The 72,089-nt window shown below is 41.8% G+C and overlaps 3 protein-coding genes across 3 annotated transcripts; 1 reads left to right on the top strand and 2 right to left on the bottom strand.

Moving 5' to 3' along the window:
- Positions 1-13,374: 13,374 nt before the first annotated feature.
- Positions 13,375-14,568, bottom strand: LOC147988813 (uncharacterized). Its single transcript, XM_087547515.1, has 2 exons — positions 13,795-14,568; positions 13,375-13,684 (listed from the first exon to the last, which is right to left on the bottom strand). The coding sequence occupies exons 1-2, from the start codon at positions 14,386-14,388 to the stop codon at positions 13,616-13,618; spliced, it is 663 nt and encodes a 220-aa protein (XP_087403641.1). The 5' UTR covers positions 14,389-14,568; the 3' UTR covers positions 13,375-13,615.
- A 9,715-nt stretch (positions 14,569-24,283) lies between these two features.
- LOC125544474 (protein transport protein SEC13 homolog A) lies at positions 24,284-27,678 on the top strand. Its single transcript, XM_048708186.2, has 2 exons — positions 24,284-24,588; positions 26,515-27,678. Exon 2 carries the CDS (start codon positions 26,583-26,585, stop codon positions 27,498-27,500), a length of 918 nt encoding a protein of 305 aa, XP_048564143.2. The 5' UTR covers positions 24,284-24,588; positions 26,515-26,582; the 3' UTR covers positions 27,501-27,678.
- Positions 27,679-30,410: 2,732 nt separating this feature from the next.
- LOC147988812 (meiotic drive suppressor JIEYAO-like) lies at positions 30,411-34,352 on the bottom strand. Its single transcript, XM_087535942.1, has 8 exons — positions 34,272-34,352; positions 34,000-34,074; positions 33,294-33,809; positions 32,644-33,009; positions 31,945-32,054; positions 31,782-31,831; positions 31,618-31,679; positions 30,411-31,249 (listed from the first exon to the last, which is right to left on the bottom strand). Exons 1-8 carry the CDS (start codon positions 34,350-34,352, stop codon positions 30,764-30,766), a joined length of 1,746 nt encoding a protein of 581 aa, XP_087392068.1. The 3' UTR covers positions 30,411-30,763.
- Positions 34,353-72,089: the final 37,737 nt, after the last annotated feature.

Raw genomic sequence — 72,089 nt, 5'->3', positions numbered from 1 at the left:
CTTCGCTTTCACCGGATCTACCTTCTCCTCTGGAGGTGGATGTCTCTTTGCTTTCAACCATTGAAACCTGTCATCCACTTCGGTTCGCGCGATCTTCGTGTTCTCCTCCGGGGTCCTCTCGTATGGTAACTTCTCTAGAGTCTTCAGAGAAGGACCGAATCTGTATGTCCTCCCGCCTCTGGCTGTACTGCTAGACGCCGGCCGAGCAGACGGAGCGGTTGTCTTCTTTACTTGCTTACGAGGCGGAGGAGAAGGACTATGACGCGCCGGAGTAGCCGGAGCGGCGGCAGGTCTCTTCCGCCCTTGCTGACGAGGCGGAGAAGGAGGAGGCTGGCTGCTCGGGCGCGTCGGCGCAGGCGGAGAAGGAGGCAGAGTGCCGCCACGCGCCGGAGAAGGAGCCGGTCGAGTGCCCTGATCGTCACTCGCCGGAGGAGGAGGCGGTGGAGGAGGCGGAGTGCCCTGACTCGCCGAAGGAGGAGGCGGTGGAGGAGGCGGAGTGCCCTAACTTGCCGGAGGAGGAGGAGGAGGCGGAGGCATCCAGTTCGGAAGGTTGATGAGCTCCTTCCGCCATAGGCATGGAGTCTTCAGAGCAGACCCTAGCCTAGTCTCCCCTTCACCGGTAGGGTGGTCAAGCTGGAGGTCCTCAAATCCCTCCGTTATTTCATCCACCATCACCCTAGCATATCCTTCTGGAATCGGCCGGCAGTGAAAAGTTGCGCCGGGTTCAGTAGGATAAACAGAGCCAACAGCCGCCTTGACCTTCAAATTCATCCATTGCGTCATAAGGTGGCAATTTTGAGACTCCGTGATAGCATCCACGGGATAGCTGGCAGGAGCCGTCAAGGCATGCTCCGGCTGAAGCAGCTCGATGGAAGCCACGCTGCTTCTCCGCTGAGATGGCGGGGTAGCTTCGGGGGAAGCTTTGGCAGTACGTTTGCTGCGATTTGCTTCTCGTTCCTCTATCGCTTGTACCCTTGCTTGCAGCGCCTGCATTTGGGTCTGCTGCCATTTTTTCCTCCTCTCCTGGGATTTGTAACCGCCTGCGTCCGGAAACCCAACCTTCCACGGAATGGAGCCTGGCGTGCCTCGTGTCCGTCCAGGGTGCTCAGGATTCCCGAGGGCCATTGTGAGCTCGTCGTTCTCTCTATCTGGAAAGAACGTCACTTGCTGCGGTGCTTCGATATACTGCTGAAGCTTCCTGACTGGTATGTCCATTTGATCGTTCGTCCAAATGCACTTCCCTGTTACAGGGTCCAAGGTTCCACCAGCCCCGAAGAACCAAGTCCGGCAACGGTCTGGCCAGTTAATTGTCTCTGGTTCGATCCCTTTATCAACCAGATCATTCTCAGTCTTGGCCCACTTAGGCCGGGCTACGAGGTAGCCACCTGACCCCGTGCGATGGTGATGCTTCTTCTTCGTAGCATTTTGCTTGTTTGTCGCCAACATCTTCTTACTCTTTTCCGATGTATTGTGGGCCACAAATGCGGGCCAGTGATCTCTGATCTTCTCATATCTGCCCTTGAATTCTGGTGTCTCTTTATTTTCGACAAACTTATTCAGCTCTTTCTTCCACCTCCTGAATAGTTCTGCCATCCTCTTAAGAGCAAAAGACTTGATTAATTGCTCTTTAACTGGCTTCTTTGGATCATCCTCTGGCGGTAGGGTGAAATTTGACTTCAGCTCAGTCCAAAGATCATTTTTCTGCATATCATTGACATAAGACACCTCAGGGTCTTCTGTAGCCGGCTTTAACCATTGCTGGATGCTGATCGGGATCTTGTCCCTAACCAAAACCCCGCACTGAGCAACAAATGCGCTCTTTGTCCGGAGGGGTTCAATCAGTTGGCCGTCGGGCGCGATTGCTATGATCTCAAACTTTTCATCCGAGCTCAACTTTTTCTTCGGGCCTCGTCTCTTTACCGAAGTTGTGCTCGATCCGGAGGGCTAGATAAAAGAACAAAGACTTAATTAATATGTGTACATACCAAAACAATGAATGCATCAATTAGCTAGTCAATAGAAGCTTAACTAATATATATACCTGGTCGGACTCGGTTCAGTCACCGGAGACGTCATCATGGTCTCCTTCTTGCACCGGCATTGGGTCACCGGAGCCGTCCTCAAGGTCTCCTTCTTGCACCGGCATTAGGTCACCGGAGCCATCATAATCATAGCCAGCTGCTTCCAGACCATCGGTGTCGTTGAGAAACAACGAGCAGACGGCATCACTTCCTCGTGTGATTATGTCCCCCAACAACTCTTCTTGTACTTCGTCTCGGGCGGTGTCCATAGTTTCTACAAATATTTACAATATGGCAATTATTATTCAAACATGACAGATGGATATATTAGTGGCAAACATAGAACTAATATTAATTAGTGGCCTCGATGCTGCTTCTCTAGGGTTTGGGGTGGCCTCGACAACGCTTCAAGGATAAAAAAAGAGGAAGAAGAAAAAAAGAGGAGAAGAAAGAATAGAGGAGTATTTATCGGGAACGAGGGTCGTCGAGGGTCACCGAGCGGTAGAGGAAACCCTAAATAGCAAGTATCGTGGGTGTGAGATACATGTGGTCGTCGGTGTCGGACACTACATCCACGTCCCACAAGTGACGTGGGCGTCGAAGCCCGCGCCACTTGTGGGACGTGGATGTAGTGTCCGACACCGACAGCCACATGTATCTCACACCGATGATACTTTCTATTTAGGGTTTTATCTACCGCTCGGCGACCCTGACCCTCGACGACCCTCGTTTTCTTCTCCTCTTTTTTTTCTTCTTCTTCTCTTCTTCTCTTTTTTTTCTTCTTCTTCCTCTTTATTTTTCTTCTCCTCTTTTTTTCTTCTTCTTCTCTTCTTCTCTTTTTTTTTCTTCTTCTTCCTCTTTATTTTATCGGAAATGAGGGTCGTCGAGGGTCAGGGTCGCCGAACGGTAGAGGAAACCCTAAATAGCAAGTATCGTGGGTGTGAGATACATGTGGCCGTCGGTGTCGGACACTACATCCACGTCCCACAAGTGACGTGGGCGTCGAAGCCCGCGCCACTTGTGGGACGTGGATGTAGTGTCCGACACCGACGGTACATGTATCTCACACCGACGATACTTTCTATTTAGGGTTTCTCCTCTACGGCTCGGCGACCCTCGACGACCCTCGTTTCTCTTTCTTCTCCTATTTTTTTCTTCTTCTTCTCTTTTTTTTCTTCTTCTTCCTCTTTATTTTATCGGAAACGAGGGTCGTCGAGGGTCAGGGTCGCCGAACGGTAGAGGAAACCCTAAATAGCAAGTATCGTGGGTGTGAGATACATGTGGCCGTCGGTGTCGGACACTACATCCACGTCCCACAAGTGACGTGGGCGTCGAAGCCCGTGCCACTTTGTGGGACGTGGATGTAGTGTCCGACACCGACGGTACATGTATCTCACACCGACGATACTTTCTATTTAGGGTTTCTCCTCTACCGCTCGGCGACCCTCGACGACCCTTGTTCCTGATAAAATAAAGAGGAAGAAGAAGAAAAAAAAAAGAGGAGAAGAAAGAATAGAGGAGAAGACTCCTCTATTCTTTCTTCTCCTCTTTTTTTTTCTTCTTCCTCTTCTTTTTTTATCCTCTTCTTCCTCTCATGTTCGACGACCCTCGACCCCTCGGCGACCCTAGACCCCCTCTCAACCCCCTCATGTCGAAGTTATCGGGTAGGGGGTATATCGACAACGACATACCCGATACATACATACATACATACATACATATCAATTGCATCCATACATATATGAACAAAATTAATATCTACTAATTAACAACCTAAATAAAAAAAACTAATACATATAGGAAGAAGAAGAAAAAAGAAGAGAAGAAAGAATAGAGGAGAAGATCTCCTCTATTCTTTCTTCTCCTCTCTTTTTTTCTTCTTCCTCTTCTTTTTTTATCCTTTTCTTCCTCTCATGTTCGATGACCCCCTCTCGACCGTCGAACCCCTCTCGACCCTCATATATAAAACATTTTCTTCCTTCTATTCCTTCTTCCTAAATATATAAAAAAAATTAAAATGAAACTAACCTAAAATGTACTAAATCAGAGAACATATATAGATAAAAAAATTCTAATTAAAAATCTAACTTTTGCATATATGTATTTTTAAAACATCATTACAATTGAAAAAATACATACATACATACAAAAAACATGTAAAAAATACAAACATACATATATGAACATACATCAAAAATTACGTATATCTAAAAAATACATACATGCACATATATATGAAAAATCTAAAAACATGTAAAAAATAGCATGTATAATAAAAAATGCACGGCGGCGGCGGGGGCGGCAGACGTGCGGTGCTCACAGAGGCGGCGACGTTCGGGGCAGGGGACGGCGGCACGGCGACGGCGACGGGGCAGGGGCGGCGCGTGTCGGGGCAGGGGACGGCGGCGCGCGGCGACGGTGTCGGCCGAGGGCGCAGGCGACGGCGTCGGGCGAGGGCACGGGCGACGGCGACTCGGGGCGCGGGCGACGGCGACGGCTGGGGCGGCGGGCGGCGTTGGGGCAGCCTGGCAGCGTCGATGTGCTCAGCGTCATCGGGGGGCAACTGCGAGGGAAATGTGAAATTTTCCTAAGTGCTGGCTTATATAGCAAAGGCATTGGTCACGGTTCGTGGCACAAACCGTGACCAATGCCCCCCTTTAGTCCCGGTTGGTGCCACCAACCGAGACCAAAGGCCTCTTTTCAGCAGCCCAAAGGGCGGGAAGCGGCGGCCTTTGGTCTCGGTTGGTGGCACCAACCGGGACTAAAGGGGGGCATTGGTCACGGTTTGTGCCACGAACCGTGACCAATGGCCCCCTTTAGTCCCGGTTGGTGCCACCAACCGGGACCAAAGGCCTTGTGCGGCTGCTGCGTCGAAAGTTTAGTCCCACCTCGCTAGTTGAGAGGGGTGCGCAGTGGTTTATAAGCCCCACTGTCGCACCCCTGTCGAGCTTCTCTCCATTGCAGGCTTACGGGCCTAATTGTCACTGCTATGCCTGTGGGCCTACTAGACCTCCTGCGGGCCTGAATCCTGGCCCTTTGATGGGTTTCTAGTCGTATTCAGGCCGTGGGGGCCCAGTAGGTGGCATTTTTTTTGTTTTTTTGTTGCTTTATTTATTTTATTTTCTTTTGTTTTTTGCTTTATTTTTTAATTCTTTATGCTTTTTGTTTTATAAAAATTATAAACTTTTTGTTAATGCCATTAGTTTTCAAATTTGAAAACACTTTTTTTTGTTTTTTTGTTTTCTTTGTTGCTTTATTTATTTTATTTTGTTTCTACTTACAACAAAATAGTTCTTGTTGCTATTTTTCCAGTTTTTTTGTTTTGTTTTCTGCATTATTTATTTTCTTTTGTTTTTTGCTTTATTTTTTTATTCTTTTTGCTTTTAGTCTTAGAAAAATTATAAACTTTCTGTTAGTGCCATTTTATTTTGTGATTAACTTTACTATAAAAATAGTTTTTCCTGTTTTTTGATTTGTTTTTTGCATTATTTATTTTCTTTTGTTTTTTGCTTTAATTTTTAATTCTGTTTGCTTTTAGGTTAGCAAAATTATAAACTTTCTGTTAGTGTCATTAGTTTTAGAAAAATTATAAACTTTCTGTTAGTGCCATTAGTTTTCAAATTTGAATAGTTAAAATTTGAATTCTTTAAAAATTGTTTGAATCACAAGTTTGTGATTAACTTACTAAAAAATGAGAATGGATGCGCTTATAGAGAAAATTCAACCTAAATTCCTAGTAAATTTCTATGAATTTCAGAGAAATTCACTATGAATTTAGGTTAAACTTTTCTCTATTAGGGCATCTATTTTCACTTTGAGAGGAGCTCAACAAGGCAGAGAGGGAAGGGCTTATAAACCGGTGTGAGCCCCCTTCGGTTGGCGAGGTGGGACTAAACTCTGCCCGCAACGAGGACCAACCCTTTAGTCTCGGTTTGTGGCACAAACCGGGACTAATGGTCATGGGCCAGGGGCGAGGAGAAAAATTATAAACTTTCTGTTAGTGCCATTAGTTTTAGAAAGTTGAAAGTTGAAAGTTGGCATGGGCCAGGGACTAATGGTCATGGTATTATGAGGGCCGAACCATAAGACATGAAAGCATTTCAAATGAACTCTGAAAAAGTTGAAAGTTGGCATGGTATCATAATTTCACCCACATAGCATGTGCATGTACAAAATGGACAATGGTAGCATGTTCGTGTGTTACAAAGTTGGCATGGTATCATCATAACAGTTGCGGGAGAAAGTCTTCACTTTTTCTTCACTTGTGTCATTTGCTTATTGCGCCGTAACCATGGATAATCTTCATTGTTTATCAGGATGCTTGGGTCAGCCTTGACATTGAAGGGAGGAATTTCATGAAACTTTTCATAATCTTCAGACATGTCTGTCTTGCCATCCACTCCCAGGATGTCCCTTTTTCCTGAAAGAACTATGTGGCGCTTTGGCTCATCGTATGATGTATTCGCTTCCTTATCTTTTCTTTTTCTCAGTTTGGTAGACATGTCCTTCACATAGATAACCTGTGCCACATCATTGGCTAGGACGAACAGTTCGTCAGTGTACCCAAGATTTTTCAGATCCACTGTTGTCATTCCGTACTGTGGGTCTACCTGTACCCCGCCGCCTGACAGATTGACCCATTTGCACTTAAACAAAGGGACCTTAAAATCAGGTCCGTAGTCAAGTTCCCATATGTCCACTATGTAACCATAATATGTGTCCTTTCCGCTCTCGGTTGCTGCATCAAAGCGGACACCGCTGTTTTGGTTGGTGCTCTTTTAATCTTGGGCGATCGTGTAAAATGTATTCCCATTTATCTCGTATCCTTTGTAAGTCAATACAGTCAAAGATGGTCCCCTGGACAACAAGTACAACTCATCACAAACAGTGTTGTCACCTCTGAGATGTGTTTCCAACCAACTGCTGAAAGTCCTGATGTGTTCACATGTAATCCAGTTGTCGCACTGCTCCGGGTGTTTGGAGCGCAGACTGTTCTTGTGTTCATCGACATACGGGGTCACCAAGGTAGAGTTCTGTAGGACTGTGTAGTATGCTTGAGACCAAGAATATCCGTCCCTGCATATTATTGAGTCTCTTCCAAGAGTGCCTTTTCCAGTCAGTCTCCCCTCATACCGCGATTTAGGGAGACCTATCTTCTTAAGGCCAGGAATGAAGTCAACACAAAACCCGATAACATCCTCTGTTTGATGGCCCATGGAGATGCTTCCTTCTGGCCTAGTGCGGTTACGGACATATTTCTTTAGGACTCCCATGAACCTCTCAAAGGGGAACATATTGTGTAGAAATACGGGCCCCAGGATGACAATCTCGTCGACTAGATGAACTAGGACGTGCGTCATGATATTGAAGAAGGATGGTGGGAACACCAGCTCGAAACTGACAAGACATTGCGCCACATCACTCCTTAGCCTTGGTACGATTTCTGGATCGATCACCTTCTGAGAGATTGCATTGAGGAATGCACATAGCTTCACAATGGCTAATCGAACGTTTTCCGGTAGAAGCCCCCTCAATGCAACCGGAAGCAGTTGCGTCATAATCATGTGGCAGTCATGAGACTTTAGGTTCTGAAACTTTTTCTCTGGCATATTTATTATTCCCTTTATATTCGACGAGAAGCCAGTCGTGACCTTCATACTTAGCAGGCATTCAAAGAAGATTTCTTTCTCTTCTTTCGTAAGAGCGTAGTTGGCAGGACCTTTATACTGCTTCGGAGGCATGCCGTCTTTTTTGTGCAAATGTTGTAGGTCCTCCCGTGCCTCAGGTGTATCTTTTGTCTTCCCATACACGCCCAAGAAGCCTAGCAGGTTCACGCAAAGGTTCTTCGTCACGTGCATCACGTCGATTGAAGAGCGGACCTCTAGGTCTTTCCAGTAGGGTAGGTCCCAAAATATAGATTTCTTCTTCCACATGGGTGTGTGTCCCTCAACGTCATTCGGAACAGCTAGTCCACCGGGACCCTTTCCAAAGATTACGTAGTGTAAATCATTGACCATAGCAAGTACGTGATCACCGGTACGCATGGCGGGCTTCTTCCGGTGATCTGCCTCGCCTTTGAAATGCTTGCCTTTCTTTCGACATTGATGGTTGGTCGGAAGAAATCGACGATGGCCCAGGTACACATTCTTCCTGCATTTGTCCAGGTATATACTTTCAGTGTCATCTAAACAGTGCGTGCATGCGTGGTATCCTTTGTTTGTCTGTCCTGAAAGGTTACTGAGAGCGGGCCAATCGTTGATGGTCACGAACAGCAATGCCTTAAGGTTAAATTCCTCCTGTTTGTGCTCATCCCACGTACGTACACTGTTTCCATTCCACAGCTTTAAAAGTTCTTCAACTAATGGCCTTAGGTACACATCAATTTCGTTGCCGGGTTTCTTAGGGCCTTGGATGAGAACTGATATCATAATGAACTTCCGCTTCATGCACATCCAAGGAGGAAGGTTATACATACATAGAGTCACGGGCCAGGTGCTGTGATTGCTGCTCTACTCCCCGAAAGGATTAATGCCATCCACGCTTAAAGCAAACCATACATTCCTTGGGTCCTTTGCAAACTCATCCTAGTACTTTCTCTCGATTTTTCTCCACTGCGACCCGTCAGCGGGTGCTCTCAACTTCCCATCTTTCTTTCGGTTCTCATTGTGCCATCGCATCAACTTGGCATGCTCTTCGTTTCTGAACAGACGTTTCAACCGTGGTATTATAGGAGCATACCACATCACCTTCGCGGGAACCCTCTTCCTGGGGAGCTCGCCGTCAACATCACCAGGGTCATCTCGTCTGATCTTATACCGCAATGCACCGCATACCGGGCATGCGTTCAGACCTTGTATGCACCGCGGTAGAGGATGCAGTCATTAGGGCATGCATGTATCTTCTCCACCTCCAATCCTAGAGGGCATACGACCTTCTTTGCTGCATATGTACTGTCGGACAATTCGTTATCCTTTGGAAGCTTCTTCTTCAATATTTTCAGTAGCTTCTCAAATCCTTTGTCAGCCACAGCATTCTCTGCCTTCCACTGCAGCAATTCCAGTACGGTACCGAGCTTTGTGTTGCCATCTTCGCAATTGGGGTATAACCCTTTTTTGTGATCCTCTAACATGCGATCGAACTTCAGCTTCTCCTTTTGACTTTCGCATTGCGTCCTTGCATCGACAATGACCCAGCGGAGATCATCATCATCGGGCACATCGTCTGGTTCCTCTTGATCTTCAGCAGCTTCACCCGTTGCAGCATCATTGGGCACATCGTCTGGTTCCTCTTGATCTTCACCAGCTCCCCCCGTTGCAGCATCACCGTATTCAGGGGGCACATAGTTGTCATCGTACTCTTCTTCGTCGTCGTCTTCCATCATAACCCCTATTTCTCCGTGCCTCGTCCAAACATTATAGTGTGGCATGAAACCCTTGTAAAGCAGATGGGAGTGAAGGATTTTCCGGTTAGAGTAAGACCTTGTATTCCCACATTCAGTGCATGGACAACACATAAAACCATTCTGCTTGTTTGCCTCAGCCGCATTGAGAAACTCATGCACGCCCTTAATGTACTCGCAGGTGTGTCTGTCACCGTACATCCATTGCCGGTTCATCTGCGTGCATTATATATAATTAAGTGTCCAAATTAATAGAAGTTCATCATCACATTAAAACCAAAGTTCATACATAGTTCTCATCTAACAACATATAGCTCTCCGGAGCATCTAATTAATTAAACCATACATTGAAACTATGTAAAACATTTCAATGCGAAAACAAATGCGATCATAATCACAACCAAGGTAACAATTGATCCAACGGCATAATGATACCAAGCCTCGGTATGAATGGCATATTTTCTAATCTTTCTAATCTTCAAGCGCATTGCATCCATCTTGATCTTGTGATCATCGACGACATCCGCAACATGCAACTCCAATATCATCTTCTCCTCCTCAATTTTTTTTATTTTTTCCTTCAACAAATTGTTTTCTTATTCAACTAAATTTAACCTCTCGACAATAGGGTCAGTTGACATTTCCGATTCACATACATCCTACAAAAATAAAATCTATGTCACGTTGGTCGGCATAATTTTCATAAACAATAAATGAACCAAATAGTTATAAAGATAATATATATACCACATCCGAATCATAGACAGGACGAGGGCCGACGGGGGCGGATACCAAAACCATCGCACTATATAAGATGCAATAATAAAAGTAAGAAAATAATACAAGTATCTATGTAAACATACAAGTAAGAATATTTTTCCTTTCAGAAAGAAGATAAGAACAAGAGGCTCACCACGGTGGTGCCGGCGATGAGCTTGGCGCGGGTGATCGATGGCGGCGAAGACGGGGACGGGGCGTGATGGACCGCTAAACCTAGACAAATATTATGGAAAATGGAGCTTGGGGGTCGAGCTTGGAGAGGAGAAAGCTTAAGTAGTGTGGCTCGGGCATTCCATCAAACACCTTGTGTGCATAGGAGGTGAGCTAGAGCACCACCAAGCCCTCTCCCCCTCGGCCAGAGAAAAACAAAGCACTGGGGTGCTCTGCTCGCGAGCGAGGGGTATATATAGGCACATCATTGGTCCCGGTTGGTGACATGAGCCGGGACTAAAGGGGAGCCTTTGGTCCCGGTTCAAGCCACCAACCGGGACCAATGGTGGTGGGCCAGGAGCGAGGCCCATTGGTCCCGGTTCATCCCACCAAACGGGACCGAAAGGTCCAGATGAACCGGGACCAATGGCCCACGTGGCCCGGCCGGCCCCCTGGGCTCACGAACCGGGACCAATGTGGGCATTGGTCCCGGTTCTGGACTGAACTGGGACTAATGGGCTGACCCGGCCTGGACCAAAGCCCTGTTTTCTACTAGTGATTGGCTCCCACATATTCTACGAAGATCTTTATCAGTCAAACCGCATAACAACATACGTTGTTCCCTTTGTCATCGGTATGTTACTTGCCCGAGATTCGATGGTCATTATCATCATCCCTAGTTCAATCTTGTTACCGGCAAGTCTCTTTACTCATTCTGTAATGCATCATCCCATGACTAAATCATTAGTCACATTGCTTGCAAGGCTCATAGTGATGTGCATTACCGAGAGGGCCCAGAGATACCTCTCCGATACTCAGAGTGACAAATCATAATCTCGATATATGCCAACTCAACAAACACCATTGGAGACACCTGTAGAGCATCTTTATAATCACCCAGTTACGTTGTGATGTTTGATAGCACACAAGGTGTTCCTCCGGTATTCCGGAGTTGCATAATCTCATAGTCAGAGGAACATGTATAAGTCATGAAGAAAGCAATAGCAATAAAACTAAACAATCATTATGCTAAGCTAACGGATGAGTCTTGTCCAGCACATCATTCTCTAATGATGTGATCTCGTTCATCAAATGACAACACATGTCTATGGTTAGGAAACTTAACCATCTTTGATTAGCGAGCTAGTCAAGTAGAGGCATACTAGCTAGGGACACTCTGTTTGTCTATGTATTCACACATGTACTAAGTTTCCGGTTAATACAATTCTAGCATGAATAATAAACATTTATCATGATATAAGGAGATATAAATAACAACTTTATTATTGCCTCTAGGGCATATTTCCTTCACTATGAATCTTTTGGGTCAAGTTTCATAGAAATTTCTTTTGAAATACATCATCTCAAATGGATAATAAATGACTTGAGATTAATCATATCTATAAGGAATACGAATAACAATTAAATCTGACAAGTTTGGGGTGCAAAATATACTATTGCCACAAAAGACGTGAAAACTATAGGAACAGTCGCTCGGATAGAACAAAGAATGACCGTCTCGATCCCACGCGGATGATTGTTAAAAGGAGGTTGGAGCCAATATTCAAATTCACATGGAATTGAGATATAGGGGACTAATCCAAATGAACTTTGCTAGTACCATTCCTTTGATCCAAATGGCGTTCATAGGAATGGAAACCATAAGGATTAGAATCATAGAAAGAACCTCCAAACGATATAAAGAGTAGTTTAAGCTTATTTCAGCTTCACATGCATGCATGTCAATGTTGCGTCCCACAACTAAGGTAGATGCACTATTAGGGTTATCGGTACGATCTGCCGATCTCAATGATCCGTTGCAAAACTAGGCGGCTTGGAGAGCAGAGGATGGGAATCGTTAATGGACTAAAAAATCAATCAAACCATCTATTTTCAAGTAGTATGGTATATTTTCTTACGGTTGATATGAACCAAATTCGTTTAACATATGTTGGGCAACCTTACGCGTCCGCCGACGGATAATCTAAAAAGATCCGCCCCCTCAGTAGCCGTTAGATCTAGTCACACCAACGATCTAGCCCCGTCCTTATTATTGCAACAGAGTTCATGTTGTAGAACCATCTTTGCAACAGAGTTCATGTTGCAGAAACATTCAGGGGTTGTAATTTTTTTCGTCTTCACTTATTTCGCAACATAGATGATGTTCCGGAAGGAGTTTCGTAACATAAATGATGTTGAACAAATTAGAGGAAGAACAGGAGTTTGGGAGAAACACGGGAGGCACTGCGCCTGAGGGATCCATGTTCAGATCCTGTAACATACGAGTTGTTGCGGTGTCAAAACTGCAACAAAGACTCAGTTGCCAAACCGTAAAAGATAATGCGGGTGAGCCCCATAGGACACGCGTCACACGAACAAGGGGGTGGACGCCAGCGTGCGATCCACCAGCTAAAGCCAAGCTTTTCCCAATAAATAAGCAGCTCAAGGGTAACCTTTTCGGGAATACTGCTAGCAAGAAACCAAATATGTGCATGGGTGGAGTCCATCCATAAGCCACACACCCAGAAAGCGTATGAACCGTGTTGCATCACCAAAACATGGGACGCTCCACGAGGACGACGATAGGGACCACCCAGGGTTCAGATACGTGTCTGTCATTCAACTACCTTATTTGGACCTTCTTGACACACCAACCTCACAAGGAATTAGGAAACAGACAACATACTATGCAGCGCCCACTGCCAAAGCCACGCGGTGCCAGGGTTTTCGAAACCATTTGGTCCCCGTGCCCATGTGTCGGCTAGCTAGAACGAAACCCAGTAGTACTGTCACTCGCGACGACAGTTAGCTACCAAAAACATCTTCCAAAGAAAGAAGAGCGAGAAACTATATGCAGTACTAGCAATAAGATTGCAATAGGGTGTGGACGTTAGCGAACATACTAACTCGACCAACGATGGCAATGCAATTACTAGTACACCACATTGCGTTCTTCCAATCGTTGATGATACCAAAGTTACGAACCACTACTGGTGCTACTACAGAATACGGTATCACTTACCATTACTACGGAACAGAATATCACTTACTACAACTCGAAATAAAAACACTGACAAGTCACCACTCGTTGCTTACAACCAGTCTGCTGATGGGATTCATACATACCAACTCTTACTCTATGTGATCAATTAATCGATGGATTATGTAACTCACAATGGCAGCAACTAACTGAACATGAATTGTAATCGCTGAATTCACTTTGCTTGCTTACTGTTGGGCGACGACGCTTGTTGAGTTGAGAGGGTCAGCGATCGTCTGGCACCCGGTAGGACTCCGCGTTGATCTCCGATAAGCGTGAGCCAGGAAGTAGCAGCTGGGGACGAGAACATTTACAGAATTACAAATGGTTTCCTAGCAAGGAGCGACAGGAGCTCAACTTATAAGGGGAGTGAGGGAGGGAGCAGAGGAAGAACGGGATCTCACATTGATCTGATTCTGCACCGTGGGTGGGCGGTGGCGAGGGCGGCTGCGTGGCAGCGCGCCGGTGAGGGCGTAGATGTCTTCCTCAATCTCTTCTGTGGAGAGCGTCGCGGAGAACCGTGGCCTGTCGAGCGCATCGGCGCGGACCAACCGTCGCTTGCGCTCGGACGCCTGCGGTGGCACACTCACGGCTGCCTCATCTGTGTGGGATGACATAGCAGGGCGGCGGCGGCGGGGGTGTGCCTTCAATGCCTGCGGAGAAACCGCCTCAGTGACCACAGGGGACTCGTTGTCCCTGGGGTTGCCGACACCCGATGCCACGGCCACTTCATCGAGGCCGAGTTGTAGCCTCTGGCTGACCTTGTTGAGATGTTGCGAGGAGGAACCCATGGCCGGGGCAATGGCCTCGCCAGCGCGGTTGACGGGAGCGTCTCGCGGCATCTTGAGCGTCGACCGGTGCGAAGAAAGCATCTCGCGGTGGGCACTCAGTGACGTTGTCACAGCCTCCGCGGCAGTGCCCCACACCTCCCCAACGCTGCTTTCTATCCCTCGATCTGACGAGGGAGGCTCGGTCGGTGGCTCCGTCGAATTCACCATGGTCGCGGGCGAAATCTTGCCCTTAAATGGTGCTTCTGCGGCCGCTCTAGATCTGAAAGCGGCGTCGGCAGAAAGGGAATGGCGTGGATGTGGTGAGGAGGAGTGAAGAGTGAGATACGATAGGGAGGAGTGGGTTTGTCTGCAGCGATGGGAGTACGGGCGAAAGGGGAAATAGGTAGATGCATCGCTAGTGAATAAGTAACGGGGCCGCATGAGCATGCGTGAATTCTTCACGGGGGGGGGGGGGGGGGTACAATGGGGTTTTCACTTCTGCTTTACGTCATTTTTGGAGTTTTTTCTATGGGACAGTGTTTGGACTGTTGTCTCCGCACACTCCATTTCTCCATGAATTTCTCCTTTCATTCCATTGAATGGATCACCAGTTTTAAAAAGTAATATTTAGATGTTAGTCTACCTAGGGGAAAAGTGCATATAATGCAATGCTCATCTACACATTTACTTTCATGTTGAATGGTCCCGTAAAAACCCACAAAAATATTTAAAAGCTTCCTTTGACAATTAACCTAAGGATATATTTTTAGTGATGTATAACATGAGTTTTGAGTCGAATTGACGATCTAAAAACCATGCGTGTCATACAAACCTGGAGAGAGATATTATCCAAGTTCATAGGCACTGAAATTTGTGTCGATTTGGCTAATGAAAGATTTTAGATAATTCATATCCTAAGGTAAATAGTTATAAATGTTTCATGCAAATGAGTTTTTCATATACATTTTTGTGTTTCTTTACTAACTTTTTGGAACTTACTTTTACAAACATATTATTTCCTTCTTTTATCCGTTAGAGGGTGACTAAAAATCACTAGTTTCCAATAAAAATGTGCATGGTTAACTATCATTAACCGACAATCAAAGTTTTTTAGGAATGCATTACTACTACCGCTGATTAGACCATCTACATCTACGCAGGGCCATTGAGGGTCCTGTGTGTGCCGAGGGACCCCAAAATGCAGGGGGGGCCAGTTTGGGCCGAATTTCTTTAGTGGCCCGATGTGAATAGCAGTGTGGACTGTATAGCATAGTAATTGGGTACTGAGGGATTTGCAACGACCAAGCTCCATAGAGCTCGTTTTGAAAGAAAAAAACATATTTAGAAGTTTTTTTAAAATGTCATTTTTTTTCACAGATACATATGTATATTCTTCAAGTTTGTATAAATTTCATCAACTAATTTGATTATTTGCATGCTACACAAAAAAGACAAATATCTGACCCAAATACAACAAAGAAAAAACCTATTTTAATCTATGTATTGGTCTTTTTGTGTAGATCACATATGAATATGTGTGTTCATGAAATTTTATACATGTATACTACAACTATATGTCTACATGTATACTTTTTTCAGAAAAAAATAGGTATAGAAAAGTATTTTCTCTGCAAAAAATATAAAGGACTCTATGGAGCTCGGCCTTTGCTTGCACTTTTCGAGTAATTGGGGCCTTATTTCCCTCACGTTCCTCAAAAAAAAGTAATTGGGGCCTTATTGGTAGCCTGGTCGTTGGGGCTGGTCATCTGGTCACTGCTAAGCGCGACGACTATTTGTCCCTTTAAGCGAGGCGAGATGGGAACTCTCGCTGAAGTTGTTCCTCCACATGACTGTATTGGGCCGGCCCACTGGCGCGTGCTCGATCCCTAGTGTCCAGGCTGCGATCCCGCGCTGCTGGCCACTCGGACTAGGATTCCTCTTGTGTTTAGTTGTAGGGCGCGTCCTACTTGATGCTATTTCATCCGTTTTTTTCTTTCTGTTTTCTTTTGTTTCTTTTATTTATTTTTCTCCATTTTTCATTCTTTCTTGCATTTTGTTTCTTAGTTTTTCTTGTATTTTGTTTCTTCTTCATTTTTTGTTTGGATTTATTTTTTCTCTGTTTTTTGTTTTATTTTTGTTTTTTCTTATGTTTGTTTCCGTTTCCACTCTACATTTTTGTATGTATCAAAAACATTTTTTTAATAAGTGATCAACAGTTTTTGTATAAACGTTAAACATTGTTCGAATGGTTATTCAACATTTTTTAAATACTTTTTCAACTTTTGTTAAATACTCATTTAACATTTTTTTAATACGTATTCAACAATTTTTTCAAGTAGTTTTCCAACAATTTTAATACTTACTCAAAATTCTCAAATACTTGATAAACATTTTTCAAATATTTTTTATATTTTAAATACTTTTTCAACATTTTTCAAATTGTTTTTCAACATTTTTAAAATACTTGTTCAACATTTTTTAAATGCTTGATTAACTTTTTTATATACATGATCAAGAAATTTCATCATTTTTTTAATACATGGACAATATTTTTTGTACATTCAACATTTTTCAAAGTGTGATAAAAATTTTCCTTACACTATTATGCGAAGTAAGTAATATATATGTTTTGAATATTTAAAAGTGTAAAGTAAAACTATAAAACGAAATCAAGAAACAGAAAAGAAAAGGAGGCAGTGTGCCTACCACGAACTGGGCCGGTCCATATCGTCGGTGCCCTTCAGCGAGTCAGATGACTCGGCTCGCTTAATGCGAGGTATAGGGGCGGCCGCTGCTAAGCTCCCTGAACGTTTCGTTTGTGTTTCTGTGATTGCAGATTCGTTTTCTGTTTCTTGTTTCTTAATCGCCGGGCCTAGGTAAGCAGGTTGTATGGCAGCAGCGGCACTGCAGCAGGATGCAGCACGGCCTCAGCGATTACACGGCGTAGCATCGGCCAACACCGAGGAGAAGCACCAAGTACTCGGCAGCCTCTTTTTATATAAACTACAGTCTATTTAATTTACTACTCAATAGTATTGTTTTTATTGAATAATATGTTAGTCTGTTACCGACTTAGCGTGTGTAAACAGTATTGAATAATTATATTAGTTTTTTTAATTTTCATACTTTGTGTAGATGTAAATCAGTTTATTGATCATTATTTTCATATTTTCTCTGCACACAAAATGTTTGGGAGGCTAGTTTGTCTAGTCACTTAATTTGTCACGCGCCCAAAATTTCAAAGAGCTTGTTTGAAATTACAGTTTGGCCTTTTTTACTTATTTTGATAACCTATATATAATTCACGGAGTTCGAATGCATTTTGTATTACTTTTATTTGTGGTTCATAAAACATAAATAATCATCTATGAAATTATACATGTTTGGAGTTATATAATGAAGTGGGGGTATGGTTCCGTTTTGTTATAAGCAAATGTTCAAATTTTAGGGGCCCCATTGTGCATTTCGCACCGGGCCCCGAATTCATGGAGACGGTCCTGCATCTACGGAACCCTCACCATCCGCATGTTATCTTCTCTCTGAGCAATGCTGTGTCTCAGCATCGCTTCTATTTGCACAACCATTTTGAGTTCCAGGTTTAGAGTTTGAGGGGTACAATGGAAAGTTGGAAATTGGATCTGAGGCATGCACCGCATCATATAAGATATACTAATTTATAGTTCATGCCATGTATATGGGACGGTACCATTTAATAAATGTGCTTAGTTACTTCTCATTAACTCGCTACCGGATTTTGACCACATTTAGCAATATGGTTTTTCAGAACCATGGGGGAGAGTAGGGATTGGAGGAGATTTGGCGTCCCCTTCCTCCATCCAATTCCCTCAATTGTACAAACATCCCTAAACCCATCACACTCCAAATCCCCTTTCTACGAAAAAATGGTTTGGTAGACAGGGTTTGTTGCAAGGTAAAACTCATATTCATCTATAACCGGATAATAATAAAAAATCCTTTTTTGCACGAAGATTGTGCAAATAACAGCGCTAGACTTCAAAATCCATTTTTTTACATCAAACATGTTGCAAATATCAAGTCAATAATTGTTGCAGTGTAATTGGTTGCAATAAAAGTACAACAACATAGTACGGAATAAAATATAAAAAAATCACATCATATAGTTAGCTACAAGTATCATGGTTCGGAAAATGAAGAAAATTATCTATATCTATATCTATGTCTATACCAATTAATAAAGCAAGGTGCATTTCGCCAATTTTTTCATCCGTTCACCGCCGAATGTTTTTATTTTTTTTATCCGAAGTGGTACTAAATTCTTATGTGTTTATCTGCTAGAAAAAGAAATTTTGTATGTGGGCCGCGCGCTGTGGCCCAGCAAATCTAGCCCACTAATTTTTCTGCCCACGCAACTGGGAAAATTCTGTTTTCCGCACCGGGCTACAAATAGTCGGAGATTCGCACATGACAACCAATAATGGGCTGGCCCATTTTTCTTGTTTTCTTTGTTTTACTTCTATTTTTATTATCCTTTCTTTATCTCTTTTTTCCCATCCAACTTTATTTTTCATTTAGAATTTTTTTCTTAAATTAAAAATTCTAAAAAAACTTTCATAATTAAAAAAACAAATTGTGAAAAAATTTCAGAATTCCAAAATTTAGTTGCTATTTTAAAAAATATTCGTAACTTGCAAAAAGTTTCCCAATTTTTCAAAAAAGTTATTCAGAATTAAAAAATAAATTTTGGAAAATGATTAGAATTTCAAAATGTTGTTGCTATTTTTAAAAATATTCGGAATTTGCAAAAATATTCCCATTTTTTCGAAAAAAATGTTTTGTTTTTCAAAATTGTTCGAGATTTATAAAAAGAAAATGGATTTTCAAAAAATGCTCCAAATTTGAAAAATATTCTCATTTTAGTGAAATTTTCATAATTAAATATAATGTTCATGTGTAAAGGATATAGATGTTAAAAAAATATTATGAATTTTCAACACACGTTCCTGTTTTAAAAAAATTGCACAAAATTCAATAATGTTCATATTTTTATAAAAAAAAGTTGGTGCTTTCTGAAAATGTTTGTGAATTTTAAAAGATGTTCCCTTTCATATTTTGGTCGCGTTTTTTCCAAAGGTGTACATAATTTTCAAAAAACTGTTTAAGATTTAAAAAATTATTCATGTTTCCTAGAATATTCAGAAATTTCATACCTTAAAATTCCCCCAATAGAAAGGATTGAAACGAAGAGTAGATTTAATAACTCATGGGCCTTCTCTGGTGTACGATAATGTAATAAAACTCTTAAATGCCCTTAATCAATGAATGGAAAAATAGCAGATTGATTCTTTCACATGTGGCGAAACCGGCAAGCTAAATGTTCTTTTTTCATGTGCACATATAATTCTCACTGAATTTAAATGCATACTATTTTTTCTCCCGTTGCAACGCACGAGAATATGTGCTAGTTATTGTATAAACACGGTCCCATGCCATAGTCTAGATGAAACTCCAGTTTGTCGATTAGCAAATGGATTGTGGTTCATCACAAAGAAATATTACAACAGGCTAAGGAAGGGTGTTGTTTTCCCGTCATACTCCCATGAGCCGAGAGCGAGCACGTAGACAACGTAGATGATGTCTGAGATGTAGCGGGGGGTGGTGAGAAGCAGGGAAATACAATATTCACCACTACAGCATAAAGATAAATTGACTGGTCAAAACTCACGTCAGTGGTCCGTTAGTGATGACCTCATCATCATAGATGGGCCAATTGACTTGTCTGTGATGAGATTTATCACTGAAGAGCCCGCCGGTCAGTGCTAAGCAGAGTCTTATCACTGACCGGCCCTATAGAAGTGGTGGGCCTGTGATGTCAAATTCCGGCTGCTAGTTTTGGGCTTCACATCAGTACAAATCACAACATCAGATTGATATACTTCCAATATTCCATTTCATATGCACATATACAAAATATTTTTATGCTGCATTTCATGGCATACACATACATAGTATTGAGTAGCCTCATATACACACAACTGCATATCATGATCATAAAAAGTTATTGTTGGACAATTGATAGAAAAGCAGCATTATTAACTATGCTCATTCATGGCATAATCTTGTATAGACATTATGTCTGTGATAGGTAGGCCATTATACAATTGTTTCTATTACTATTGCTCCACCCCGAAACCGCTATCCGGCATGCATCTCAAAGAATTAAGTTTATAAAAACAATGCAACACAATAAGCAAGATAATATAATATAGACAGCAAGAAATATAGCAATAAGATTAAACCCCATCGTTTTATCCTTAGTAGCAACAATAAAAATATGTGTATTGTCCCCATTCTGTCACTGGGATAGAGAACACCGTAAGATTGAATCTACTACTATGCCCCACTCTCTCTAAAAAATTACCCATCTATCTTGGCCAGAGAAGACAAATAACACAAAAAGCATACATAGTTACTCAATTGCACAACAAAGAAACATCAAAAAATTCAACAATATCCAATGAACAATATGATTATAAATCCACAAATTCATCGAATCCCAAAAAACACGCCATAAGAATTACATCTGATTGATCTCGGAGGAGAACATGGTATTGAAGATCCAAGACAAACAGAGAGAGAGAGAGACCATCTAGCTACTACTATGGACCCGTATGTCCTAATGGAATTACTCACACATCATCATGGAGGCAACAAGTTTGATGAAGAGGCCTCCTCCAATGGCTTCCCCCTCCAGCAGGACTTTGGAACAGAGGGTTGCAGCGGTGACGATAACTTCTTTGTAAGAACGACAGATGGTTTCGATATTTAACTATTTACAGAGATTTATGACGGTGGAATTAGGTCAAAACTCTACACGTGGGCCCCACAAGCCCAGGTGGCGCGACCACCAGGAGGTGGTCCTCGTGGTCGCGCCACTTGCCCTTGTGGCTGGCTGGTGGGTCCTTTTGACTCTTCCCGAAGCTTCCAATGTTCCTTCTAATCCATAAAAAATGGTCAAAATTGGCATCGTGTTTGGACCTTCCTAGGTATTGATTTTCTTTGAAACCAAAAATAAACAAAAAATAGGAACGACCACTAGGCACTGAACTAATGGGTTAGTCCAGAAAAATAATATAAAATAGTATAAAATGATAATAAAAGCATATATAAATGATAATATAGCAGCATGGAACAATACAAAAATTATAGATATGTTTGAGATGTATGACCTGCCTAGTGAGTGGTGTCGAGGCGCTCTGGAAAGACTTATGCTCATTTCTAGGAACAAGAAAAACCCTTTAGTTAAGTGCTTCATTTAGCTTTGCTTTTGTCCCCTATTTGCCTGAGTGAGCTTCTGGTATATAGTTGGTATTGGGGGGGGGGGGTAGGTGTTGGTGTGTGTTTGTATGGTTTTTATGTACTGGTTGTTGCTTTATTCATATAAAGCAGAGCAAAAACCTTCGGCGAGTATGCTTCAAGCTCCGCGCAAGGCGTGTGCGTGGTGGACTGCAGTCGCTGCCATCAATGGGGTGATGAGCATGGGGAAGCCGTGGTACAATCATGATGAAGGAAATATGCCTTAGAGGCAATAATAAAGTTGTTATTTATATTTCCTTATATCATGATAAATGTTTATTATTCATGCTAGAATTATATTAACCGGAAACTTAGTACATGTGTGAATACATAGACAAACAGAGTGTCACTAGTATGCCTCTACCTGACTAGCTCGTTGACCAAAGATGGTTAAGTTTCCTAGCCATGGACAAAGAGTTGTCATTTGATAAACGGGATCACATCATTAAAGAATGATGTGATTGACTTGACCCATCCGTTAGCTCAGTATTTTGATCGTTTAGTTTACTGCTATTAGTTTCTCCATAACTTATACATGTTCCTATGACTATGAGATTATGCAACCCCCGAATACCGGAGGAACACTTAGTGTGCTATCAAACGTCACAACGTAATTGGGTGACTATAAAGATGCTCTACAAGTGTCTCCGATGGTGTTTGTTGAGTTGGCATAGATCGAGATTAGGATTTGTCACTCTGTGTATCGGAGAGGTATCTCTGGGCCCTCTCGGTAATGCACATCACTATAAGCTTTGCAAGCAATATGACTAATGAGTTAGTTACGGATGTTGCATTATAGAACGAGTAAAGAGACTTGCCGGTAACGAGATTGAACTAGGTATTGAGATACCGATAATCGAATCTCGGGCAAGTAACATACCGATGACAAAGGAAACAACGTATGTTGTTATGCGGTTTGACCGATGAAGATCTTCGTAGAATATGTAGGAACCAATATGAGCATCCAGGTTCCGCTATTGGTTATTGGCCGAAGATGAGTCTCGGTCATGTCTACATAGTTCTCGAACCCGTAGGGTCCGCACGCTTAACGTTCGGTGACGATCGGTATTATGAGTTTATGTGTTTTGATGTACCGAAAGTAGTTCGGAGTCCCGGATATGATCACGGACATGACGAGGAGTCTCGGATCGAGACATAAAGATCGATATATTGGAAGCCTATGTTTGGATATCGGAATGGTTCCGGATGAGTTCGGGCATTTACCGGAGTACCGGGGGTTACCAGAACTCCCCGGGGAGTATATGGGCCTTATTGGTCCTTATTGGAATAGAGGAAAGGAAGGCCAAGGAGGAGCCCCCCCCCCCTAGCCCAATCCAAATTGGGTGGGGGCCGGCCCCCCTTCCTTTCTTCTCTCTTCCCCTTCCTTCTCTCCTACTCCTACTAGGGGAAGAGGGGGAATCCTACTCCCGGTGGGAGTATGACTCCCCCTAGGGCGCGCTATAGAGAGGGCCGGCCCTCCCCTCCTCCACTCCTTTATATACGGGGAGGGGGGCACCCCATAGATACACAAGTTGATCATTGATCTCTTAGCCGTGTGCAGTGCCCCCCTCCATCATAATCCACCTCGGTCATATCGTAGCGGTGCTTAGGCGAAGCCCTATTCCGGTAGCATCATCATCACCGTCATCACGCCGTTGTGCTGACGAAGCTCTCCCTCGACACTCTGCTGGATCGTGAGTTCGTGGGACGTCACCGAGTCGAACGTGTGCAGATCGCGGAGGTGTCGTACTTTCGGTATTAGGATCGGTCGATCGTGAAGACGTACGACTATATCAACCGTGTTGTCATAACGCTTCCGCTTACGGACTACAAGGGTACATGGACAACACTCTCCCCTCTCATTGCTATGCATCACCATGATCTTACGTGTGCGTAGAATTTTTTTAAAATTACTGAGTTCCCCAACACATGATACCTTGATTACCATGTGTGACACAGGATTATGTGTTGATGACGTGATTCTTTCGCCACGTGGAGGATGATTCCCTGCCAGTTTTGTGTAGTGAATTTTTTGAAATCTAATGACTGGTGCGGTTACCAGGCCAAGCGGTTCTCTTCCGCTTGCCTATTTAAAGGCACATTGTGTAAGTGCCATAGTGTATCTCGCTTGCATTGCTTCTTTTTTTTCCAAAAGAATATCTGGTACTCCCATTTTTAGGAGTGCTCTTGGTGCTCCAAACTCAGTAGCACATTTTTAAATGTTCAAAAAATTTTGAAAAAAATCCTAGCACATTTACAGAACATCAATATATGTTGTCAAAAAAATTTAAATCAAAATTCAAAACATTGCTCGAGATACAAAAATGACAAAACCGACATCAATGTGATAATGGGCCAAATCTAGAGCCCAACTTATGTTGTGTACTATTTACTGTCGAATTTGTCATTTATATTTCTTAAGCTATGTTTTGAACTTTGATTTCGAATTTTGTGACAAGATGCATTTGTGTTGTGTCTATGTGCTAGATTTTTTTTTTTCAAAATTTTTCAAACATTTTAAAAGGTGCTATCGAGTTTGGAGCACCGGGAGATATTCTTCCGATAGATGCTCATACATATGCATATATACTTAATTCGTATGAACACACGCACACCCGCTTTGAGAGACTTGAGTCAACACATCTCTTAAGATTGACAAAATCACTAAAACGTTTTCCTAATCGACGAAAACGTCTTCTTCCACTAAAAAGAACATCGGCAGACACCTGAAATAAATCCAGAAAAAAACTACCAGAAGCTAGGACTTGACAGGCAATATCATTAGTCTCTCGGAGCACGTGTTGTTTCGGAACCCCTTTATTCATCTGTTCTTGAGAGAAAACCTAAACCAGATCCAGATGCGGGTCTGACTCCGGCCCCCCTCCCCCATCGAGCACGCGCCACCCCCTGCCGTCGATCTCTTTGGCCGCCGAGCAAGCCCCTCCTCGCCGTCGGCCTCCCAGCTCGCGCCTCCCGCTCCTGCCCCGTTTGCGCCTCCCCGACCCCTGCCGCCGACCTCCGCCGGCTGCGGCTGACGCCGTCGACAACTCCTCCCCAACTCTGCAGCCTTCAGCCTGCCGCAAGAAGATCGAGGTAACTGCATGATCTTTTTTCCGAGAGATGTTTGTGAGGCCTTTTGTTTGAATTGTCACCGGGGGTAGAGATTCCCCACCTGAATTTTCATCATATTAAAAAGCCCAAAACGGCAGAGTTACAACAGACAGAGGGGTGGGGGTCCAAGCCAGCAGTAACAATGGCCGAACTAGTCGGCGAGACGAATGAGCAAGGCAGTGGGGTGATCCTGAAGATCTTGTGAGGCCTTTTTCGCTTGATGGTCGATGCAATTAACAAATCGGTTGAGTCCCCCAGGAGAAATTAAAAGTTCATACTAGCAACTCCACGGTACTAGTTATCTGTTCTTGCTCCGACTAAAGTTATAGGGAAGGAATGAACTACTACTCTGTTCCCAAATGTAAGACGTTTTGGCAGTTTGATCCTAGAGAATGCATTTGGAGCTTTAATCCAAATGTGTAGCTTAGAAGCTGCTTGCCTGATCCATGTAGACACTAACCTGTGATTGAGGACCTCTGAGGGTGTAGTAATTTGCAGGTTAGTGAGAGGTGTTACACCAGAGCTTCTCAATTGCCACTTTGTTTCAGCCTTCAGGTGTGGAGATGCATCAGTTTGTTACAGCTCAATCTTGCAATTTTCTGCACCAAAAGGCCACTGTTAATTCTGAGAGTATTATGGATCATGAATACGTTGATTTAACAGTAATAGGAGAGGGTTCTGTGCCTGTGATAAGAAACATTTCAGAATGTACTTTAGACTTTAACAGGTCCTTTCTTCTATTTCGTGAATCGGCTTAGTCATGCTTCAATTATTATATGTGTTTTAGACTTTTAGTTCATGTATGGACAATAGCTCATGTGTATGCTGGTTCTTCATGTCCTTGATGCTTGTTTTATTTAATGTTCTTTTGGAATTATATTATGTATGAACTGTCTAATCTGTGCTAGCTGTTACGGCCTTGTTGAATGATTCACATATGCTTGCTGTCCACCAATGTCTGTTTGTTTGGTTCAACTGATTATGCTTATTTGAACTTTCAACTCAAGCCGTCTTATTTTTCGTGTGTTTACTGGAGCATTATCTATTTTAGCCTATTGTGGTATCTTTAAATTTCATTTTACTAAACATCGGTTGTTTGATTGTTGCAAATATTATATTTCTACTTTATGCACCATCTTATTGCATCTCCAAATAGTGCATGATACTTTCTAAGAAGTTTCGATGTTGATGGTAGTATGGTACTGTCTTCTGAATTCTTAATTACTGTGAAGTGTTGATTTCTGTGAAGTAAAATAGCTTGTAGTTCTCGTGCCACGGGCTTATTGCTGTCTTGTCCTTTGTTATAAGATGTTCAAAGTGAACAATATTTAGTTCTATTATTGTCAACTAGCTGGACACTGTTTTGTTGCGAATCACAATTTCCATGACCATGTGATTAAATAATACCATCTCATGCCATGCCATGCATGTACACTATGGGAGAAGAGAAATAAGTTAAACACTTGGAAGATAGTTCTATCTTCTGGGGATGTCTAAATCTCTTCCTTGAATTTCCCAGTAGTATCTTGGTATATTGTTGCCTAGAACTCCTTGTTTATTAGGCTATTTTGGTTCACAGGATATCTAAGTATTAGTCAGACAGGTTTATACTTGTGATCACCATGATTATAATAAGCAGTCAGATATCATTTTGTTATTTTTAGGGAAAAATTGTATTGGCATGCTGGTAGCAAGGTAGTTTATGTATCTTGTGTACCAAAATTCTTATGACTTATAATTGTAATATCATAATTTTTATAACTTCTGACTGTAACATGAAACACACTCAGCTCCTTATGTTGTGAAATGCAACTATGCTACTTGTATCAGTGAACTGTATACTGCATAATTTTTTTCTTTATTCTTTAACTCGATGTCCTCTAAACATTAGTTTTATATTACTGGCAGATAGGAGCCTGAAGTGGTCAGGACAGAACAGTTGGTTACTACTTTAAAGCTGACGCATACTTGGAACAATGCCGCCTCATAAGATAGAGACTGGCCACCAAGATGTGGTGCATGACATCGCAATGGATTACTACGGGAAGCGTATTGCCACTGCCTCCTCTGATAACACAATCAAGATCATTGGCGTAAGTGGCACCTCGCACCAGCAACTTGCTACTTTGAGCGGACACGAGGGCCCAGTCTGGCAAATCGCATGGGCTCATCCCAAGTATGGTTCAATGCTTGCATCCTGCAGCTATGATGGTCGGGTCATCATATGGAAAGAAGGGAGTAAGCCCGATGAGTGGGCACAGGCACACACTTTCAATGAGCACAAGTCTTCTGTCAATTCCATTGCTTGGGCGCCTCACGAGCTCGGCCTATGCTTGGCTTGCGGTTCATCTGATGGGAACATTTCTGTCTTCATGGCTCGTTCTGATGGAGGGTGGGAGACGACGCGCATCGACCAGGCACATCCAGTGGGCGTCACCTCTGTTTCCTGGGCCCCATCAATGGCGCCGGGTGCTCTAATCAGTCCAGGGCCTTCTGGGCAGTTCGAGTATGTTCAAAAACTTGCTTCTGGTGGCTGCGACAACACGGTGAAGGTGTGGAAGCTCACCAACGGGAGTTGGAGGATGGACTGCTTCCCCGCCCTACAGATGCACAGGGACTGGGTGAGAGACGTCGCGTGGGCACCGAACCTAGGCCTCCCAAAGTCCACAATCGCCAGCGCTTCTCAGGATGGAACCGTCATCATCTGGACCGCACCGAAGGAAGGTGAGCAGTGGGAAGGCAGGGTCCTCAATGATTTCAGAACCCCTGTTTGGCGGCTGTCGTGGTCGCTGACGGGCAACATCCTGGCGGTCTCCGATGGCAACAACAATGTGACCCTCTGGAAAGAAGCCGTTGACGGTGAATGGCAGCAAGTGACTACCGTCGAGCCATAGATGTCCCGCGTTCTGCCTCTAGCTGCATTAGTAATTATATCATCAGACCAATGTAGTTTCACCATCGAGTGGATTTGATTATCATACAACGTGTACGGTGCTGCAACTTATGTGATGGAATTGTGTTTGTCACCCCCCTTGTTGAAGCGGGCGATATTTCTGTTACCGTAAGCGCACACATCTTTGGGTGTTTTGTGGTCTATAATCCATCGAGAGATCACAGAAGTTTCTTTGTTGCCTTGTTCTTTTTCTGTTCTTTTGCTTTCTTCCTGGGAGGTCATGCTGCTGTTGGATGTTCGTTTGAAAATAAACAAAAACAAATCCAATTTCCTGTGGATAAGCATATATTCATGAGCAATTGCTGAACATCGGCGGGAATTGGCGTCAGATGTTTATCGGCATCAGGTGGAGGGAGGCAAGCAGCACAACACACGTGAGATGGCATTCAAGGTGTCCATGGCGTGCAGCTGAGCCAGCAAAAACTGAACCCAATTGACTCTGAACTTCTGTCAGAGTATTGTCTGCGCCCAATCAACCCACGCAACAAAGCTTAGGGCATCTCCAGCCGCGCCCCCAACAGGCCCCCCAGGCCACTTTTTCGGCGCCAGCGCTGAAAAAACGGCCCAGTCGCGCCCCTAGGACGCCGAAAATCGCCGGTTCGGATCTTTTTTCCGCCCGGCGGTCACAGGCCGAACCCGGCGCGCTGGGGAGCAGTTGGAGGCTCCGGCGCTAGGGAAAAGCACGCCTGGCCCACACCGAGAGGGAAAATTCAAGGTTTTCTTCCCCCGACTCGCCTCGCACCCCCGCGCCCTCGGCCACCACTAACTATATCCTGGCGACGGCCGCCGCCCTATTCCGCTAGATAGCCATTCCCCGCCGGAAAATAGCAGCGCTTCGCCGCGGCAGCCCCTCCCACAGCAGCTGGGCGTCTCCGGCCGCCGTTTCCGGCCGCGGAGGCGCGGTTTAGCGGCGGGTACACGCCCCCCGAGCGCAAGGTGTTCGGCGTTTTGCCTGACTCGGCGATGGACTCGGATGACGAGGAAGAGCTCGCCGCGCTGCTGGAGGAGGAAGCCGCGGCCGACGTCCAGGAAGAAGAGCATCTCATGGTGCTCGCCGCCCTCGCCCAGCTGCTGGCGAGCAATGAAAAGCCGCGGCGAGGTGGCTCGGCGCCGGGGCGGGTGAAAGCAAAGAACCGGCATCGTCTCGAAGGCTACTGCATGCTCTACTCCGACTACTTCGCCGATGCTCCACTTCATGGCGAGAAAACATTTCGGCGCCGTTATCGGATGAGCCGAAAACTCTTCCTCAGGATTGTGAATTCCATCCGGAAGTTTGACAACTACTTCAAGTGCAAGATGGATTGCACTGGCGCTCTTGGATTCACCTCCATCCAGAAGTGCACGACAGCGATGAGGATGCTTGCATATGGAGCTCCCAGTGATTCACTCGACGACTATGGGCGCATGGCCGAGTCCACCAGCATAGAGTGTTTCTACAAGTTCTGTCGGGCAGTGGTGGCAGTGTTTGGGCCACAATACTTGAGAACACCCAATGCGGAAGACACTGCTCGGATCCTAGCCCAGAATGCAGCAAGAGGATTTCCTGGGATGCTTGGAAGCATCGACTGCATGCATTGGAAATGGAAGAATTGCCCATTTGGTTGGCAGAGGATGTACAAAGGCGCCAAAGGCGGTTGCAGTGTGGTGCTTGAGGCGGTAGCCACACAGGACCTCTGGATTTGACACTCCTTCTTTGGTATGCCAGGAACTCACAATGACATCAACGTGCTGCAGTGCTCTCCTATTTTTGCCAAGCTTGTTGAGGGCCATTCTCCTTCGGTGAACTTCGAGATCAATGGGCACCAATACAACAAGGGGTACTACCTAGCAGATGGCATCTATCCGAGATGGTCGACATTTGTGAAGACGATCTCAAACCCTGCGGCAGGAGGCAAGAACGCCTGGTTTGCGAAAGTTCAGGAGGCTTGCAGGAAGGATGTCGAGCAGGCATTTGGTGTGCTCCAATCTCGATTCGCTGTTGTTGGTACCCCGCTCAGACCTGATCCAAAGATCAAATGTGGGAGATTATGACTTGCTGTGTCATCTTGCACAACATGATCATCGAGAGCGAGCAAGAAGACCCAATGTTTGACACTGAACCATACTACAGGCAGGGGCCTCTAGTCGAAGTTGATCACAATCTACCGGCAACTTGGACTGCCTATCTCAGTATGCGTCAGGAGATCCGAGACCCATTGGTGCATCATCAACTGCAGAAAGATCTGATTGAGCACCTATGGAGGCTCAAGGGGGACGCCGTGTGATGAAATACGAGTTTTTATTTGTTGAACTATATAATTTGTATTGAACTATTTGTTGTTGTACTATTTTGTTGAAGTATTTGATTTTTCTGTGATGAAATATGTGATAAGAAATAATTATGTTGATAATTGAACGCCGAGACACGGCGAAACCACGCCGAATATGGGCCTATTCTCGCCCACATGGGTCCTTTATTCGCCAAAATTGGGCTGCAAAGTAGACCAATTTCGACGCCTGAGGGCGAGCTGGGGGCGACGACTAGGCGCAAAACCGCCCCAGCGCCGATTGTATCGCCGGCTCGCCCCCAGGGAGCGATTTTTATGCGTCCTGAGGGGCCAACGGCTGGAGATGCCCTTACCGCCCCGAACAGACGACAAGCACACACGAGACCATCGGCTCAACACCGTCTGAACTATACTCTTGAATTGAAACAACTATACTCTTGAATTGAAACAACCGGAGGAAGTTATTCTAGGGGAGTATACAGTTAAGGTTCTCATTGTTATGGTATGGGCGCTAACAAGAATTCACGATTGCCAACCGGGATTAAGAGAACAATGCTCGAGAAAAGAATTAGCGAATACGACAAGCACACGAGACCATCGGCTCAACACCGTCTGAACTATACTCTTGAATTGAAACAACTATACTCTTGAATTGAAACAACTGGAGAAAGTTATTCTATGGGAGCATACAGTTAAGGTTCTCATTGTTACGGTATGGGCGCTAACAGGAATTCACGATTGACAACCGGGATTAAGAGAACAATGCTCGAGAAAAGAATTAGCGAATACAGGATATACTCCACAGAGGCATTACATACAGCATACGCATATAAGTATGTCTGTTATTTAGGAGGGTGCCTTGCATAACACGAGCATGCTCAGAAACTTGAAAGAGAAGACCAGCATGCAAGGTGGCCTTGCCTTTCTATACTACTCCTCATGCCCTCTTCAGCACTTTGAGCAGCATCGATGCCGCTGTACCAAACAGCCGTCTGGGCTGAGAATTAACCGCTGCACCAATCACCATCCTGGGCTGATAAGTAACCGCTGTACTAAACAGCCTTCTGGATTGCCTTCTGTGTCGCCTCATGTATTTGGGTATATCATCGAGCGGTATTACAGTAAACAACTCACCGGGCTTGCTACTATATACTACCATGGGAACTCGACCCATCGAGCCGGGAGCTGCAGCAGCAGAACCATCCTGGGCGGTTGCCTTCTTCGAAGCTGTCTCGCCATCCAGGCGTTCAACGGGTTTATTCCAAGCCATCTTGAGATCCAAGCATTCAGAAGGACATGCCCATTTGTGGGGGATGATCTTGACTTTAGACCGGCCAGATAACACCGATCTCCACCATGGGAAGAAGCTTCTCCTGGCGAGTTTGTGCTCCCATCGTCTCGGTTTTCTCTTCCTCCTTGCAGCCTGGCTCTTGAACGTCAATAAAGATCTAAATGTTAGAAACCTCAAAACATAACATGTTTCAGTGAAGCCTACCGGCAAGCGGCAACACTGCCTTGAGATATTAGATGATATTTTTTTTCGAAGGGCATTGAGATATTAAATTGGCTGCTTTGTTTCACAAATCCAATTGTATTTTAGCATTAAGTAAATTTCCTGGGTTACCACAAATATGATGAACTATACAGAATTTGATCACGGCTTGGATATCTATTGAGCGTCAGATCAATTCAGCTTGAATAATGCGTACAAATTTACAAGTTTTATATATAGAGGTCTGGTCATCAAAATCAAACAATAAATCTTTGGCCATGATATTTTGATATCTTTACCTTGTTCACTACTGTGCGTAGATAATCCATTTCTAGAGCTTCCCTGTCTGCGACACTTTCCCCTGATTTCCATCATAAAATAATTAGGGGTTTTCCAACTAATTTTGAGATAAATAATTCAAATCAATACACACCACGAAAAAACAAACAAGACAGACACGTACCAGGTTTTCTAGGTATTTCCTCACTTGACAACACATCATGATAGGGGCAGCTTCAAGAACAAGTAGGAGAACACAGATCACACAAATTATGCATATGTATGTAAATTTTGGAATTGCAAAACCATAATCGTTGAAGAATGGAATTGACGCGTAAAAAGCATACAGGTTTCTAATGTCTACACATTCTGGAGCAGGAGAAAAACCGTGATCCTTGAGAATCGATGAAACACGTTCAAGGACGTCCAAACAGGGCACCTGCATGAAATGGGGTGCCTGCATTACAATTTTGACTTGTGAGAGATGAGCTATGCCATAAGCACCATCACATAATCAAAGATGACTCAGGGATGACAGAGAGAATTATTTACATTGGAAACACGAAAGTAAGACATCACAAATTGGAAAGGCAAAATGAATAGTTTCAATGGTAAATAACATTGTAATATGAATGTATTTGATTACAAAAATACATGTTCAGAAGCACAAATTCTGCCTTAACTATATTTGTTTTAGTTTTCTGAATTTGCCTCGATTGTTTAGTTTAGATTTCCCAAAGGTGAAATGTAGTTTTCATGTTATCTAACTGAACACAAAAACCTCGACAGGTTCCAAATGGTGAGTGTCATTGCTTATCCAAAATTTGTGTAAACTGAACTAAACTTCAGAAACATCAAGTTCCAGAAACTTAAATGTTCTAGATAAAGTACAAATTTTGCTATTTATCTCAATAATTGACAGTATTTTTAGCATTTCCTATTCTATATATATCAGGATAATGCAGGAATTACCAAGAAGCTATGCAAATTTTAGTAAAGCGAAGAAAATAGAGGCATTGTAACTGCAACCACCAACACTGTGATACCTCTAGATGGTTTCGAATGTATGATTCAAGACCTTCACCAGCTTTGGAAATTACATGAACAAGCATCATTGCTGTATGATGAAGCTTTATTTTTGTCTCCAATTCCTCCTTTTCCATTAGGTTTTGGCCCTTTTCAGACTGTAATTTGATACTGTTGTCCATAATACATTCGTAGATAACCTGAAACCCATCTGCCTTACTATTTCCAATTTTCTTACAGGAAGTTCCCACACGGATCTGCTCTTGGGCTGCCAGTAGCAAAACGGCTGTCTCGGCAAGCTTTCCATCTTTTATGTAATTCCAAAGCTCATCAAGTAGATTATCTGTGTGTTTTGCGATCAGCCTAGTGGAATCCAAAAAGATTTTCTGCAAAAACCACCAGCATAGACAAAAACTGAGCTTTTAGAATTTATAGGCAATGTGCCAGTTCTGATTAACTTAAAATTGTGTTCTCACTTCCAACCAAAAGAGAAACACATTTTCAAATTTGTTTGCAGCCACTTGAAATTCTTTTCTAGCTGGGAACAATTCTGACTTTGACAATGGACATAAAGAAAGTACGGTCCTCAAGTTCGAGGTATATGCCAACTTCTTTTAACCATGTTGCAGAACTGGAGAATTAGTAATTTGATTTATGGGTGGATACAAACCATTTCAGGTAGGCACAAAAGATGGATGAGCTTGAAGATAAAGTGGGCATCTGCCTCACTGTAATCCCGATGCTCATGGTTAGGAAATAGACTGTCTTCTAGATACTTGTGCATGCACGTGTTCTCGACTGCAACATGGAGTGGGAGAAGGCCCTCGATGACCTCAGCACCGGATGTGCGTAGATTGGCGGATGCGCCGTGGCGGATGAGCAACTGAATCATGTCGACCGAAAAAAATTCAGCAGCTCGGTGGAGGGGATAGTATCCATACTGGTTCATGCAGTTGGGACCGGCCCTGCACCCATCAAGCTCAGGTGCCTGACCCTCCAAGGCAGCTTTGACACATTTTACCGCATTTTGTGCAATCATATGGTTCAAAGCCTCTGGGGTGATGATCGAACCCCATTGCATGCCGGCCCCATTTCCCCAGATAAAGCGGAGAAAGCGCCGGACGCTATCCTTATCCAGGATGGGTGCCAAATGGTGCACTCTATCATGGAAGACATGATTCACCTCCTAAATTGATCCATTCAGAATCAAAAGAGGTGAAAGGAAATCAGTAATTCGATTAGCAAAGAAAAAAGAAATAAGCAATGCACTATAGGACAATAAAACAAAAATGTTGCATAAGTAGCACACACACAAAATACTGCAGGAAAAATGTAAAATATAAATAACCAAATGATTTTTTTCAAATGCAGAGAACCTTAGGGATGCGGTCTGGGAAGATTATACTGGATGCTCTGATGGCACCAATTGCAGCTTCTTTCTCACGTGACCACTGCAAAGGGAGGGAGGGGAGCGTCAAGAGCTATACTAGGGAAAGCAAACATGATAAGATAGAAATGCCATAAAGTTCAAAAAAGAATGTTGGTTAGTTAATTACTGCACCTTAGCTACTAAACGGATAGAGTCACTTAAGCTAAGTCCAACAGCAGGAGGGCATGGAGGATACGGAGGATTCGATGGATCGTATACATCCGTCCTTGATCCATCAGTACTGGTAGTATCTTCATGATAGGTGGTTTTGATTGCCTCCTCCTTGTGCATTTTATCCATTGCTGCCGAACTGGCCTGGAATTCCAGTCCCACTGTTTGTTTGACTCAAACAAGTTTAACCTGGAATTGCATCCCAAATCAGTTTCACACCTTGTTTGATTCAACGTTTTTTAAGAGATGGTGGAGCAATACGAAGTTGGGAAGCTGGAATTTTCAAAGAAACCTCCAAACTTCAAGTAAATGTCAAATGTGGCAATCTCACCAGTTAGGTTAAAAAAAAACATATTTCATGAAAACGACTTACAAGTATTACAATATGAAAGTGCTGTATTATTTATATTGTGCACAATTTTACAGCAAGGCCATTGCAAACTTCATTCATAACTGCTTCGACTCTGCAATGGCTTTGTTCCTACAAACTAGTGCCACTGCCAGTTGATTCAACTGATGAGAAATGTCCAGAAGTTTGACATTATAAGCATCGTTCAAGCACTGATGTTGAAGACAATGATGACAAACCGCAGCGTCATATTTCTAATCAAAATCAACACATGTCCTGCAAATTAAATAAGAAGCTCCTTCCCTCCATATATAACATGAAGATACCACATAAGTCAGGCACATGCCAACAACAACAACAACAACAACAAAGCCTTTAGTCCCAAACAAGTTGGGGTAGGCTAAAGGTGAAACTCATAAGATCTCACAAGTCAGGCACATGCCAAGTAAACTAAATGTAAGCAGTTCGTAGCAATAGTTCTGATATATAAATTGATTAAAGCTTACATGCTTAGCAGCCGTGCAAGTTGAATAATCAATATTCAGGCCTCATATTTGCACAGGAAGAAGTGTGAAGCTTAAATAAAGCTACTATTATTTCTAATGGACACGAATTCTTGGTAATATCAGTTAGGAACTACTCGCTTCGTCCCATAATGTAAGACGTTTTTTAGTGTCAAAAAACGTCTTACATTATGGGACGGAGGGAGTAGTACTGTATGTATTTCCATTCAAGCACCATCAAAGAAAACGAGCTTATGAGAAAACCCTCAAGGTTCCAGCAGCAATAATCCCCAAAAAAACACCAACAGATGAAATTCGGAATAGCAATGTACTACGTAACTGTCATATAAAAGTGCATACTAAAGTGCGCTTGGCAAGAGAAGAAACCCTTATTAAGGATTTGCCTTTTCAACGATGAATGATAAGACGACAATTCTCCAATTTGAGGAAGCGAAGAAGATATTACGAGGCATGAGGTCCAACCGTGGTTCACAAAAGCCGAAGATCGATGTGACCACCACCGTGGGCTGCAGGTCAGATCTGTACGCGGAGACTCAGGAGCTGCGGCAAAAGATACATACAGATTGCAGAAATTCTGAAGGTCAATGGCCAAAACTTGAGGGCGGGGTGGAGGCCGCGGCAGGGACGCGACGAGGAAGAACCGGCGATGGCGGCGACACGAGCGACAACAGGGCCATCGACGGGGCACAAACACTGGGCCTAATTCTCAGGGTATATTGTTATCTGGGTTTTATGGGCCTACTTCTCAGGATATGACGCTCGCTGCGTCCCCCAACGGGCACCCCTATTTCTCGCAAATCCTATTTGGCGCCTTATGCGCCCGATACAGTACAACTCGCAATCGGGAGCATACCCCCACCTCTCTGCTGGGCTGGCCCATCTAGCTTTTTTCCTCTGTTTTTCAAAACTCGAAATAAATTATGCCCGTGCTTTGATTCGAACCCAGGACCCCGTGCTCAAAGGTAAGCTTAAGCTGTGGTTTTCTAAATTTGTAATAAAATGGTGTCGGTGTAGTGCTAACTCCGCGGCTCATGAGCTAGCAAGCCTTGGTCATATGTACCCTGCAAACTCGGCTGTCGAGTGGGTGTCCGATGTACCAGCCCAAGTGGCTGTTTGTGTTGCGGGTGATTTACCCGTACACCGTTAAGTTATAAAGCTTTGCTTTAACTTCAGAAAAAAAAGGTAAGCTGCATAACCAACCGGCCACCCCAAAATCAATGTGCTACTTTCATCTTTCTACGCCTTTTACATCGTTTTTTTCTTCTGTTTTTTTATTTTTTTATTTTTCTGTTTTCCTTTTTTGTTTTTTCTTTTTCTTTTTTGCTTTTCTTCTTCCTGGGTTTGATGAACTTTTTTAAATTTTTTTGAAATTTTTCTTAACATCAATGAACTTATCAAATGCGTTGAACTTTTTTCAGATTTGATGAACCTTTTTCAAATTCGATGAACTATTTTTCAAATTCGATTAACTTTTTTCAAATTCAATAAACTTTTTTCGAGATTGGTAAACTTTTTATCCAAATCGATGAACTTTTTCCAAAATTTGATGAACTTCTTTCAAATTTGGCAAAAAAAATCAACTTCGATGAACATTTTTCGAATCCGATGAACTTTTTTTCAAATTTGTGAACTGTTTTTGAATGTTGATGAATTTTTTCCAGAAGCGATGAACTTTTTTCAAAGTAGATGAACTTTTTCTAAACTCATCAACCTTTTTCCAATATCTATGAACTTTTTTTAAAATTCTTGACTTTTTAAAGAAAATTGATGGGTCAATATCATGTCATGGTCAAACTAGCGACTAGGAAATCTCACAAAAAAAACTAGCGACTAGGGAGGGAGCGACCTGAACGAAACCAGCCAGTTTTTTTTTCTTTTGAGGGAACAAACCAGGGGAGCTCCTAACCGGCGCCGCCGGTTAGGAGAATGAGCGCTCACGTACCTCCAGTCATGGGCCTGCCCAAGATAAAGAGTGCGAGCACTGGTTCGTTCCCTTGTGATCGCTCGTTCAAAAAACAAAAGGTGTTGCTTCGCTTCGTTTTTTTCTGGTTCGATCGTTTTACTCAGTTTCGAATTAACCGGTCGTTGTTGACCGCTGATAAGTTCAACATTGACCGTTGACTTTTCAGAAAAGGTTCACAAAAAACGTGAATTTTTTAAAAAATCACGAACTAAAAAAAAGGGTCTTGGAATCCGACAAAAAGGTCAAATATTTTTGCAAAAAAAATCGCAAATTTTTAAAAGTTCATGAATTTTAAAAAAAGTTCATCTAAATTAAAAGAGTTCACCAATTTTTAATAAAACAATTCATCTAATTTGGACAAAAAGTTCACCGACTTTCAAAACAAGTCCATTGGTTTTGAAAAAGGTTCACAAATCTGAGAAAAAGTTTATCGAACTTGAAAAAAAGTTCATTGAATTTGGAAAAAGTTCATCGACTTCAAAAAAGAGTTCACCCAAATTTGAAAAAAAGTTCATCGAATTTGAAAATAGTTCACCGGTTTTGATAAAATGTCATCGAATTAGAAAAAAGTTCATTGAATTTGAGAAAAAGTTCACCAATTTTGAAAACAAAGTTCATCAAATTTGAAAAAATGTTCATAAATCCGGTGAACTTTTTATATCGAATTAGAAAAAGAAAAGGAAGAAAGAAGACTAAAAAAGAAAAAGAATGAATATAAAGAAAAAAGGAAGAAATGAAAAGAAAAACGAAAAAACAAAAAAGGAAAAGAAAGAAAGATAGAAAGAATAAAAGAGGGAAGAAGCTCAAATTAATCACACAACTCAACTAGCGCGGGTGGCTAGCGAGTCGTGCGCTGTAACCCCGCGTTGCAGGATCGAATCCTTCTCAGGACGTTGTTTTTTGCATAATTTTACAAAAGAAAAAAAATGAAACATGGGCTGGCCCATCGCGGAGGAGGGGTGTGCCACGAACCAGCTGGAGATCGAGCGAAAGAATCGCACCGGCCTACTAGCAGGCGAGCGAATTATGGGCTATGGCCCGTTGGCTCCAACGTGGGTGCCAGTTGGCATTTTGGGCGCATAAAGCGCTGAAGGAGCACTCCCTATTTCTTGCTTTAAGCGAGCAGCAGCCCCGCGTCGGGAGGAGCCCAGATGGGACCGGCCTGCACGCGAGCGAGGCTACATCCTGTTTTTCTTTACGTTTACTGATTTCGTTTTTTGTTTTATTTTGTAGTTTTGTTTATACTTTAAATATTTAAAATATATATGAACAAAAACAACTTCGTTCAATGACCGATAGCGTATCCGTGGACATCCATATCGGTCCCTATGATTATACGAATGATATTCGAGTGAACCTTTGGTTATCATGTGATGTTCCTTATACTTCACAATATTTTACAAAATCAGGTGTGCATCGGTATCCTCCTGAGTCATCACCATGCTCATTATACCGTTGCTCCCATTACCGATTTTGTTCGTCTTTCTCGGCATCCTCATGACGTAGTCACCTGTGTCTGGCCAGACGATGATGGATGTTGTCACACCAAGAGGGCCCTGACATAAGAATATCTCTCCATCGTCGAAGGAGCAAATCCCACTCTCGAGTTATCCGGTCAAACTTTCTAGTGAACCTGAAAGTTGTTGTTATGATCACCTTGTTACAGATGATGTTTGAGCAACCCCAAAGCCCACTGTCTGGTAGGAAGCGACAGAGACACTCTCATGGTCCGAGGAACTAAAACACATGCTAAGACTCTGTGTTATAACAGATGATTTTAGATGATATAATCACAAAGTATAACAGATAAGTTTTGGGTCAATTCAATATGATCGTTCTTCTAGTGTTAGTAACCTTAATGTTGTTTTAGGACTATCGTTACACTTAACGATATCCTAAAATCCAGAAAACGTGATCACCAACAACACTTGAGCTAGTCTTAGAGGCGAGACTAGGAACCTTTTATTTACTGTTTATCATTCCACACGTGCATATGAGTTTTCCACTGTATCACATATTCCAGGATCATAGCAATTATAAAATAAAATATAAACTCTTAACTATGAATATGGAAATATAATAATACAAATATTATTGCCTCTAAGGCATATTTCCAACATAGTTTCCATTAGGACCCTGCTGCCATGAGAGGGTAGGACAAAAGATATCATGCAAGTTCTTACAACAAGCATGTATAACTATATACGGAATACATGCCTACATATGACTGATGAATTAGAGCTATTGTGTATCGCTCTGGATTGTGTCTGTTATCACTAGTAGAAAACAACCCATTTGTCCCGGTTCCAGAGGCCCATTAGCCCCGATTCTGGAACCGGGACTAAAGCCCAAAACCTTTAGTCTCGTTCACTTACAAACTGGGACAGAAGGGGCTCCACGTGGCCGCTGCGGGGCGCCCAGGCAAGAGGACCTTTAGTCCCGGTTGGTAACACCAACCGGCACCAAAAGGCATCCACACGTCAGCAGCTGGCAGGAGCAGGGGTTTTTGTTTTTTAAGGGGGGTAGTGGGTTTTGGAGGGTTAATTTAGGGGTTTCATATATTGTGTTAGCTAGCTAATAGAGAGAAGTGACCTCTCTTATCTCCGTTCTTGGTCGACGCTAGCTACTATACGTATAGAGAGAACTCGACATGCTAGCTAGTAAGCAAATGAAGGAACCATTAATTACACAAGATCATCATAAACATATACAAAGAGGAGTGCACCTCTCTTTCTTCGAGAGATTTGCCGAACAACAAGTTTTCGTATATCTATCCGACGCTACTAGCTACATATATACAATATAAGATCTCTTACAATCCCTAACATCTAATGTCAAATTCCACATGGTATTCTCTGGCTTTGTTGATGACGTGGTCAAGAAAGAATTCCACATGGTATTCTCCTCTTGAATTGCTCGTATGCGATCTTGTGGTAGGAGTTCATCCCGCATCTGCCAGGCCTAATTTGAAGAAGAGGGTTGCTACCTCTTGAGCATGTGTTGGTTTTCCCTTGAAGAGAAAAGGGTGATGCAGCAAAGTAGTGTAAGTATTTCCCTCAGTTTTTGAGAACCAATGTATCAATCCAGTAGGAGACTACACACAAGTCCCTCGTGTTTGTCGAGATCCGATGAATTGTGTGGGTTTATGATCAAGATTATCTATGAACAATATTTGAATCTCCTCTGAATTCTTTTATGTATGATTTGTTATCTTTGCAAGTCTCTTCGAATTATCAATTTGGTTTGGCCTACTAGATTGATCTTTCTTGCAATGGGAGCACTAGTAGAAAACAGAGCTATGGTCACGGGGCAATATTCACATTAGTCCCGGTTCAGTCACGAACCGGGACTAATGTGAGCATTGGTCCCGGTTCATGCGGCTAAGGCATTAGTCCCGGTTCACTCGGGCCCTTTAGTCCCGGTTTAAGACATGAACCGGGACTAAAGGGTGCGATGACCATTAGTCCCGGTTCGTGCCTCAAACCGGGACTAAAGATTACACCTTTAGTCCCGGTTTGACGCACGAACCGGGACTAATGGGGTTGAGACCTTTAGTCCCGGTTCGTGCCACGAACCGGTACTAAAGGTCCCATTTTCAAACTCTACCCCCCCCCCCCCCCCCCCCCGTGGATCACCTTTTCAGTTTTAAAAAAATAAAAGAAAATGATGGAAATGTCAAAAAAATAAAAGATAATAAGTTTCCCATGTGATATGTGGTCTAGTTGTTGGGAAAATTCGCAAATGTGAATTTTGACTTTATTGGCAAAATCTCTCTGAAATTTGTAAAAATGGGCATAACTTTTGCATACTAACTCGGATGAAAAAGTTTTTTATATAAAAAATCATCTACTCGAAAAGTAAATGTCAAATGTGGCAATATCACCAGTTAGGTTAAAAAAACATATTTCATGAAAACGACTTACAAGTATTACAATATGAAAGTGCTGTATTATTTATATTGTGCACAATTTTACAGCAAGGCCATTGCAAACTTCATTCATAACTGCTTCGACTCTGCAATGGCTTTGTTCCTACAAACTAGTGCCACTTCCAGTTGATTCAACTGATGAGAAATTTCCAGAAGTTTGACATTATAAGCATCGTTCAAGCACTGATGTTGAAGACAATGATGACAAACCGCAGCGTCATATTTCTAATCAAAATCAACACATGTCCTGCAAATTAAATAAGAAGCTCCTTCCCTCCATATATAACATGAAGATACCACATAAGTCAGGCACATGCCAACAACAACAACAACAAAGCCTTTAGTCCCAAACAAGTTGGGGTAGGCTAAAGGTGAAACTCATAAGATCTCACAAGTCAGGCACATGCCAAGTAAACTAAATGTAAGCAGTTCGTAGCAATAGTTCTGATACATAAATTGATTAAAGCTTACATGCTTAGCAGCCGTGCAAGTTGAATAATCAATATTCAGGCCTCATATTTGCACGGAAGAAGTGTGAAGCTTAAATAAAGCTACTATTATTTTCAATGGACACGAATTCTTGGTAATATCAGTTAGGAACTACTCGCTTCGTCCCATAATGTAAGACGTTTTTTAGTGTCAAAAACGTCTTACATTATGGGACGGAGGGAATAGTACTGTATGTATCTCCATTCAAGCACCATCAAAGAAAACGAGCTTGTGAGAAAACCCTCAAGGGTTCCAACAGCAATAATCCCAAAAAAAACACCAACAGATGAAATTCGGAATAGCAATGTACTACGTAACTGTCATATAAAAGTGCATACTAAAGTGCGCTTGGCAAGAGAAGAAACCCTTATTAAGGATTTGCCTTTTCAACGATGAATGATCAGACGGCAATTCTCCAATTTGAGGAAGCGAAGAAGATTTTACGAGGCATGAGGTCCAACCGTGGTTCACAAAAGCCGAAGATCAATGTGACCACCACCGTGGGCTGCAGGTCAGATCTGTACGCGAAGACTCAGGAGCTGCGGCAAAAGGTACGTACAGATCGTAGAAATTCTGAAGGTCAATGGCCAAAGCTTGAGGGCGGGGTGGAGGCCGCGGCAGGGACGCAACGAGGAAGAACCGGCGATGGCGGCGACACGAGCGACAATAGGGCCATCGACGGGGCACAAACACTGGGCCTAATTCTCAGGGTATATTGTTATGTGGGTTCTATGGGCCTATTTCTCAGGATATGACGCTCGCTCGTCCCCCAACGGGCACCCCTATTTCTCGCAAATCCTATTTGGCGCCTTATGCGCCTGATACAGTACAACTCGCAATCGGGAGCATACCCCCACCTCTCTGCTGGGCTGGCCCATCTAGCTTTTTCCTCTGTTTTTCAAAACTCGAAATAAATTATGCACGTGCTTTGATTCGAACCCAGGACCCCGTGCTCAAAGGTAAGCTTAAGCTGTGGTTTTCTAAATTTGTAATAAAATGGTGTCGGCGTAGTGCTAACTCCGCGGCTCATGAGCTAGCAAGCCTTGGTCATATGTACCCTGCAAACTCGGCTGTCGAGTGGGTGTCCGATGTACCAGCCCAAGTGGCTGTTTGTGTTGCGGGTGATTTACCCGTACATCGTTAAGTTATAAAGCTTTGCTTTAACTTCAAAATAAAGGTAGGCTGCATAACCAACCGGCCACCCCAAAATCAATGTGCTACTTTCATCTTTCTACGCCTTTTACTTCGTTTTTTTCTTCTGTTTTTTTTTTTTTTGTTTTCCTTTTTTGTTTTTTGTTTTTCTTTTTTGCTTTTCTTCTTCCTGGGTTTGATGAACTTTTTTAAATTTTTTTTGAAATTTTTCTTAACATCAATGAACTTATCAAATGCGTTGAACTTTTTTCAAATTTGATGAACCTTTTTCAAATTCGATGAACTATTTTTCAAATTCGATTAACTTTTTTCAAATTTAATAAACTATTTTCGAGATTGGTAAACTTTTTATTCAAATCGATGAACTTTTTCCAACATTTGATGAAATTTTTTCAAATTTGGCAAAAAAATTCAACTTGGATAAACTTTTTTTGAATCCGATGAACTTTTTTTCAAATTTGTGAACTGTTTTTGAATGTTGATGAAATTTTTCCAGAAGCGATGAACTTTTTTCAAAGTAGATGAACTTTTTCTAAACTCATCAACCTTTTTCCAATATCTATGAACTTTTTTTAAAATTCTTGACTTCTTTAAGAAAATTGATGGGTCAATATCATGTCATGGTCAAACTAGGGACTAGGAAATCTCACAAAAAAAAACTAGCGACTAGGGAGGGAGCGACCTGAACGAAACCAGCCAGTTTTTTTTAAGGGAACAAACCAGGGGAGCTCCTAACCGGCGCCTTCTTCTGCGCCGGTTAGGAGAATGAGCGCTCACGTACCTCCAGTCATGGGCGTGCCCAAGATAAAGAGTGCGAGCACTGGTTCATTCCCTTGTGATCGCTCGTTCAAAAAACAAAAGGTGTTGCTTCGCTTCGTTTTTTTCTGGTTCGATCGTTTTACTCAGTTTCGAATTAACCGGTCGTTGTTGACTGCTGATAAGTTCAACATTGACCGTTGACTTTTCAGAAAAGGTTCACAAAAAACGTGAATTTTTTAAAAAATCACGAACTAAAAAAAGGTTCTTGGATTCTGACAAAAAGGTCAAATATTTTTGCAAAAAAAATCGCAAATTTTTAAAGGTTCATGAATTTAAAAAAAAGTTCATCTAAATTAAAAGAGTTCACCAATGTTTAATAAAACAATTCATCTAATTTGGACAAAAAGTTCACCGACTTTCAAAACAAGTTCATTGGTTTTGAAAAAGGTTCACAAATCTGAGAAAAAGTTTATCGAACTTGAAAAAAAGTTCATTGAATTTGGAAAAAGTTCATCGACTTCAAAAAAGAGTTCACCCAAATTTGAAAAAAAGTTCATCGAATTTGAAAATAGTTCACCGGTTTTGATAAAATGTCATCGAATTAGAAAAAAGTTCATTGAATTTGAGAAAAAGTTCACCAATTTTGAAAAAAAAGTTCATCAAATTTGAAAAAATGTTCATAAATCCGGTGAACTTTTATATCGAATTAGAAAAAGAAAAGGAAGAAAGAAGACTAAAAAAGAAAAAGAATGAATAAAAAGAAAAAAGGAAGAAATGAAAAGAAAAACGAAAAAACAAAAAAGGAAAAGAAAGAAAGATAGAAAGAATAAAAGAGGGAAGAAGCTCAAATTAATCACATAACTCAACTAGCGCGGGTGGCTAGCGAGTCGTGCGCTGTAACCCCGCGTCGCAGGATCGAATCCTTCTCAGGACGTTGTTTTTTGCATAATTTTACAAAAGAAAAAAAATGAAACATGGGCTGGCCCATCGCGGAGGAGGGGTGTGCCACGAACCAGCTGGAGATCGAGCGAAAGAATCGCACCGACCTACTAGCAGGCGAGCAAATTATGGGCCATGGCCCGTTGGCTCCAGCGTGGGCGCCAGTTGGCATTTTGGGCGCATAAAGCGCTGAAGGAGCACTCCCTATTTCTTACTAGCAGGCGAGCGAATTATGGGCCATGGCCCGTTGGCTCCAGCGTGGGCGCCAGTTGGCATTTTGGGCGCATAAAGCGCTGAAGGAGCACTCCCTATTTCTTGCTTTAAGCAAGCAGCAGCCCCGCGTCGGGAGGAGCCCAGATGGGACCGGCCTGCACGCGAGCGAGGCTACATCCTATTTTCCTTTACGTTTACTGGTTTCGTTTTTTGTTTTATCTTGTAGTTTTGTTTATACTTTAAATATTTAAAATATATATGAACAAAAACAACTTCGTTCAATGACCGATAGCGTATCCGTGGACATCCATATCGGTCCCTATGATTACACGAATGATATTCGAGTGAACCTTTGGTTATCATGTGATGTTCCTTATACTTCACAATATTTTACAAAATCAGGTGTGCATCGGTATCCTCCTGAGTCATCACCATGCTCATTATACCGTTGCTCCCATTACCGATTTTGTTCGTCTTTCTCGGCATCCTCATGACGTAGTCACTTGTGTCTGGCCAGACGATGATGGATGTTGTCACACCAAGAGGGCCCTGACATAAGAATATCTCTCCATCGTCGAAGGAGCAAATCCCACTCTCGAGTTATCCGGTCAAACTTTCTAGTGAACCTGAAAGTTGTTGTTATGATCACCTTGTTACAGATGATGTTTGAGCAACCCCAAAACCCACTGTCTGGTAGGAAGCGACAGAGACACTCTCATGGTCTGAGGAACTAAAACACATGCTAAGACTCTGTGTTATAACCGATGATTTCAGATGATATAATCACAAAGTATAACAGATAAGTTTTGGGTCAATTCAATATGATCGTTCTTCTAACGTCAGTAACCTCAATGTTGTTTTAGGACTATCGTTACACTTAACGATATCCTAAAATCCAGAAAACGTGATCACCAACAACACTTGAGCTAGTCTTAGAGGCGAGACTAGGAACCTTTTATTTACTGTTTATCATTCCACACGTGCATATGAGTTTTCCACTGTATCACATATTCCAGGATCATAGCAATTATAACATAAAATATAAACTCTTAACTATGAATATGGAAATATAATAATACAAATATTATTGCCTCTAAGGCATATTTCAAACATAGTTTCCATTAGGACCCTGCTGCCATGAGAGGGTAGGGCAAAAGATATCATGCAAGTTCTTACAGCAAGCATGTATAACTATAAACGGAATACATGCCTACATATGATTGATAATTAGAGCTATTGTGTATCGCTCTGGATTGTGTCTGTTATCACTAGTAGAAAACGACCCATTTGTCCCGGTTCCAGAGGCCCATTAGCCCCGATTCTGGAACCGGGACTAAAGCCCAAAACCTTTAGTCTCGGTTCACTTACAAACTGGGACAGAAGGGGCTCCACGTGGCCGCTGCGAGGCGCCCAGGCAAGAGGACCTTTAGTCCCGGTTGGTAACACTAACCGGCACCAAAAGGCATCCACACGTCAGCAGCTGGCAGGAGCAGGGGTTTTTGTTTTTTAAGGGGGGGGGTAGGGGTTTTTGGAGGGTTAATTTAGGGGTTTCATATATTGTGTTAGCTAGCTAATAGAGAGAAGTGACCTCTCTTATCTCCGTGCTTGGTCGACGCTAGCTACTATACGTATAGAGAGAACTCGACATGCTAGCTAGTAAGCAAATGAAGGAACCATTAATTACACAAGATCATCATAAACATATACAAAGAGGAGTGCACCTCTCTTTCTTCGAGATATTTGTCGAACAACAAGTTTTCGTATATCTATCCGACGCTACTAGCTACATATATACAATATAAGATCTCTTACAATCCCTAACATCTAATGTCAAATTCCACATGGTATTCTCCGGCTTTGTTGATGACGTGGTCAAGAAAGAATCCCGCCAATTCCTCTTGAATTGCTCGTATGCGATCTTGTGGTAGCAGTTCATCCCGCATCTGCCAGACCTAATTTGAAGAAGAGGGTTGCTACCTCTTGAGCATGCGTTGGTTTTCCCTTGAAGAGAAAAGGGTGATGCAGCAAAGTAGCGTAAGTATTTCCCTCATTTTTTGAGAACCAATGTATCAATCCAGTAGGAGACTACACACAAGTCCCTCGTGTTTGTCGAGATCCGATGAATTGTGTGGGTTTATGATCAAGATTATCTATGAACAATATTTGAATCTCCTCTGAATTCTTTTATGTATGATTTGTTATCTTTGCAAGTCTCTTCGAATTATCAATTTGGTTTGGCCTACTAGATTGATCTTTCTTGCAATGGGAGCACTAGTAGAAAACAAGGCTATGGTCACGGGGCAATATTCACATTAGTCCCGGTTCAGTCACGAACCGGGACTAATGTGAGCATTGGTTCCGGTTCATGCGGCTAAGGCATTAGTCCCGGTTCACTCGGGCTCTTTATTCCCGGTTTAAGACATGAACCGGGACTAAAGGGTGCGATGACCATTAGTCCCGGTTCGTGCCTCAAACCGGGACTAAAGATTACACCTTTAGTCCCGGTTTGACGCACGAACCAGGACTAATGGGGTTGAGACCTTTAGTCCCGGTTCGTGCCATGAACCGGTACTAAAGGTCCCATTTTCAAACTCTACCCCCCCTGTGGATCGCCTTTTCAGGTTTTAAAAAAAGAAAAGAAAATGATGGAAATATCAAAAAAAATAAAAGAAAATAAGTTTCCCATGTGATATGTGGTCTAGTTGTTGGGAAAATTTGCAAATGTGAATTTTGACTTTATTTGCAAAATCTCTCTGAAATTTGTAAAAATGGGCATAACTTTTGCATACTAACTCGGATGAAAAAGTTTTTTTATATGAAAAATCATCTACTCGAAAAGTAAATGTCAAATGTGGCAATGTCACCAGTTAGGTTTAAAAAACATATTTCATGAAAACGACTTACAAGTATTACAATATGAAAGTGCTGTATTATTTATATTGTGCACAATTTTACAGCAAGGCCATTGCAAACTTCATTCATAACTGCTTCGACTCTGCAATGGCTTTGTTCCTACAAACTAGTGCCACTGCTAGTTGATTCAACTGATGAGAAATTTCCAGAAGTTTGACATTATAAGCATCGTTCAAGCACTGATGTTGAAGACAATGATGACAAACCGCAGCGTCATATTTCTAATCAAAATCAACACATGTACTGCAAATTAAATAACAAGCTCCTTCCCTCCATATATAACATGAAGATACCACATAAGTCAGGCACATGCCAACAACAACAACAACAACAACAACAACAAAGCCTTTAGTCCCAAACAAGTTGGGGTAGGCTAAAGGTGAAACTCATAAGATCTCACAAGTCAGGCACATGCCAAGTAAACTAAATGTAAGCAGTTCGTAGCAATAGTTCTGATACATAAATTGATTAAAGCTTACATGCTTAGCAGCCGTGCAAGTTGAATAATCAATATTCAGGCCTCATATTTGCACAGGAAGAAGTGTGAAGCTTAAATAAAGCTACTATTATTTCCGATGGATACGAATTCTTGGTAATATCAGTTAGGAACTACTCGCTTCGTCCCATAATGTAAGACGTTTTTTAGTGTCATAAACGTCTTACATTATGGGACGGAGGGAGTAGTACTGTATGTATCTCCATTCAAGCACCATCAAAGAAAACGAGCTTGTGAGAAAACCCTCAAGGGTTCCAGCAGCAATAATCCCCAAAAAAACACCAACAGATGAAATTCGGAATGGCAATGTACTACGTAACTGTCATATAAAAGTGCATACTAAAGTGCGCTTGGCAAGAGAAGAAACCCTTATTAAGGATTTGCCTTTTCAACGATGAATGATCAGACGGCAATTCTCCAATTTGAGGAAGCAAAGAAGATATTACGAGGCATGAGGTCCAACCGTGGTTCACAAGAGCCGAAGATCGATGTGACCACCACCGTGGGCTGCAGGTCAGATCTGTACGCGCAGACTCAGGAGCTGCGGCAAAAGGTACGTACAGATCGCAGAAATTCTGAAGGTCAATGGCCAAAGCTTGAGGGCGGGGTGGAGGCCGCGGCAGGGACGCGACGAGGAAGAACCGGCGATGGCGGCGACACGAGCGACAACAGGGCCATCGACGGGGCACAAACACTGGGCCTAATTCTCAGGGTATATTGTTATCTGGGTTATATGGGCCTACTTCTCAGGATATGACGCTCGCTGCGTCCCCCAACGGGCACCCCTATTTCTCGCAATCCTATTTGGCGCCTTATGCGCCCGATACAGTACAACTCGCAATCGGGAGCATACCCCCACCTCTCTGCTGGGCTGGCCCATCTAGCTTTTTTCCTCTGTTTTTCAAAACTCGAAATAAATTATGCCCGTGCTTTGATTCGAACCCAGGACCCCGTGCTCAAAGGTAAGCTTAAGCTGTGGTTTTCTAAATTTGTAATAAAATGGTGTCGGCATATTGCTAACTCCGCGGCTCATGAGCTAGCAAGCCTTGGTCATATGTACCCTGCAAACTCGGCTATCGAGTGGGTGTCCGATGTACCAGCCCAAGTGGCTGTTTGTGTTGCGGGTGTTTTACCCGTACACCGTTAAGTTATAAAGCTTTGCTTTAACTTCAAAAAAAGGTAAGCTGCATAACCAACCGGCCACCCGAAAATCAATGTGCTACTTTCATCTTTCTACGCCTTTTACTTCGTTTTTTTCTTTTGTTTTTTTATTTTTTTGTTTTCCTTTTTAGTTTTTTGTTTTTCTTTTTTGCTTTTCTTCTTCCTGGGTTTGATGAACTTTTTTAAATTTTTTTGAAATTTTTCTTAACATCAATGAACTTATCAAATGCGTTGAACTTTTTTCAAATTTGATGAACCTTTTTCAAATTCGATGAACTATTTTTCAAATTCGATTAACTTTTTTCAAATTCAATAAACTTTTTTCGAGATTGGTAAACTTTTTATTCAAATCGATGAACTTTTTCCAAAATTTGATGAACTTTTTTCAAATTTGGCAAAAAAATTCAACTTCGATGAACTTTTTTTGAATCCGATGAACTTTTTTTCAAATTTGTGAACTGTTTTTGAATGTTGATGAAATTTTTCCAGAAGCGATGAACTTTTTTCAAAGTAGATAAACTTTTTCTAAACTCATCAACCTTTTTCCAATATCTATGAACTTTTTTTTAAAATTCTTGACTTTTTAAAGAAAATTGATGGGTCAATATCATGTCATGGTTAAACTAGCGACTAGGAAATCTCACAAAAAAAACTAGCGACTAGGGAGGGAGCGACTTGAACGAAACCAGCCAGTTTTTTTTCTTTTGAGGGAACAAACCAGGGGAGCTCCTAACCGGCGCCTTCTGCGCCGGTTAGGAGAATGAGCGCTCACGTACCTCCAGTCATGGGCCTGCCCAAGATAAAGAGTGCGAGCACTGGTTCGTTCCCTTGTGATCGCTCGTTCAAAAAACAAAAGGTGTTGCTTCGCTTCGTTTTTTCTGGTTCGATCGTTTTACTCAGTTTCGAATTAACCGGTCGTTGTTGACTGCTGATAAGTTCAACATTGACCGTTGACTTTTCAGAAAAGGTTCACAAAAAACGTGAATTTTTTAAAAAATCACGAACTAAAAAAAAGGGTCTTGGAATCCGACAAAAAGGTCAAATATTTTTGCAAAAAAAATCGCAATTTTTTAAAAGTTCATGAATTTAAAAAAGAGTTCATCTAAATTAAAAGAGTTCACCAATTTTTAATAAAACAATTCATCTAATTTGGACAAAAAGTTCACCGACTTTCAAAACAAGTCCATTGGTTTTGAAAAAGGTTCACAAATCTGAGAAAAAGTTTATCAAACTTGAAAAAAAGTTCATTGAATTTGGAAAAAGTTCATCGACTTCAAAAAAGAGTTCACCCAAATTTGAGAAAAAGTTCATCGAATTTGAAAATAGTTCACCGCTTTGATAAAATGTCATCGAATTAGAAAAAAGTTCATTGAATTTGAGAAAAAGTTCACCAATTTTGAAAAAAAAGTTCATCAAATTTGAAAAAATGTTCATAAATCCGGTGAACTTTTTATATCGAATTAGAAAAAGAAAAGGAAGAAAGAAGACTAAAAAAGAAAAATAATGAATATAAAGAAAAAAGGAAGAAATGAAAAGAAAAATGAAAAAACAAAAAAGGAAAAGAAAGAAAGATAGAAAGAATAAAAGAGGGAAGAAGCTCAAATTAATCACATAACTCAACTAGCGCGGGTGGCTAGCGAGTCGTGCGCTGTAACCCCGCGTCGCAGAATCGAATCCTTCTCAGGACGTTATTTTTTGCATAATTTTACAAAAGAAAAAAATGAAACATGGGCTGGCCCATCGTGGAGGAGGGGTGTGCCACGAACCAGCTGGAGATCGAGCGAAAGAATCGCACCGGCCTACTAGCAGGCAAGCGAATTATGGGCCATGGCCCGTTGGCTCCAGCGTGGGCGCCAGTTGGCATTTTGGGCGCATAAAGCGCTGAAGGAGCACTCCCTATTTCTTACTAGCAGGCGAGCGAATTATGGACCATGGCCCGTTGGCTCCAGCGTGGGCGCCAGTTGGCATTTTTGGCGCATAAAGCGCTAAAGGAGCACTCCCTATTTCTTGCTTTAAGCGAGCAGCAGCCCCGCATCGGGAGGAGCCCAGATGGGACCGGCCTACACGCGAGCGAGGCTACATCCTGTTTTTCTTTACGTTTACTGGTTTTGTTTTTTGTTTTATTTTGTAGTTTTGTTTATACTTTAAATATTTAAAATATATATGAACAAAAACAACTTCGTTCAATGACCGATAGCGTATCCGTGGACATCCATATCGGTCCCTATGATTATACGAATGATATTCGAGTGAACCTTTGGTTATCATGTGATGTTCCTTATACTTCACAATATTTTACAAAATCAGGTGCGCATCGGTATCCTCCTGAGTCATCACCATGCTCATTATACCGTTGCTCCCATTACCGATTTGTTCGTCTTTCTCGGCATCCTCATGACGTAGTCACCTGTGTCTGGCCAGACGATGATGGATGTTATCACACCAAGAGGGCCCTGACATAAGAATATCTCTCGAAGGAGCAAATCCCACTCTCGAGTTATCCGGTCAAACTTTCTAGTGAACCTGAAAGTTGTTGTTATGATCACCTTGTTACAGATGATGTTTGAGCAACCCCAAGGCCCACTGTCTGGTAGGAAGTGACAAAGACACTCTCATGGTCTGAGGAACTAAAACACATGCTAAGACTCTGTGTTATAACAGATGATTTCGGATGATAGAATCACAAAGTATAACAGATAAGTTTTGGGTCAATTCAATATGATCGTTCTTCTAACGTCAGTAACCTCAATGTTGTTTTAGGACTATCGTTACACTTAACGATATCCTAAAATCCAGAAAACATGATCACCAACAACACTTGAGCTAGTGTTAGAGGCAAGACTAGGAACCTTTTATTTACTGTTTATCATTCCACACGTGCATATGAGTTTTCTACTGTATCACATATTCCAGGATCATAGCAATTATAACATAAAATATAAACTCTTAACTATGAATATGGAAATATAATAATACAAATATTATTGCCTCTAAGGCATATTTCCAACATAGTTTCCATTAGGACCCTGCTGCCATGAGAGGGTAGGACAAAAGATATCATGCAAGTTCTTACAGCAAGCATGTATAACTATATACGGAATACATGCCTACATATGATTGATAAATTAGAGCTATTGTGTATCGTTCTGGATTGTGTCTGTTATCACTAGTAGAAAACGACCCATTTGTCCCGGTTCCAGAGGCCCATTAGCCCTGATTCTAGAACCGGGACTAAAGCCCAAAACCTTTGGTCTCGGTTCACTTACAAACTGGGACAGAAGGGGCTCCACGTGGCCGCTGCGGGGCGCCCAGGCAAGAGGACCTTTAGTCCCGGTTGGTAACACCAACCGGCACCAAAAGTCATCCACACGTCAGCAGCTGGCAGGAGCAGGGGTTTTTGATTTTTAAGGGGGGTAGGGGGTTTTGGAGGGTTAATTTAGGGGTTTCATATATTGTGTTAGCTAGCTAATCGAGAGAAGTGACCTCTCTTATCTCCGTGCTTGGTCGACGCTAGCTACTATACGTATAGAGAGAACTCGACATGCTAGCTAGTAAGCAAATGAAGGAACCATTAATTACACAAGATCATCATAAACATATACAAAGAGGAGTGCACCTCTCTTTCTCCGAGATATTTGCCGAACAACAAGTTTTCGTATATCTATCCGACGCTACTAGCTACATATATACAATATAAGATCTCTTACAATCCCTAACATCTAATGTCAAATTCCACATGGTATTCTCCGGCTTTGTTGATGACGTGGTCAAGAAAGAATCCTGCCAATTCCTCTTGAATTGCTCGTATGCGATCTTGTGGTAGGAGTTCATCCCGCATCTGCCAGACCTAATTTAAAGAAGAGGGTTGCTACCTCTTGAGCATGCGTTGGTTTTCCCTTGAAGAGAAAACGGTGATGCAGCAAAGTAGCGTAAGTATTTCCCTTAGTTTTTGAGAACCAATGTATCAATCCAGTAGGAGACTACACACAAGTCCCTCGTGTTTGTCGAGATCCGATGAATTGTGTGGGTTTATGATCAAGATTATCTATGAACAATATTTGAATCTCCTCTGAATTCTTTTATGTATGATTTGTTATCTTTGCAAGTCTCTTCGAATTATCAATTTGGTTTGGCCTACTAGATTGATCTTTCTTGCAATGGGAGCACTAGTAGAAAACAGGGCTATGGTCACGGGGCAATATTCACATTAGTCCCGATTCAGTCACGAACCGGGACTAATGTGAGCATTGGTCCCGGTTCATGCGGCTAAGGCATTAGTCCCGGTTCACTCGGGCCCTTTAGTCCCGGTTTAAGACATGAACCGGGACTAAAGGGTGCGATGACCGTTAGTCCCGGTTCGTGCCTCAAACCGGGACTAAAGATTACACCTTTAGTCTCGGTTTGACGCACGAACCGGGACTAATGGGGTTGAGACCTTTAGTCCCGGTTCGTGCCACGAACCGGTACTAAAGGTCCCATTTTCAAACTCTACCCCCTCCCCGTGGATCGCCTTTTCAGTTTTAAAAAAAATAAAAGAAAATGATGGAAATGTCAAAAAAAATAAAAGAAAATAAGTTTCCTATGTGATATGTGGTCTAGTTGTTGGGAAAATTTGCAAATGTGAATTTTGACTTTATTTGCAAAATCTCTCTGAAATTTGTAAAAATGGGCATAACTTTTGCATACTAACTCGGATGAAAAAGTTTTTTATATGAAAAATCATCTACTCGAAAAGTAAATGTCAAATGTGGCAATCTCACCAATTAGGTAAAAAAACATATTTCATGAAAACGACTTACAAGTATTACAATATGAAAGTGTTGTATTATTTATATTGTGCACAATTTTACAGCAAGGGCATTGCAAACTTCATTCATAACTGCTTCGACTCTGCAATGGCTTTGTTCCTACAAACTAGTGCCCCTGCCAGTTGATTCAACTGATGAGAAATGTCCAAAAGTTTGACATTATAAGCATTGTTCAAGCACTTATGTTGAAGACAATGATGACAAACCGCAGCGTCATATTTCTAATCAAAATCAACACATGTCTTGCTAATTAAATAAGAAGCTCCTTCCCTCCATATATAACATGAAGATACCACATAAGTCAGGCACATGCCAACAACAACAACAACAACAAAGCCTTTAGTCCCAAACAAGTTGGGGTAGGCTAAAGGTGAAACTCATAAGATCTCACAAGTCAGGCACATGCCAAGTAAACTAAATGTAAGCAGTTCGTAGCAATAGTTCTGATACATAAATTGATTAAAGCTTACATGCTTAGCAGCCGTGCAAGTTGAATAATCAATATTCATGCCTCATATTTGCACAGGAAGAAGTGTGAAGCTTAAATAAAGCTACTATTATTTCCAATGGACACAAATTCTTGGTAATATTAGTTAGGAACTACTCGCTTCGTCCCATAATGTAAGACGTTTTTTTACTGTCAAAAAACGTCTTACATTATGGGACGGAGGGAGTAATACTGTATGTATCTCCATTCAAGCACCATCAAAGAAAACGAGCTTGTGAGAAAACCCTCAAGGGTTCCAGCAGCAATAATCCCAAAAAAAACACCAATAGATGAAATTCGGAATAGCAATGTACTACGTAACTGTCATATAAAAGTGCATACTAAAGTGCGCTTGGCAAGAGAAGAAACCCTTATTAAGGATTTGCCTTTTCAACGATGAATGATCAGATGGCAATTCTCCAATTTGAGGAAGCGAAGAAGATATTACGAGGCATGAGGTCCAACCGTGGTTCACAGGAGCCGAAGATCGATGTGACCACCACCATGGGCTGCAGGTCAGATCTGTACGCGGAGACTCAGGAGCTGCGGCAAAAGGTACGTACAGATCGCAGAAATTCTGATGGTCAATGGCCAAACTTGAGGGCAGGGTGGAGGCCGCGGCAGGGACGCGACGAGGAAGAACCGACGATGGCGGCGACACGAGCGACAACAGGGCCATCGACGGGGCACAAACACTGGGCCTAATTCTCGGGGTATATTGTTATCTGGGTTCTATGGGCCTACTTCTCAGGATATGACGCTCGCTGCGTCCCCCAACGGGCACCCCTATTTCTCGCAAATCCTATTTGGCGCCTTATGCGCCCGATACAGTACAACTCGCAATCGGGAGCATACCCCCACCTCTCTGCTGGGCTAGCCCATCTAGATTTTTTCCTCTGTTTTTCAAAACTCGAAATAAATTATGCCCGTGCTTTGATTCGAACCCAGGACCCCTTGCTCAAAGGTAAGCTTAAGCTGTGGTTTTCTAAATTTGTAATAAAATGGTGTCGCCGTAGTGCTAACTCCACGGCTCATGAGCTAGCAAGCCTTGGTCATATGTACCCTGCAAACTCGGCTGTCGAGTGGGTGTCCGATGTACCAGCCCAAGTGGCTGTTTGTGTTGCGGGTGATTTACCCATACACCGTTAAGTTATAAAGCTTTGCTTTAACTTCAAAAAAAAGGTAAGCTACATAACCAACCGGCCACCCCAAAATCTATGTGCTACTTTCATCTTTCTACGCCTTTTACTTCGTTTTTTCTTCTGTTTTTTTTTCTTTTTCTTTTTCTGTTTTCCTTTTTTGTTTTTTCTTTTTCTTTTTTGCTTTTCTTCTTCCTGGGTTTGATGAACTTTTTTAAATTTTTTTGAAATTTTTCTTAACATCAATGAACTTATCAAATGCGTTGAACTTTTTTCAAATTTGATGAACCTTTTTCAAATTCGATGAACTATTTTTCAAATTCGATTAACTTTTTTCAAATTCAATAAACTTTTTTCGAGATTGGTAAACTTTTTATTCAAATCGATGAACTTTTTCCAACATTTGATGAACTTTTTTCAAATTGGCAAAAAAATTCAACTTCGAGGAACTTTTTTCGAATCCAATGAACTTTTTTTCAAATTTGTGAACTGTTTTTGAATGTTGATGAATTTTTTCCAGAAGCGATGAACTTTTTTCAAAGTAGATGAACTATTTCTAAACTCATCAACCTTTTTCCAATATCTATGAACTTTTTTTTAAAATTCGTGACTTTTGTAAGAAAATTGATGGGTCAATATCATGTCATGGTCAAACTAGCGACTAGGAAATCTCACAAAAAAACTAGCGACTAGGGAGGGAGCGACCTGAACGAAACCAGCCAGTTTTTTTTCTTTTGAGGGAACAAACCAGGGGAGCTCCTAACCGGCGCCTTCTGCGCCGGTTAGGAGAATGAGCGCTCACGTACCTCCAGTCATGGGCCTGCCCAAGATAAAGAGTGCGAGCACTGGTTCGTTCCCTTGTGATCGCTCGTTCAAAAAACAAAAGGTGTTGCTTCGCTTCGTTTTTTCTGGTTCGATCGTTTTACTCAGTTTCGAATTAACCGGTCGTTGTTGACCGCGGATAAGTTCAACATTGACCGTTGACTTTTCAGAAAAGGTTCACAAAAAACGTGAATTTTTTAAAAAATCACGAACTAAAAAAAAGGTTCTTGGAATACGACAAAAAGGTCAAATATTTTTGCAAAAAAAATCGCAAATTTTTAAAAGTTCATGAATTTAAAAAAAGTTCATCTAAATTAAAAGAGTTCACCAATTTTTAATAAAACAATTCATCTAATTTGGACAAAAAGTTCACCGACTTTCAAAACAAGTTCATTGGTTTTGAAAAAGGTTCACAAATCTGAGAAAAAGTTTATCGAACTTGAAAAAAAGTTCATTGAATTTGGAAAAAGTTCATTGACTTCAAAAAAGAGTTCACCCAAATTTGAAAAAAAGTTCATCGAATTTGAAAATAGTTCACCGGTTCTGATAAAATGTCATCGAATTAGAAAAAAGTTCATTGAATTTGAGAAAAAGTTCACCAATTTTGAAAAAAAAGTTCATCAAATTTGATAAAATGTTCATAAATCCGGTGAACTTTTTATATCGAATTAGAAAAAGAAAAGGAAGAAAGAAGACTAAAAAAGAAAAAGAATGAATAAAAAGAAAAAGGGAAGAAATGAAAAGAAAAACGAAAAAACAAAAAAGGAAAAGAAAGAAAGATAGAAAGAATAAAAGAGGGAAGAAGCTCAAATTAATCACGTAACTCAACTAGCGCGGGTGGCTAGCGAGTCATGCGCTGCAACCCCGCATCGCAGGATCGAATCCTTCTCAGGACGTTGTTTTTTGCATAATTTTACAAAAGAAAAAAATGAAACATGGGCTGGCCCATTGCGGAGGAGGGGTGTGCCACGAACCAGCTGGAGATCGAGCGAAAGAATCGCACCGGCCTACTAGCAGGCGAGCGAATTATGGGCCATGGCCCGTTGGCTCCAGCGTGGGCGCGAGTTGGTATTTTGGGCGCATAAAGCGCTGAAGGAGCACTCCCTATTTCTTACTAGCAGGCGAGCGAATTATGGGCCATGGCCCGTTGGCTCCAGCGTGGGCGGCAGTTGGCATTTTGGGCGCGTAAAGCGCTGAAGGAGCACTCCCTATTTCTTGCTTTAAGCGAGCAGCAGCCCCGCGTCGGGAGGAGCCCAGATGGGACCAGCCTGCACGCGAGCGAGGCTACATCCTTTTTTTCTTTATGTTTACTGGTTTCGTTTTTTGTTTTATTTTGTAGTTTTGTTTATACTTTAAATATTTAAAATATATATGAACAAAAAGAACTTCGTTCAATGACCGATAGCGTATCCGTGGACATCCATATCGGTCCCTATGATTACACGAATGATATTCGAGTGAACCTTTGGTTATCATGTGATGTTCCTCATACTTCACAATATTTTACAAAATCAGGTGTGCATCGGTATCCTCCTGAGTCATCACCATGCTCATTATACCGTTGCTCCCATTACCGATTTTGTTCGTCTTTCTCGGCATCCTCATGACGTAGTCACCTGTGTCTGGCCAGACGATGATGGATGTTGTCACACCAAGAGGGCCCTGACATAAGAATATCTCTCCATCGTCGAAGGAGCAAATCCCACTCTCGAGTTATCCGGTCAAACTTTCTAGTGAACCTGAAAGTTGTTGTTATGATCACCTTGTTACAGATGATGTTTGAGAAACCCCAAAGCCCACTGTCTGGTAGGAAGCGACAGAGACACTCTCATGGTCTGAGGAACTAAAACACATGCTAAGACTCTGTGTTATAACAGATGATTTCAGATGATATAATCACAAAGTATAACAGATAAGTTTTGGGTCAATTCAATATGATCGTTCTTCTAACGTCAGTAACCTCAATGTTGTTTTAGGACTATCGTTACACTTAACGATATCCTAAAATCCAAAAAACGTGATCACCAACAACACTTGAGCTAGTCTTAGAGGCGAGACTAGGAACCTTTTATTTACTGTTTATCATTCCACACGTGCATATGAGTTTTCCACTATATCACATATTCCAGGATCATAGCAATTATAACATAAAATATAAACTCTTAACTATGAATATGGAAATATAATAATACAAATATTATTGCCTCTAAGGCATATTTCCAACATAGTTTCCATTAGGACCCTGCTGCCATGAGAGGGTAGGAGAAAAGATATCATGCAAGTTCTTACAGCAAGCATGTATAACTATATACGGAATACATGCCTACATATGATTGATGAATTAGAGCTATTGTGTATCGCTCTGGATTGTGTCTGTTATCACTAGTAGAAAACGACCCATTTGTTCCGGTTCCAGAGGCCCATTAGCCCCGATTCTGGAACCGGGACTAAAGCCCAAAACCTTTAGTCTCGGTTCACTTACAAACTGGGACAGAAGGGGCTCCACGTGGCCGCTGCGAGGCGCCCAGGCAAGAGGACCTTTAGTCCCGGTTGGTAACACCAACCGGCACCAAAAGGCATCCACACGTCAGCAGCTGGCAGGAGCAGGGGTTTTTGTTTTTTAAGGGGGGGTAGGGGGTTTTGGAGGGTTAATTTAGGGGTTTCATATATTGTGTTAGCTAGCTAATAGAGAGAAGTGACCTCTCTTATCTCCGTGCTTGGTCGACGCTAGCTACTATACGTATAGAGAGAACTTGACATGCTAGCTAGTAAGCAAATGAAGGAACCATTAATTACACAAGATCATCATAAACATATACAAAGAGGAGTGCACCTCTCTTTCTTCGAGAGATTTGTCGAACAACAAGTTTTCGTATATCTATCCAACGCTACTAGCTACATATATACAATATAAGATCTCTTACAATCCCTAACATCTAATGTCAAATCCCACATGGTATTCTCCGGCTTTGTTGATGACGTGGTCAAGAAAGAATCCCGCCAATTCCTCTTGAATTGCTCGTATGCGATCTTGTGGTAGGAGTTCATCCCGCATCTGCCAGACCTAATTTGAAGAAGAGGGTTGCTACCTCTTGAGCATGCGTTGGTTTTCCCTTGAAGAGAAAAGGGTGATGCAGCAAAGTAGCGCAAGTATTTCCCTCAGTTTTTGAGAACCAATGTATCAATCCAGTAGGAGACTACACACAAGTCCCTCGTGTTTGTCGAGATCCGATGAATTGTGTGGGTTTATGATCAAGATTATCTATGAACAATATTTGAATCTCCTCTGAATTCTTTTATGTATGATTTGTTATCTTTGCAAGTCTCTTCGAATTATCAATTTGGTTTGGCCTACTAGATTGATCTTTCTTGCAATGGGAGCACTATTAGAAAACAGGGCTATGGTCACGGGGCAATATTCAATTAGTCCCGGTTCAGTCATGAACCGGGACTAATGTGAGCATTGGTCCCGGTTCATGCGGCTAAGGCATTAGTCCCGGTTCACTCGGGCCCTTTAGTCTCGGTTTAAGACATGAACCGGGACTAAAGGGTGCGATGACCATTAGTCCCGGTTCGTGCCTCAAACCGGGACTAAAGATTACACCTTTAGTCCCGGTTTGATGCACGAACCGGGACTAATGGGGTTGAGACCTTTAGTCCCGGTTCGTGCCACGAACCGGTACTAAAGGTCCAATTTTCAAACTCTACCCCCGGTGGATCGCCTTTTCAGTTTTAAAAAAAAATAAAATGATGGAAATGTCAAAAAAAATAAAAGAAAATAAGTTTCCCATGTGATATGTGGTCTAGTTGTTGGGAAAATTTGCAAATGTGAATTTTGACTTTATTTGCAAAATCTCTCTGAAATTTGTAAAAATGGGCATAACTTTTGCATACTAACTCGGATGAAAAAGTTTTTTATATGAAAAATCATCTACTCGAAAAGTAAATGTCAAATGTGGCAATCTCACCAGTTAGGTTAAAAAAACATATTTCATGAAAACGACTTACAAGTATTACAATATGAAAGTGCTGTATTATTTATATTGTGCACAATTTCACAGCAAGGCCATTGCAAACTTCATTCATAACTGCTTCGACTCTGCAATGGCTTTGTTCCTACAAACTAGTGCCACTGCCAGTTGATTCAACTGATGAGAAATGTCCAGAAGTTTGACATTATAAGCATCGTTCAAGCACTGATGTTGAAGACAATGATGACAAACCGCAGCGTCATATTTCTAATCAAAATCAACACATGTCCTGCAAATTAAATAAGAAGCTCCTTCCCTCCATATATAACATGAAGATACCACATAAGTCAGGCACATGCCAACAACAACAAAAACAAAGCCTTTAGTCCCAAACAAGTTGGGGTAGGCTAAAGGTGAAACTCATAAGATCTCACAAGTCAGGCACATGCCAAGTAAACTAAATGTAAGCAGTTCGTAGCAATAGTTCTGATACATAAATTGATTAAAGCTTACATGCTTAGCAGCCGTGCAAGTTGAATAATCAATATTCAGGCCTCATATTTGCACAGGAAGAAGTGTGAAGCTTAAATAAAGCTACTATTATTTCCAATGGACACGAATTCTTGGTAATATCAGTTAGGAACTACTCGCTTCGTCCCATAATGTAAGACGTTTTTTAGTGTCATAAACGTCTTACATTATGGGACGGAGGGAGTAGTACTATATGTATCTCCATTCAAGCACCATCAAAGAAAACGAGCTTGTGAGAAAACCCTCAAGGGTTCCAGCAGCAATAATCCCAAAAAAAACACCAACAGATGAAATTCGGAATAGCAATGTACTACGTAACTGTCATATAAAAGTGCATAATAAGTGCGCTTGGCAAGAGAAGAAACCCTTATTAAGGATTTGCCTTTTCAACGATGAATGATCAGACGGCAATTCTCCAATTTGAGGAAGCGAAGAAGATATTACGAGGCATGGGGTCCAACCGTGGTTCACAAGAGCCGAAGATCGATGTGACCACCACCGTTTGCTGCAGGTCAGATCTGTACGCGGAGACTCAGGAGCTGCGGCAAAGGTACGTACAGATCGCAGAAATTCTGAAGGTCAATGGCCAAAGCTTGAGGGCGGGGTGGAGGCCGCGGCAGGAACGCGACGAGGAAGAACCGACGATGGCGGCGACATGAGCGACAACAGGGCCATCGACGGGGCACAAACACTTGGCCTAATTCTCAGGGTATATTGTTATCTGGGTTCTATGGTCCTACTTCTCAGGATATGACGCTCACTGCGTCCCCCAACGGGCACCCCTATTTCTCGCAAATCCTATTAGGCGTCTTATGCGCCCGATACAGTACAACTCGCAATCGGGAGCATACCCCCACCTCTCTGCAGGGCTGCCCATCTAGCTTTTTTCCTCTGTTTTTCAAAACTCGAAATAAATTATGCCCGTGCTTTTATTCGAACCCAGGACCCCGTGCTCAAAGGTAAGCTTAAGCTGTGGTTTTATATTTGTGATAAAATGGTGTCGGCGTAGTGCTAACTCCGCGGCTCATGAGCTAGCAAGCCTTGGTCATATGTACCCTGCAAACTCGGCTGTCGAGGGTGTCCGATGTACCAGCCCAAGTGGCTGTTTGTGTTGCGGGTGATTTACCCGTACACCGTTAAGTTATAAAGCTTTGCTTTAACTTCAAAAAAAAAGGTAAGCTGCATAACCAACCGGGCACCCCAAAATCAATGTGCTACTTTCATCTTTCTACACCTTTTACTTCGTTTTTTTCTTCTGTTTTTTTTTTCTGTTTTCCTTTGTTGTTTTTTCTTTTTCTTTTTTGCTTTTCTTCTTCCTGGGTTTGATGAACTTTTTTAAAAAAAATTTGAATTTTTTTTTAACATCAATGAACTTATCAAATGCGTTGAACTTTTTCAAATTTGATGAACCTTTTTCAAATGCGATGAACTATTTTTCAAATTCGATCAACTTTTTTCAAATTCAATAAACTTTTTTCGAGATTGGTAATCTTTTTATTCAAATCGATGAACTTTTTCCAAAATTTGATGACCTTTTTGCAAATTTGGCAAAAAATTCAACTTCGATGAACTTTCTTCGAATTCGATGAACTTTTTTTCAAATTTGTGAACTGTTTTTGAATGTTGATGAAATTTTTCCAGAAATGATGAACTTTTTCTAAACTCATCAACCTTTTTCCAATATCTATGAACTTTTTTTAAAATTCTTGACTTTTTGAAGAAAATTGATGGGTCAATATCATGTCATGGTCAAACTAGCGACTAGGAAATCTCACAAAAAAAACTAGCGACTAGGGAGGGAGCGACCTGAACGAAACCAGCCAGTTTTTTTTTCTTTTGAGGGAACAAACCAGGTCTGCGCCGGTTAGGAGAATGAGCGCTCACGTACCTCCAGTCATGGGCCTGCCCAAGATAAAGAGTGCGAGCACTGGTTCGTTCCCTTGTGATCGCTCGTTCAAAAAATAAAAGGTGTTGCTTCACTTCGTTTTTTTCTGGTTCGATCGTTTTACTCAGTTTCGAATTAACCGGTCGTTGTTGACCGCTGATAAGTTCAACATTGACCATTAACTTCTGAGAAAAGGTTCACAAAAAACATGAATTTTTTAAAAAATCACGAACTAAAAATAAGGTTCTTGGAATCCGACAAAAAGGTCAAATATTTTTGCAAAAAAATCGCAAATTTTTAAAAGTTCATGAATTTAAAAAAAGTTCATCTAAATTAAAAGAGTTCACCAATTTTTAATAAAACAATTCATCTAATTTGGACAAAAAGTTCACCGACTTTCAAAACAAGTTCATTGGTTTTGAAAAAGGTTCACAAATCTGAGAAAAAGTTTATCGAACTTGAAAAAAAGTTCATTGAATTTGGAAAAAGTTCATCGACTTCAAAAAAGAGTTCACCCAAATTTGAAAAAAAAGTTCATCGAATTTGAAAATAGTTCATCGGTTTTGATAAAATGTCATCGAATTAGAAAAAAGTTCATTGAATTTGAGAAAAAGTTCACCAATTTTGAAAAAAAAGTTCATCAAATTTGGAAAAATGTTCATAAATCCGGTGAACTTTTTATATCAAATTAGAAAAAGAAAAGGAAGAAAGAAGACTAAAAAAGAAAAAGAATGAATAAAAAGAAAAAAAGGAAGAAATGAAAAGAAAAACGAAAAAACAAAAAAGGAAAAGAAAGAAAGATAGAAAGAATAAAAGAGGGAAGAAGCTCAAATTAATCACATATCTCAACTAGCGCTGGTGGCTAGCGAGTCGTGCGCTGTAACCCCGCGTCGCAGGATCGAATCCTTCCCAGGACGTTGTTTTTTGCATAATTTTACAAAAGAAAAAAAAACATGGGCTGGCCCATCGCGGAGGAGGGGTGTGCCACGAACCAGCTGGAGATCGAGCGAAAGAATCGCACCAGCCTACTAGCAGGCGAGCGAATTATGGGCCATGGCCCGTTGGCTCCAGCGTGGGCGCCAGTTGGCATTTTGGGCGCATAAAGCGCTGAAGGATCATTCCCTATTTCTTACTAGCAGGCGAGCGAATTATGGGCCATGGCCCGTTGGCTCCAGCATGGGCGCCAGTTGGCATTTTGGGAGCATAAAGCGCTGAAGGAGCACTCCCTATTTCTTGCTTTAAGCGAGCAGCAGCCCCGCGTCGGGAGGAGCCCAGATGGGACCGGCCTGCACGCGAGCGAGGCTACATCCTGTTTTTCTTTACATTTACTGGTTTCGTTTTTTGTCTTATTTTGTAGTTTTGTTTATACTTTAAATATTTAAAATATATATGAACAAAAACAACTTCGTTCAATGTCCGATAGCGTATCCGTGGACATCCATATCGGTCCCTATAATTACACGAATGATATTCGAGTGAACCTTTGGTTATCATGTGATGTTCCTTATACTTCACAATATTTTACAAAATCAGGTGTGCATCGGTATCCTCCTGAGTCATCACCATGCTCATTATACCGTTGCTCCCATTACCGATTTTTTTCGTCTTTCTCGGCATCCTCATGACGTAGTCACCTATGTCTGGCCAGACGATGATGGATGTTGTCACACCAAGAGGGCCCTGACATAAGAATATCTCTCCATCGTCGAAGGAGCAAATCCCACTCTCGAGTTATCCGGTCAAACTTTCTAGTGAACCTGAAAGTTGTTGTTATGATCACCTTGTTACAGATGATGTTTGAGCAACCCCAAAGCCCACTGTCTGGTAGGAAGCGACAGAGACACTCTCATGGTCTGAGGAACTAAAACACATGCTAAGACTCTGTGTTATAACAGATGATTTCAGATGATATAATCACAAAGTATAACAGATAAGTTTTGGGTCAATTCAATATGATCGTTCTTCTAACGTCAGTAACCTCAATGTTGTTTTAGGACTATCGTTACACTTAACGATATCCTAAAATCCAGAAAACGTGATCACCAACAACACTTGAGCTAGTCTTAGAGGCGAGACTAGGAACCTTTTATTTACTGTTTATCATTCGACACGTGCATATGAGTTTTCCACTGTATCACATATTCCAGGATCATAGCAATTATAACATAAAATATAAACTCTTAACTATGAATATGGAAATATAATAATACAAATATTATTGCCTCTAAGGCATATTTCCAACATAGTTTCCATTAGGACCCTGCTGCCATGAGAGGGTAGGACAAAAGATATCATGCAAGTTCTTACAGCAAGCATGTATAACTATATACGGAATACATGCCTACATATGATTGATGAATTAGAGCTATTGTGTATCGCTCTGGATTGTGTCTGTTATCACTAGTAGAAAACGACCCATTTGTCCCGGTTCCAGAGGCCCATTAGCCCCGATTCTGGAACCGGGACTAAAGCCCAAAACCTTTAGTCTCGGTTCACTTACAAACGGGGACAGAAGGGGCCCCACGTGGCCGCTGCGGGGCGCCCAGGCAAGAGGACCTTTAGTCCCGGTTGGTAACACCAACCGGCACCAAAAGGCATCCACACGTCAGCAGCTGGCAGGAGCAGGGGTTTTTGTTTTTTAAGGGGGGGGGTAGGGGTTTTGGAGGGTTAATTTAGGGGTTTCATATATTGTGTTAGCTAGCTAATAGAGAGAAGTGACCTCTCTTATCTCCGTGCTTGGTCGACGCTAGCTACTATACGTATAGAGAGAACTCGACATGCTAGCTAGTAAGCAAATGAAGGAACCATTAATTACACAAGATCATCATAAACATATACAAAGAGGAGTGCACCTCTCTTTCTTCGAGAGATTTGTCGAACAACAAGTTTTCGTATATCTATCCGACGCTACTAGCTACATATATACAATATAAGATCTCTTACAATCCCTAACATCTAATGTCAAATTCCACATGGTATTCTCCGGCTTTGTTGATGACGTGGTCAAGAAAGAATCCCGCCAATTCCTCTTGAATTGCTCGTATGCGATCTTGTGGTAGGAGTTCATCCCGCATTTGCCAGGCCTAATTTGAAGAAGAGGGTTGCTACCTCTTGAGCATGCGTTGGTTTTCCCTTGAAGAGAAAAGGGTGATGCAGAAAGTAGCGTAAGTATTTCCCTCAATTTTTGAGAACCAATGTATCAATCCAGTAGGAGATTACACACACGTCCCTCGTGTTTGTCGAGATCCGATGAATTGTGTGGGTTTATGATCAAGATTATCTATGAACAATATTTGAATCTCCTCTGAATTCTTTTATGTATGATTTGTTATCTTTGCAAGTCTCTTCAAATTATCAATTTGGTTTGGCCTACTAGATTGATCTTTCTTGCAATGGGAGCACTAGTAGAAAACAGGGCTATGGTCACGGGGCAATATTCACATTAGTCCCAGTTCAGTCACGAACCGGGACTAATGTGAGCATTGGTCCCGGTTCACTCGGGCCCTTTAGTCCCGGTTTAAGACATGAACCGGTACTAAAGGGTGCGATGACCATTAGTCCCGGTTCGTGCCTCAAACCCGGACTAAAGATTACACCTTTAGTCCAGGTTTGACGCACGAACCGGGACTAATGGGGTTGAGACCTTTAGTCCCGGTTCGGGCCACGAACCCGTACTAAAGGTCCCATTTTCAAACTCTACCCCCCCCCCCCCCCCCCCCGTGGATCGCCTTTTCATTTCTTTTAAAAATAAAAGAAAATGATGGAAATGTCAAAAAAATAAAAGAAAATAAGTTTCCCATGTGATATGTGGTCTAGTTGTTGGGAAAATTTGCAAATGTGAATTTTGACTTTATTTGCAAAATCTCTCTGAAATTTGTAAAAATGGGCATAACTTTTGCATACTAACTCGGATGAAAATGTTTTTTATATGAAAAATCATCTACTCGAAAAGTAAATGTCAAATGTGGCAATCTCACCAGTTAGGTTAAAAAAACATATTTCATGAAAACGACTTACAAGTATTACAATATGAAAGTGCTGTATTATTTATATTGTGCACAATTTTACAGCAAGGCCATTGCAAACTTCATTCATAACTGCTTAGACTCTGCAATGGCTTTGTTCCTACAAACTACTGCCACTGCCAGTTGATTCAACTGATGAGAAATGTCCAGAAGTTTGACATTATAAGCATCGTTCAAGCACTGATGTTGAAGACAATGATGACAAACCGCGGCGTCATATTTCTAATCAAAATCAACACATGTCCTGCAAATTAAATAAGAAGCTCCTTCCCTCCATATATAACATGAAGATACCACATAAGTCAGGCACATGCCAACAACAACAACAACAAAGCCTTTAGTCCCAAACAAGTTGGGGTAGGCTAAAGGTGAAACTCATAAGATCTCACAAGTCAGGCACATGCCAAGTAAACTAAATGTAAGCAGTTCATAGCAATAGTTCTGATACATAAATTGATTAAAGCTTACATGCTTAGCAGCCGTGCAAGTTGAATAATCAATATTCAGGCCTCATATTTGCACAGGAAGAAGTGTGAAGCTTAAATAAAGATACTATTATTTCCAATGGACATGAATTCTTGGTAATATCAGTTAGGAACTACTCGCTCCGTCCCATAATGTAAGACGTTTTTTTAGTGTCAAAAAACGTCTTACATTATGGGACGGAGGGAGTAGTACTGTATGTATCTCCATTCATGCACCATCAAAGAAAACGAGCTTGTGAGAAAACCCTCAAGGGTTCCAGCATCAATAATCCCAAAAAAACACCAACAGATGAAATTCGGAATAGCAATGTACTACGTAACTGTCATATAAAACTGCATACTAAAGTGCGCTTGGCAAGAGAAGAAACCCTTATTAAGGATTTGCCTTTTCAACAATGAATGATCAGACGGCAATTCTCCAATTTGAGGAAGCGAAGAAGATATTACGAGGCATGAGGTCCAACCGTGGTTCACAAGAGCCGAAGATCGATGTGACCACCACCGTGGGCTGCAGGTCAGATCTGGACGCGGAGACTCAGGAGCTGCGACAAAAGGTACATACAGATCGCAGAAATTTTGAAGGTCAATGGCCAAAGCTTGAGGGCGGGGTGGAGGCCGCGGCAGGGACGCGACGAGGAAGAACTGGCGATGGCGGCGACACGAGCGACAACAGGGCCATCGACGGGGCACAAACACTGGGCCTAATTCTCAGGGTATATTGTTATCTGGGTTCTATGGGCCTACTTCTCAGGATATGACGCTTGCTGCGTCCCCCAACGGGCACCCCTATTTCTCGCAAATCTATTTGGCGCCTTATGCGCCCGATACAGTACAACTCGCAATCGGGAGCATACCCCCACCTCTCTGCTGGGCTGGCCCATCTAGCTTTTTTCCTCTGTTTTTCAAAACTCGAAATAAATTATGCCCGCGCTTTGATTCGAACCCAGGACCCCGTAATCAAAGGTAAGCTTAAGCTGTGGTTTTCTAAATTTGTAATAAAATGGTGTCGGCGTAGTGCTAACTCCGTGGCTCATGAGCTAGCAAGCCTTGGTCATATGTACCATGCAAACTCGGCTGTCGAGTGGGTGTCCGATGTACCAGCCCAAGTGGCTGTTTGTGTTGCGGGTGATTTACCCATACACCGTTAAGTTATAAAGCTTTGCTTTAACTTAAAAAAAAAGGTAAGCTGCATAACCAAACGGCCACCCCAAAATCAATGTGCTACTTTCATCTTTCTACGCCTTTTACTTCGTTTTTTTCTTCTGTTTTTTTTTATTTTTCTGTTTTCCTTTTTTGTTTTTTCTTTTTCTTTTGTGCTTTTCTTCTGGCTGGGTTTGATGAACTTTTTTAAATTTTTTTGAAATTTTTCTTAACATCAATGAACTTATCAAATGCGTTGAACTTTTTTCAAATTTGATGAACCTTTTTCAAATTCGATGAACTATTTTTCAAATTTGATAACTTTTTTCAAATTTAATAAACTTTTTTCGAGATTGGTAAACATTTTATTCAAATCGATGAACTTTTTCCAAAATTTGATGAACTTTTTTCAAATTTTGCAAAAAAATTCAACTTCCATGAACTTTTTTCGAATCCGATGAACTTTTTTTCAAATTTGTGAACTGTTTTTGAATGTTGATGAAATTTTTCCAGAAGCGATGAACTTTTTAAAAGTAGTTGAACTTTTTCTAAACTCATCAACCTTTTTCCAATATCTATGAACTTTTTTTAAAATTCTTGACTTTTTTAAGAAAATTGATGGGTCAATATCATGTCATGGTCAAACTAGCGACTAGGAAATCTCACAAAAAAAACTAGCGACTAGGGAGGGAGCGACCTGAACGAAACCAGCCAGTTTTCTTTTTCTTTTGAGGGAACAAACCAGGGGAGCTCCTAACCGGCGCCTTGTGCGCCGATTAGGAGAATGAGCGCTCACGTACCTCCAGTCATGGGCCTGCCCAAGATAAAGAGTGCGAGCACTGGTTCGTTCCCTTGTGATCGCTCGTTCAAAAAACAAAAGGTGTTACTTCGCTTTGTTTTTTTCTGGTTCGATCGTTTTACTCAGTTTCGAATTAACCGGTCGTTGTTGACCGCCGATAAGTTCAACATTGACCGTTGACTTTTCAGAAAAGGTTCTTAGAATCCGACAAAAAGGTCAAATATTTTTGCAAAAAATCGCAAATTTTTAAAAGTTCATGAATTTAAAAAAAAGTTCATCTAAATTAAAAGAGTTCACCAATTTTTAATAAAACAATTCATCTAATTTGGACAAAAAGTTCACCGACTTTCAAAACAAGTTCATTGGTTTTGAAAAAGGTTCACAAATCTGAGAAAAAGTTTATCGAACTTGAAAAAAAGTTCATTGAATTTGGAAAAAGTTCATCGACTTCAAAAAAGAGTTCACCCAAATTTGAAAAAAATTCATCGAATTTGAAAATAGTTCACCGATTTTGATAAAATGTCATCGAATTAGAAAAAAGTTCATTGAATTTGAGAAAAAGTTCACCAATTTTGAAAAAAAAGTTCATCAAATTATAAAAAAGTTCATAAATCCGGTGAACTTTTTATATCGAATTAGAAAAAGAAAAGGAAGAAAGAAGACTAAAAAAGAAAAAGAATGAATAAAAAGAAAAAAAGGAAGAAATGAAAAGAAAAACGAAAAAAAAGGAAAAGAAAGAAAGATAGAAAAAATAAAAGAGGGAAGAAGCTCAAATTAATCACATAACTCAACTAGCGCGGGTGGCTAGCGAGTCGTGCGCTGTAACCCCGCGTCGTAGGATCGAATCCTTCTCAGGACGTTGTTTTTTGCATAATTTTACAAAAGAAAAAAATGAAACATGGGCTGGCCCATCGCGAAGGAGGGGTGTGCCACGAACCAGCTGGAGATCGAGCAAAGAATCGCACCGGCCTACTAGCAGGCGAGCGAATTATGGGCCATGGCCCGTTGGCTCCAGCGTGGGCGCCAGTTGGCATTTTGGGCGCAGAAAGCGCTGAAGGAGCACTCCCTATTTCTTGCTTTAAGCGAGCAGCAGCCCCGCGTCGGGAGGAGCCCAGATGGGACCGGCCTGCACGCGAGCGAGGCTACATCCTGTTTTTCTTTACGTTTACTGGTTTCGTTTTTTGTTTTATTTTGTAGTTTTGTTTATACTTTAAATATTTAAAATATATATGAACAAAAACAACTTCGTTCAATGTCCGATAGCGTATCCGTGGACATCCATATCGGTCCCTATGATTACACGAATGATATTCGAGTGAACCTTTGGTTATCATGTGATGTTCCTTATACTTCACAATATTTTACAAAATCAGGTGTGCATCGGTATCCTCCTGAGTCATCACCATGCTCATTATACCGTTGCTCCCATTACCGATTTTGTTCGTCTTTCTCGGCATCCTCATGACGTAGTCACCTGTGTCTGGCCAGACGATGATGGATGTTGTCACACCAAGAGGGCCCTGACATAAGAATATCTCTCCATCGTCGAAGGAGCAAATCCCACTCTCGAGTTATCCGGTCAAACTTTCTAGTGAACCTGAAAGTTGTTGTTATGATCACCTTGTTACAGATGATGTTTGAGCAACCCCAAAGCCCACTGTCTGGTAGGAAGCGACAGAGACACTCTCATGGTCTGAGGAACTAAAACACATGCTAAGACTCTGTGTTATAACAGATGATTTCAGATGATATAATCACAAAGTATAACAGATAAGTTTTGGGTCAATTCAATATGATCGTTCTTCTAACGTCAGTAACCTCAATGTTGTTTTAGGACTATCGTTACACTTAACGATATCCTAAAATCCAGAAAACGTGATCACCAACAACACTTGAGCTAGTCTTAGAGGCGAGACTAGGAACCTTTTATTTACTGTTTATCATTCGACACGTGCATATGAGTTTTCCACTGTATCACATATTCCAGGATCATAGCAATTATAACATAAAATATAAACTCTTAACTATGAATATGGAAATATAATAATACAAATATTATTGCCTCTAAGGCATATTTCCAACATAGTTTCCATTAGGACCCTGCTGCCATGAGAGGGTAGGACAAAAGATATCATGCAAGTTCTTACAGCAAGCATGTATAACTATATACGGAATACATGCCTACATATGATTGATGAATTAGACCTATTGTGCATCGCTCTGGATTGTGTCTGTTATCACTAGTAGAAAACAACCCATTTGTCCCGGTTCCAGAGGCCCATTAGCCCCGATTCTGGAACCGGGACTAAAGCCCAAAACCTTTAGTCTCGGTTCACTTACAAACTGGGACAGAAGGGGCTCCACGTGGCCGCTGCGGGGCGCCCAGGCAAGAGGACCTTTAGTCCCGGTTGGTAACACCAACCGGCACCAAAAGGCATCCACACGTCAGCAGCTGGCAGGAGCAGGGGTTTTTGTTTTTTAAGGGGGGGGTAGGGGGTTTTGGAGGGTTAATTTAGGGGTTTCATATATTGTGTTAGCTAGCTAATAGAGAGAAGTGACCTCTCTTATCTCCGTGCTTGGTCGACGCTAGCTACTATACGTATAGAGAGAACTCGACATGCTAGCTAGTAAGCAAATGAAGGAACCATTAATTACACAAGATCATCATAAACATATACAAAGAGGAGTGCACCTCTCTTTCTTCGAGAGATTTGTCGAACAACAAGTTTTCGTATATCTATTCGACGCTACTAGCTACATGTATACAATATAAGATCTCTTACAATCCCTAACATCTAATGTCAAATTCCACATGGTATTCTCCGGCTTTGTTGATGACGTGGTCAAGAAAGAATCCCGCCAATTCCTCTTGAATTGCTCGTATGCGA

The sequence above is a fragment of the Triticum urartu genome, chromosome 1A, assembly GCF_056163025.1.
Source record: "Triticum urartu cultivar PI428250 chromosome 1A, HENAU_Tu73, whole genome shotgun sequence".
NCBI classification, from domain to species: Eukaryota; Viridiplantae; Streptophyta; class Magnoliopsida; order Poales; family Poaceae; genus Triticum; species Triticum urartu.
This window is presented reverse-complemented; position numbering and strand designations above follow the sequence as displayed.

What these genes read in the sequence shown, in the direction of transcription:
- LOC147988812 (XM_087535942.1), bottom strand. Translation starts at nt 34,352, where the DNA reads ATGGATAAAATGCACAAGGAGGAGGCAATCAAAACCACCTATCATGAA. An exon ending in TTTTGTGCCTACCTGAAATG is followed by an intron (nt 33,010 to 33,293) that starts GTTTGTATCCAC and finishes TGGTTTTTGCAG; the next exon opens with AAAATCTTTTTGGATTCCAC. An exon ending in GGAAATACCTAGAAAACCTG is followed by an intron (nt 31,680 to 31,781) that starts GTACGTGTCTGT and finishes GATGGAAATCAG; the next exon opens with GGGAAAGTGTCGCAGACAGG.
- LOC147988813 (XM_087547515.1), bottom strand. Translation starts at nt 14,388, where the DNA reads ATGGTGAATTCGACGGAGCCACCGACCGAGCCTCCCTCGTCAGATCGA. An exon ending in CGGTGCAGAATCAGATCAAT is followed by an intron (nt 13,685 to 13,794) that starts GTGAGATCCCGT and finishes TCTCGTCCCCAG; the next exon opens with CTGCTACTTCCTGGCTCACG.
- LOC125544474 (XM_048708186.2), top strand. Translation starts at nt 26,583, where the DNA reads ATGCCGCCTCATAAGATAGAGACTGGCCACCAAGATGTGGTGCATGAC.